Below are 72,089 nucleotides of genomic sequence, written 5' to 3' on the forward strand. Positions count from 1 at the left end.
AATGGTGGAGGCTGCTCAGCAGCCCCGCCAAGCACAATGAGTCTCTTAGTGTGGAACTGTCGCGGGCTTGGGAACCTGCGTACAGGGAAGGAGCTTGAAGTTTTGATTCGGGCTAAAGATCCCTCCGTCGTGTTTTTAGCCGAAACATGGGCGGACAAAGCTAGGCTAAAAGAAGTTCAAAGAAATATTAAGTTCGATAATCTTTTTTACGTGGAAAGAAATGATAGAGGTGGTGGGGGTTTGGCTCTATACTGGAATAATTCCACGGTTGTAAACATAGACTCTTTCTCCAAGTATCATATAGATTCAATTATCAACAAAGGCAAGGATGAAGCTTGGAGATTCACAGGTTTTTATGGAGAACCGGCAACTCACTTGAGAATTGAAGCCTGGAATAAACTTCGATTACTCAACACAAAACATAAACTCCCTTGGCTCTGTGCTGGAGACTTTAATGAAATCACCAGACATTCAGAAAAATTGGGGGGCAATAGTAGAAGCCAAGCTCAGATGCAGCTCTTCAGGGATGTCATAGATGAGTGTGGATTCCTGGACCTTGGGTATGTGGGAGATCAATTCACTTGGAGCAAGCATTTTGCAGATGGTCACTCACTGTGGGAAAGACTGGACCGAGGTCTGGCCAATCATGAGTGGTTTATGAAATTTTCAGGCTCAAAAGTACATCACTTGCATTCAGACTCCTCCGATCACTTGCCACTATGGATCACCTTGGATGGTTTAGATATTCCTACCTTCTCTAAACCTTTCAGGTTTGAAGAAATGTGGCTCTCGGACCGTGGATGCTCGGAGATTGTAGAAGCGGTGTGGCTATCAAGGGAAGATGGAGATGTTCAGGATCATGTCACTCACAAAATTGACAAATGTGGAAAAGAATTAAGAGTATGGAACCGAAATTGCTTTGGCAATGTCAGAATAGTCTTAAATCGAAAGAGAAAGGAGTTAAAAGAAGCTGAAAAAGTAGCCATGAGATCCGGAAATAATCATCGGGTCAGAGATTTGAAGAAGGAAATTGCGGAGTTGGTTGACAAGGAAAATAGACTCTGGTTTCAGAGGTCCAAAGTCTTGTGGGCAAAATTTGGAGACAGAAACTCAAAGTTCTTTCACAGCCAAGCTTCACAAAGGAAGAGGAAAAATCTAATCCGGAAGCTTAAGGACTCCAATGGCCGTGTGTTTGAGGAAAATGAGGGGATAGCGGAATGTCTAGTGCAGTATTATCAGAATCTCCTCAGTTCAGAAAACCAACAATTTTGTGACTCAGCTACAGACTCAATTCAGACTATGATTACTGAGGAAATGAACTCCAAGCTCTCTTCCGAGTTCACTCATATGGAGGTAAAGCAAGCCATTAACCAAATGGCCCCACTCAAGGCCCCAGGGCCGGACGGTATGCCTCCTCTCTTTTATCAACATTACTGGAATTTAATTGGTGATGATATATCTACAACTGTGTTGCATTACCTTAATTCTGCCACTCTACCTGAACACCTCAATCACACATTTATCACACTCATTCCAAAAAAGAAAAATCCTGAATTTGCATCTGAATTTAGACCCATCAGTTTGTGCAATGTCTTGTATAAAATTTTCTCAAAAGTTCTAGCAAATAGACTTAAGAAAATTTTGCCTAATATTATAACTGAGAATCAAAGTGCTTTTACTAAGAGTCGCCTTATTTCTGACAATATTCTGGTAGCTTTTGAGTCTTTACACAGTATGCAGAGACACACAGGAAAGGAAAGTTACATGGCCATTAAGCTAGACATGAGCAAAGCTTATGATAGAGTTGAGTGGGTGTACTTAGAATCGGTCATGGTAAGAATGGGATTCACAGATCACTGGATCAAACTCATGATGCTATGTGTCAAGACGGTGACCTATTCAATTTTGGTGAATGGTGAACCTAAAGGCATGATCACACCAACAAGAGGCATCAGACAAGGCGACCCCCTATCTCCTTTTCTTTTCTTGCTTTGTACTGAAGGTCTCAATGGGCTTCTTAATCAAGCAGCTTATCAAGGACATATAAAGGGTTACTCTCTTTGTAGAAATAGTCCACGTCTAACCCACCTTTTGTTTGCAGATGATAGCTTGCTGTTTTGCAGGTCCACCATCGAGGAGTGCCAAAAAGTATTGGATATTCTGGATGTATATAGGAAATGCTCCGGTCAACAGATTAACCGTAGCAAGACGACAATCTTTTTTAGTAAATCTACAAAGGTTGAGTCTAGAGATCAAATTAAATCGACATTGGGTGTTCCTGAAATCATTCAGTATGAGAAATACTTGGGGTTACCTTCACTGGTGGGTAGAAACAAAAAAGCAAGTTTCAATTATATAAAGGAAAGGGTATGGAAAAAATTGCAGGGGTGGAAGGAAAAACTTCTTTCACAAGCTGGAAGAGAGATTCTAATTAAGGCTGTTGTTCAGGCTATTCCAACCTATACTATGAGCTGTTTCAAACTTCCTGTTGGATTGTGCTCTGAAATTGAGAGCTTAATAAGAAGGTTTTGGTGGGGGCAGAAAGGAGAACGGAGAAAAATTCACTGGGTGAGATGGGACACCCTTTGTCTTCCAAAAAAAGAAGGCGGAATGGGGTTCAAGGATCTAGTCAACTTCAATGATGCTCTTTTGGCCAAACAGGCTTGGAGACTTCTTCAAAATAAGGATTCCCTATTCTATAGAGTCTTTAAAATGAAGTTCTTTCCACACTGCAGTATTTGGGAAGTTCAAGACTCTAGCTCTGGCTCACATGCTTGGCATAGTATCTTAAAAGGAAGAGATGTTCTACTGAAGGGAGCAAGATGGAGGGTTGGGAGTGGAGAAAATATTAGTATTTGGAATGATGCTTGGCTACCATCACTAGAGCATCCACGAGTCTTTTCAGACATTCTTCCAGGTTTTGAAGATGGTAGAGTCTCTGATCTTATTAATCCGAGTACAAGAACTTGGGATGCGAATTTAGTGCACGGTTTATTGTCACCTGAAGAAGCTGCACTAGTTCTCAGCATCCCACTGAGCCGTACCGTAGTGGAGGACAAAATCATCTGGCCTTTCACCCCTTCAGGTAACTATACAGTAAACTCGGGGTCCAAGTTCCTAGCTAAACTAAACTCTATGTTGGTTCCTGCAGGTAATCCGCAGCAGCAAGATGAGGTTTGGAAGCTGATTTGGGGGCTCAATGTTCCAAATAAAGTGCGGAATTTCATGTGGCGGGTTTGCAAGGAAGCCATCCCAGCAAAGCATAACTTGTTGAAAAGAAAGATCCTAAATGAAGATAGATGCGAACAATGTGGGCTGGAGTCCGAAACAACTACCCATGCAATATGGAAATGCTCCTCTCTGGACGAAGTTTGGGATAACATTCCAGGCTTTGAAGACCGTAACCAACTTGGCATCTCAAGCATCCCGGAGCTGATCAAAGTAACGCAAGAGAGAAGATTGAACACGGAACTTATGGCCTCAGTGATGTGGACGGTATGGCACAGACGGAATCAACTTCGTGCAAACTCTAACGCCCTCACCAAAGCCCAGGTTCCCCAACAAGCAAAGCTGGTCCTTGAAATGTTCCAAAATAGTCAACATTCCCTCATTAACCATGCAACGGACAAGAGAACTCAGCAACGAGTGCAGTGGCGCCCTCCTCCAGCCAACTGTTTCAAATTGAACTTCGATGGAGCCATTTTTCCGGAGCTGGGCAAGGCTGGTCTGGGTGTGGTTGTACATGACTCTCATGGGAATGCCATTGCCTCACTGTCAGAACAAGCTCCACTGCCGTTTTCACCAGTCATTGTGGAAGCCATGGCTGCTGCAAGAGCGATCAACTTCGCACAAGAACTTGGTATTAATGAGTTTATGCTTGAAGGAGATTCAGAAGCAGTAATAAACACTCTACGTTGTTCTGAAGCTTCTTTGACAACTTATGGCCATCTTCTTGAATCTGCAAAATCCGCTCTAATTACCAGCAAGTGCACTGCTTTTTCCCATATTCGTAGGAGTGGTAATAGAGTAGCACACAACCTAGCTAAACATGCTAGACATGTTAGAGGTTTATCGGTGTGGGTGGAGGACATGCCACCTCACCTCTATGATGTACTTTTTGATGATCCCGGTTGATTTTTCAATAAAATAGCAGTCTTCTTTCTCAAAAAAAAAAATTCCTTCATAATTTCTTGTTATGTGTTGGTTTAAATGGATTTTTTCTTAAGCTTACAGAGTATAGACTTTAGATAAAATGTTTAACTCTTAAATGCCAAGCATTGACGGTAAGTTTTGTACATGGAAAAAATCAAAATAAGAAATTAAGAATATAGTCTATTTGGTTGGCCTTAGCTTGATTTATCTGGACATCAATTTTCTTTCCCACGAAAATTTTGACTTATCTTAAAATATTTTCTAAACCAATGCTCTTAGAATATCTATCAACTTTTTCCTTACAAAAATTAGACAGGATTTAAGTAATTCTAGAGCTCCCAAAGGCAAAAAAAAAAATTGGGTGGAGTTACAAAAAAAAATTGTTACATTGGATGGATTCTGTCCTAGATGTTGATGCCTTTTTAAAGGTATCAATATTTATTGTGAATGAGTCAAGCATATTGCATTGAGATTTGGTGTCCATACTTGTTCCTACAGTGTTTATTAAAAGAAATATAGTTTTTAGTAATTTTAACGTTACATGTGTGAAAAAAAAAATTAAAACTAGTTTTTAAAGAGGAATAGTTATTCCTCATTTTGAAGAATAGCTATTCATAAGGAATGACTATTCCTTGTAATAAAAACATAACCAAACTAAAGAATAACTAAACCATAGGAATAACTATTACATTACAACGCCTATTACAGTCTACCAAACATGCCCTTAGGTGAAACAAAGTTAAAAGACTAAAACATCATTCTTCAAAATCAATTAAAACAAAATCCAAATTTTGCACATCTCCCTCTGTCTCGCGTGCGTGTCATCCTCTTCCCTAGATTCAGTTTCTTATAAAGCCTAAATCCCCAAAAATAGATATCTAAAATCTTCTGATATTCTAAAATCTAATAAAAAGGTTCAATTGCATCAAATTAGAAAACGCAACAAACTACATATTCATCACACCATATATTCTCAACATCAAAGGTTAAGGTTGAAGTGCTACTAGTTTAAGATCTCAAGTGCTTATCATCAGGTATGGTCAACTGCCAAGCAATCGGACCCAAAAAATAAAAGCCAAGACTTAAATAAGTCTAGGCATGGCAATTTTTAATAAAAAGAAGTTGAAAAAAAAAAAAAACTAATTTTCTCATAAGGTTCTAAAGAAAATCCTACATTAACCGAACTACAAAAAGGTTGTTCGGATTGGTGAATTCATCAATAACAACCAAATTAAAGATATGTTTCGGGAAAAAACATTTTCACCACCCACCTAGAAAAGCTAGTAACAAACACCATATGAACATCTAATGGTTGAATATGTTATGAACGAACCCCAACATCAGCTAGGGCATGGCCACCTTGATCAGCCGAACCATGGCTGTTGTAAGACCGCCCACCTCCCCTGCAACCCCTTCCTCTATTGTTATATAATAGTTCCAGGGATAATAATTTCTAGGCTATTCATAATAGCAGAGGGAGATCTGGAAAATTTTGGGTTTTGTTTTAATTGATTATGAAGAATGGTGTTTAAGTAACTTTGTTCCACCTAAGCAAGAGGCATGTGCTTGTCACATGCAGCAAAATTCTGTTAAATATAACAGTAAAAATAACACCGAGGTCCAAAGTGTAATAAGTGTGATAGTTTAGAGTGCAAAGTGTGCAGTTGGATAGTTTAGGGTGCAAAGTAAAATCTAGTGCATAGTTTAGGGTAGTAAAATATAATTTCCCCCCCNAAACCTCGTTTTCAAGCTTCGAGAGCTTGAGAAGAAGAGCCTCGCGGTCCTTTCTCTGCATGACCGCCTCGTCCAACAGCCCCGCCTCTCTGAACCTCTTCCAATCCTCCATATCTCCGCCGCCAATCTCCGCCGCCGCCGCCTCACCGCTCAGCGAATCCAACGGCGGCGGAATATCAGCAAACGCCACCGCTTTACCCTTCCCCGTCGCCGCCGCCGAAGCACTCCTCGGCGCAATTGCCGTCACGCCGGCCACGCCTCTCTCCTGCGGCGTGAACATCGCCGAATCCTCCGGCAACCAAAAGAAAAATCCGAAACCCTAGATTGATACTATAGCTTTTGCAAGAATGAATGAAAGAAAGAAAGAATTACAGATCGCCTCTGAACCGGCCGAGATTTCGGAATGTATCGGAAAATAAACTGAAATTAAAAGGTTTTGAAATTTTGATTTTGAATTCAAACTCTTTTTTTTTTTTTTTTTTTAATTTCTAGGTTTTAATTTTTGATTTATTGTATTTGGGTTTTTGTTTGTGGATTGAGTGCAATGTGAAGAGTGAGGAGGTGCGAAGAAGGGTCGGGTTCTTTGTTTTTTGTTTTTGTTGTGAATAATGTGATTGCGCCCAGCTTGTACTCTCATTTTACTAAAACGGCGTCGGTTGTGCCACGTGTGCGTTATGTCCGAATGGGCTGGGTTTGCAAGTTAATAAAACAAAGCCCATATCTCATGAAGAAAACACAAAAGCCCCTCAAGCCCAATTTGAAACCATCCATAGTAGGTCTAATTTTATTTGCCCTATGATCTTCATCTTCAATCTTTTTAGGTTTCTAAAATAAAAATTACTCAAAAAGTAGAAGAAAATAAGAGATAGAAGGAAGAAAATGCAATACCAATGTTTTAAAAACTGGACCGACTGGAAAAAGGCTAAAACAATTAAAAAATAGGGAAAATTGTCAAAATCGGAAAAATCGATCAAAAACGGGGAACCAGAAGCAAGTTCAATTTTGCCCTAGTCTAGTTTTTAAAACTGTGGGCAAACTACAAGTGGAAGGATTAAAAAATGAAAACAAAACCCACAAACTTTTGTCATTCAAGAGCTATCTTTAAAATGCAAAACCTAAAATTCAGTTGTTTAAGAAGTGAAAAAATTTTCTGTCGTAAACATTCACTAAGTCAGGTAGTGTATATGGTCTTAATTGTGCTCAAAAGTGAAGAACTTCTAGTGTAAAGAGAACAATGATATGTATGTGATTATATTTGATTCTAAGACATAATAGTTTTGGTTTATGCACCAAATCACCATCTCCTTTTTTGGAATCTTGAGATGACTTTGCTAAAAGAATGTTTAAATATAAAAACACATTCTTTTATGCATAATATTACATGTTAAAGATGAACATGAGTTGTCAATTTACTTCTCATATTCTCTTCTTATTTTTTGAAACATCCAAAACAAGGGGAAATTATTTTTTTTTCCCCCTTTACCTTTTTTTCTTTTCCCTCCAAACTTCCAAACTTATTGGCTAAGTTCCTTATTTAAATTCAATCATGTGATTGCATTAGCTCCTTCTCAAACAAAACAAAAAACAAAAAAAAAAAAAAAGGAAAAAAAAAAGTGTATTGCATTAGCTAATAAGTTATATAGTTAAATTTAAAAGAAATGCTACATCCATAATATTTTTCACAAATATTTTTATTACAAATCATAGATAGTTAGTTGTTTGCCCTACCAATAATAACCTTAACACATATCGTTTTGAATTTATTGTGAAAATGTATGGATATAGAATTTCTCTAAATTTAATTATTAAATATCACCCCAAAAAAATGTATAACATTTTTTTATATATGATATTGGTAAATTGGAATTAACTCTTAAGTTAAATTGGAAGCCAAATTTAATTAGAAGAGTTAAATTGGATTTTTTGGGGGGGGGGGGGGGGGGGTGTGTGGCGGGGGCAAAAGGCTTCAAATTTACTAACTTCTATTTTCAGCAACTTGAATAATGATGATAGGTAGCCTTTGCAAAACTCACACCATTCATTTCTAACATAAAAAGTAGCAAGAGCCTTTTACCAAGCCACACAAGATGTCAAAATTTTCAAGTACTAGAATATGAAGTCAATAGTAAGAGTATAAATTCAAAGAGAGACACATATCAGTTATGACATCAAAGATTGCAAAAATTCCAAAGAAATAAATGTGAGCTCAGGATCTACAACGAGAAGTAGAAATTTTTTTTTTTTAATAAAAAAAAAAAAAAAGTAAGGTTAGACTTTTCTTTTCAGGTTGAAGTCAACTTTGTCTACAACATGTTGACAAAAGACAGGTTAAAAAGTATGAATACATGGCACAAGCTCATTCAGCAAAATTGCAAAAAATATAGCATACCAGTTATGTGAAGTTCTGTTCACGGAAATGCCTACACTTCTCTGGACTAACGCTTAAAATATAGCGTTTAGCAAGATTTTGCAACTTCTAACCTTGAAGCACGGGAATTTCGTTTAGTGGTCATTTAGGATACGTAATTTTCATTGCTTTATTCTGCTTAAAAAATAAGCTGGGAAAAGAGCAGTTGTTGGAAGAAAAGTAAAGTTCTAAAAAGTTGTCGACATAGGACAGAACAACAAATAACAAACCTGTACAGATCTGGAGAGCTGATTTTAAGGATTTAGTGTTAGGTTTTAGAGACAAAAAGGCTGAAAAAATAATAAGGATTATAGGGTGTCTGTCTAATGGCAAAAAGGAATGGTAGTATTTGACTATTTGGGAATTAAAAAAATGGGGAAAAAAGAAAACCAAGATCTGGGTTTTTTATTTATTTATTTTTTTTTTCATTCCCAAATCCTAAAATTATTTTTCCTATCATACTTTTCATTTTCCAGCATTTTTTGCACCAAAAACCAACCCGAAGTCCTCAAAATTGAAGCTTTCCAGTGCTGATTTGATTTTGTTCTCCTTTGTCCTATGTCAGCTTTTAATACAAGAGAGAAAAGCAGAGACCAAGAGAGGAAAAAGAAGAAAGACCTATAAAACTAAAGACTTACAGAGATGTAACAGAGGCGGGTGTGTGATTGAATGATTCAAATACAAAGAGATAAAATACAGCTTTGTCTTCTTCAACTCAAATAGTTCTCAACAATCCAAGAAAGTGTTCAGAGAAGAAATAAAGAGTTCAAAGTGGGAATACAGAAATCTTGCTGAATAGGTGAGAACCCATAATGCCCTACAACAAGAGGAGAGAAAAAAGAAACCAAACCAAAAAAATGGAAGAGAACTAATAAAATCCGAGGATTGTAAGAACAAAAAAGATAAAAAGAAAAGAAATGAAAACCTAGTGAGATTAAAGAGAAAGGTGGCTTTTGTGATTGATTGGCATTAGTAGACCTTTCTTCCTACCCATCCTTTGCTTGTTTTGTTAAAACCTGAACATAAACCCAAAGAAGAATTTTTTTATAGGATGAGGAGAGAGAGGGGTTGATTTCTCAATTAGTTGTTTATTTTAATTTTTTTTGTTTTATGATGGTGGGCACAGAGGTGAGTTACAGTTGTGTAGCAGAGTTAGCCTCAGGTAGGCAGACTGATACTTTTTAAACCACAAGTGATCAAAGCGCAACGAGCCCAAACCAAGGGTCGGAAATGTGTAACTACCCTTCTTTTCTTTTCCCTGCAAACTTCTTTGAAAAATTTTGTGCTGCATCAATCTGGTTTACTGGTAAGACTTTCTATGTTGCAGTACATCATGGAAATACTTAATTGAATTTGATTACAAAAATCATGAGACAAAAACCTAAAATGCAATTTAAAAGAAGCATAATTAATAATCTTCAATAAAAGATAACTAAAAGAAAACACAGAAATTCCTAAATCTCAACCCAGATAACTCCATATATGTTCTGGAACTTAGAAAAATAGAAAATATAGGGTGCCAATGGAGGGAAGGAGGAAAGATTGTGAGGGGGGTTAAGTGTATCTATTCCTGAAGGTGCGCCCCAAACTCAATAAAAGAGAAAATCTCAACCTACACGGCTCATCTTAATTCTTATGGAGCAAAGTTTAATAGCAAGTTACTTTTAAAAAGAAAAAGTACAACAGAAACCGACAAGTACTTCACATAGGTGATTCAAGGGACTTGAGGCATTTGGATATATAATTTTATCAATTTTATTAATTCTTATGAAAATAAGCATTAAAAAAAATAAAAAAAAAATAAACCAAATTATCCTTTTTTGGGTCATCAGTGTTTTTTTTTTTTTTTTTTGGGCAGGATTAAATTAAATTAACAGACAAGTTTCTAATAAAAATGACTAGGAAGCTTTAAAGTGCATTTGGAGTTGCATAAGAACAAAGCTTAAGGAACTACAAGTAAAAATTAACAAAGAATTGTCCATGCTGGCTTTATATTCAAGAGAGCATCCCCCCCCCCCCCACCAAAAAAAAAGAATATCATTTTAGGAGGGAAAGGCCAATATAGAAAAGTGAATGCCATTCACCTCCCCTCTGCTCCCCCTCCTAATTTTTTAAACATTCAAACAAGGGGAGAGGTAAACCATTCTCCTCCCCTCTCCTCCCTTTAAACTTCCAAACACTCTGTTAGTGCTCCATGGAGCCCCTGTTGCGTATAATTAATGAACTATTTAGTATTTACTTTTATTATAGTGATCCCAATTATGGTATTTTTGTTCTAGATTGGTAAATTTGAATTTACAAGTTAGAACTTATAGAAAACACTGACTTACTAAAGTGATGAGCGTACTTTATTTATGAAAATACAAAAATATGAATTTTAAAGAAAATCAAATTCTATTGAAGGAGGAATAATTTTCCATCATAAAAGGCATCCATCCATCTAATCATGATTTAACTGGATAATGTTTTAAAAAAGCTATAATACTCTTTTGGCATGATAGAAATGTCTTGCTTTTTTTATTAAAAAAAATTAATTAATTATTTTTATTTTTTGTTTTGGTGTATCTCTTGTAAGCTTTGCCGTTTTCAATGTAAGTCTATTGCCTGTTAAAAAAAAAACCTTGCCTGCATGTCTTACANTTTTTTTTTTTTTTTTTTTTTTTTGGTGTTGTTGTAGATTCGGCATTGAGAGAGAGGCTGAATAAGATTATGGCTTCGGACTATTTCACCACCTCGCCGGAAATGAAGGCTCCGGTGGAAGTTGCAGCTGGAAATTACGCCTCTTTCCAGGTACCGATCACGGGGCCAACACAAGTGGAAGGTTCAGTTGCTCAGTTCCAGCATCAGGTTTAACTTTTTTATGATTTCAGTTTTGTTTTCCGCTATTTGGATTTTGATATCGATAAATTTGCTTTTTTGTTATGGCTGCATTGTGTTCGGTCTTATATTATTCGTTATGATATAGATTTGCGCATTGCTTTATTCGATGACTTGCATTGTAGTCTTAATATGAGAAACTTTGTCAAGGAATTGGTGTAATAATGTATTTATAGTGGTTGGCGTTTTACTCTGTAAATGTGAACAATATTTGATTTTTCTAGAAGCTTAAGATGATTTGTTCGGGTTACACTAAAGTGATAATAGTAATGTGACTGCGTGTATCTTTTTATGTGCTTAAGATGTGTTGGGAGTTGATAATTAGCACTCACATTGCTAGAATCTACTGACAGTGAAAAAAGAAATTTTGGTAGCTAGTTCCCATTTGTGCAGTAACCTATGGATTATAGAAACAGTGAATGGGTTTTTTTGTTGTTGGACTCATTATATATGAATGTGTAATGGAGTGTATTAATTTTTGGTAATATATGAAACACAAAGGCCTTGAAATAACTATAAACTGGCCAATATAAACCTTTCTCATTTCTGTATTATATAAATAGGTTTCTAGTTCCTACATTGAATACTGGGAGATGGGCATTAAAGCCCATAGATTTTCAATCTTAAAGTGCATGCCTATTCAAAAAAGAGCATCACAAAAGCAAAACAATGATGAAAAAATATTTTTAATAAGAGTAGTTGACCAAAATGTATAAATCATTAACAGTCAGATGCAATTGTCACATTGGTCGAGATAGGTGCTGTGTTGACTGGTATCTGGCATGCTGTTTTTTGTAGTGAATTTCTAATTATGGTGACACTGCCTTAAGAACCTACCTTTGCTGTTCTTTTATAAGGATGGGTTTTTGGTATGCTGTCAACAGAACTTTGCAATCTTAGAAAACATATGCCTTTTTTTTAATCATAAACAGAATAAACGCCTGTCAGTATCCATGATTGACTGGTTTTTTATTCTTGTGTCTGTGTCCCACACTCCCACTGTCTATATGGTTGCTCCAGCTCTAGAGTGTGTTTGGATGGGGAGTAGTAGAGGAAGGGGATGGTAAGGGAAAAAAAAAAAAAAAAAAAAAAAAATCACACACACAATTCTTCAAAATTGATTCAAAACAAAGAGAATTATGTTCAAATCAAAGATTATACAAGTAAGGTTGGCGTTGGAATCAATAGGCCGATCGGACTTAGCGAGCCAGAGCTTCGCGTGCTCGATGCATCGCAATAACGCGTTCTTATGCGACAAGCTCGAATCGACGGGACGAGACATCAACAAGCCGCCGAGCAGCGAAATCGAATCGAGGTCCCGCTCGCCGAGCAGATCGGTGGCGTCGTCGGTGACGTAATCGTAGGTCAAGCAGCATCCGCGCTCGTGAGTCCTCGTCAGCATCGTGGCGGTGAAATCTCCCTGAGACTTCACGTCGAAGAGCGAGCCGAAGTAGAGCAGATTCAGAAGATCCTCCACGTGGCCGAGGTCAGATTCGTCGTTCCGGTTCTGCTCGTCGGAGGAGGAGGCGGTGGATTTGTAATTGTTGTTGTTGTTGTCGTTGTCGTTATTGGTTTCGGTGTCGTCGGCGGCGGAATCGGAGGGGGAGAGGTGGAGGCGCTGAGTGGAGAGAGAGAGCTCTTCGGCGACGGCTTGGGCGAGAGGCTGGCGGAGCTTGTCGAGCTCGTCGATGAGAGCTAAGACGGCGGGTTTGGAGCGGAGGACTTCTTCTTGCTCCTTGTTGATCGGTTTGCCTTGGGCGATGGCTTCCTCCATCTGAGTTATGCGGTTGAGCTTTTTGCGCAGCGCGCGGAGGCGCTTGTTGATTAGGTTCAGGACTGGACCCTCTGACACGTCGGATGATGACGCCGCCGTCGCCGCCATTGGCTTTTGTGTGCGTGTGATTTGGTTTTGTGTGTTTGGTTTAAAAAGGGAACCACCGAGAGAGGTGGTTTTGTAGAGAGAGAGAGAGAGAGAAAGCGGCGAGGGAGAAAAAGAGTGAGAGTGGGAAAGAAAGAAAGAGAGAGAGAGAGAGAGACGTGTGAGCTGAAGTGGGGGGGTTTGGGTGGGTGGATATTGAGTTGGATCGGTGGATAGGGTTTTAATAAGGCTTTTTAAAGGGGGACTTTTTAGGGGGGTGAAGTGAAATAGTGTAGGTTTAGTAGGGGGTTATTATTATGGGATTATTATGGGTAATGACTTTGAGCTGGGGTGCACTTCTTTTTGGTTCCATTGGATATATATTATTGAGATTTTGAAGGGTTTTTAGGATTTGGGATTAGATGTAATTATGTAAATTAACCCTAAGTGCCCTTTGTAAATAAATAAATAAACTGATTCTCAAAAGAAATAAATAAATAAATCAATTTTTGATTTTTTTAAAAGATAAAATTTTAACTTATAAATGTCTTTATCATCAAATTAAGACACTTGTTAGTATTTAGTATAGGTAGAGATTGAACAATTTACTGGTTAAACTAACTGAAACTAGTAAAATGTTGAGCTAACTTATTTAGTTTAAGCGAAGATTGAACAATTTACCTTATTTGACTACAAGATATTTTACTGATTGAGCTAACTGAAACTCATTTAAATGCTTGTTAAAATCGTTTGTTTGTGCTGTTATTGGTTAAATTTCAATTAGTAATCTAGTACTAGTAATATATCATTTGAGTAGAGTATGCCGTTTATCCCTTCATTATCATTGTCAACCAATTATTGGCTAATATAATTGGATTGGGGAATGAAAAGAAAAGAAAAAAAAAATTTTGAAAAATTAGTTTTTTTCTTAATTGGCTTGGTGAAAAAGATAAAAGGATAAGGAATCGGAAAGGCTCGGCATTTTTATTTCGTTTTATTATTTTTTTGACATCAAAGATAGAATTTCGTTTTATTATTAATAGGAGAGATAAAGACCACATTTATTGTGGGACTCATATAATTCTGTTTCCATCCAGTTTCTTCAAAGCAATCATACACCTAAAGGAAAATATAACCTCCCCTTTATTTCCTTCATCTCACCCTCTTTTCTCGCTGGTTTAAACTTTAAATTGAAAAAGTTAATAAGATTTTGTGAATTCGAGTTTAATTGGTGAAATCTCTTTAGATTTTTTGAATTTGAATTTAATTGGTAAAATCTCTTAATTAATGATAATAAGCAATCAGTCATAAAAACTACACAAAAAATTAAAGTCTTCTTCCATTTACTTATTTATTTATGAATTAGAAGTTTCATTAGCAAACAAACCAATGCTGATAACATTTGCAGCAGTAAAGCTGTGACTTTTAAGGCAAAAATGTGAGGCATATACTTCCGTACTCAACTACCTCAAAACGCAAGAGACATGCTTCCTGGCATTCTTGTTTTTCACTTTTCTATGATTCCTTTTCAATTGGACGAAGCATCCAAGAATTGAACACTGCCTATTTCAGATTGCGACCAGCAATTTAGATTGAAACATTTGCATAATACACAAAACCACATAGTTAAATGAGAAATTAGCACTATTTAGAGTATTGAATTGCCTGTTCAATATCACTTCCACGAATATTTTTGGACACAACCATATATTTCCCATCGACATGTGAAAAAGTAAAACTCAACAGGAGGCTTTTTGTCTAAACAGAAGAGAAAAGAATTGTCTAAATCAAACGAGAAAAGAAATATTAAAAGGCACCTTTAGGAGCATTTCAAGGAAATAAGGCACTTTTATGAGGCAGTTTAGTAATTTTCCTGAGACAAGCTTTCAGAACCGTAGCACTTTTTCATGTGTCCCTCACCATTGGGTAGTGAATAAAGATGATAGTAGACAAGGCAAGAATCCAAGCCAGATCATTTGGTATCTTAATCAGATGCAACAGACTAAAAGCTATAAATTCCAAAAATATGTCATTTTCTAAATATCATATTTAAATTCAATTCAAGGAGCCTTGCAATGCAAATCCAAAATTGCCATATACCAATAAAAGCTCAAAGCCCCACTCGACCTGAACAAAATTGGCTAAGCTGGTATTTGTGATGGGACATTTTTATATGGGCCTAACAAAAATTGTATAAAGCTCTAATAATTTTCCCTCTAGAAACTACTACTCTATTACTTTTCTATTGAATGAAGCAGTGGGTTAGAACTTAGAACTCAGAAGAAGGGTCTTAAATAAATTTACAACAGAATTTGGCAGTTATAAGCCATTATAAATATTGACATCAACCCTAATTTAACTCCACATTTCATTAGCATCATTGGTTACCAGGAAATAGTGAAATCTATATTGTTTTCTTCATGGGACTACTTCTACAGGAAGGATGGCTTCTCCTGAGTAGACATACTGCATCTCCACCTCCCATGCCTGCAAAACATCTATCTCATTAGCTGGAAACAACAGACATCGAACTGATTGCATTTTATGGTTTATATCAATAATCATAAAACTTGCCTCATATCGAAATTTAATCCTTATTTGGGGAACATTTGTTTTGTGAATATCATTTCCTTCAGGGCCAGTCAAGAAATATTTATCACCATGCCAATGCAACTGCAAGAGGAATATTATCATAATCATTATTAGAATTACTATTTAAATACCAACTTTTGGTAATTATTCTGCTTCTCCATGCCAAAAACACAGCTGCAAATTGCAGACCCAAATAGAGAACAAAAGGGAGTAGGTGTTTGGAAAGGATAAAAGGATACACCAATTCATAGCAAGAACTTTAATCTCCTTCCCCAAACGTGGGAGCAGTGGAATTCATGGAACCATCTCCTTAAGCAACTTTCTATCAGTTGTATGTTAAAGAAACGTAGCTCAATATCAGGTTGGATACACAACACATTTTATTATGAAGTTACACACGCATCTGGTGAATCATGAACGCATGACTTTAACTTCTATCCCATAATTGAGGATGTAAAGTTTGAGTTAGAGCTCATTACCTCAGGTTATAACTTAATACTATTCCTAGTGCAAGTCCCACTTAGGTGGAGTCATGGGGGGGTGGTGTGGGCATGATGATCCTATTCTTGCATGAATTGAACACTCACAAATCTTGAACCCATGCACAAGTGCTTGACACCCAAAGACCTTGCCAGTGTACCAGGCAATGGCCCTAAGTCATCTTCTTCTTCTTCTTCTTCTTCTTCTTTTAAATGTATCATTCTAGAGTCCGTGTGTGTTTGAACAAGCTTAAAAAATCACCACTAGCTTATGCACAACTTTTTAAAGACTAACTTTCGCTAGATTCAACTGTACTTTTACCCAACTTATTTTTTAAGCCAAAATATAAGCAAATGAAAATAAGTTATCCCAAATGGACCCTAACTAATATAGCATATTTCCTTTTGCTTGCGTTGTAGCATAAAGCACAATCATTATGAGTATGATTTTCCATGCTTTCAAAATATTCAACTTTCTAATAGGTAAAAAGTAGACATGTTGGAGTTATGGACACACTTTCCTGAAACATAAAGTTTCAGATTCACAAATTAATTTCAGTTTGTGCGTGATTTTTTTTTTCTTCAGATTAAAATAGGCCAACTCAAAAGATTGTTGTTTGTCAAGTCCCTCACCTTAGCTGAATGTGAAAATCCAGACTGATAGACAGAATTTCTAGCTATCTCACAGAGGTCACAAGCACTGAGCTTCCAGACCTGCAAAATTTCATTCTATATGAGATAAATGACAATGACCAATGATAGAAAATAGTAGTTAACCAACCTGTGCTGCAACACTATACTCTTCCACAAGAGCTTCTTTTGTTAAATGGATTTGCAAAGGGTCATCACTTGAGAGTGAGACATTTAGGCCACGCTGGAAGAACATTGGAAAAGGGTTGCGATGATAGTCCAAGAAAAGGGAGTTATTGCTCAAAGGCGACATGGCCAAACCAATCTGAAAAGATAAAAGAGAATTACTTTAGGACAGCAGATTATGACATACTGGCTGGCAAGGAAAACTAAAATAAAAATAAACAAATACAAGACAGAAAGCAAAAACAAGTGGGTGAACCTGTGCAAGGTAATACAAGTACTGCAAAACTGGAGATTTTCGCAGATTAATCCCATGAGATATATTATGGCATAGAAGAAAAGCAGCAGCCAAATGGTCAACATCACCCGCCTGCAAAGGTTCCAAAAATCATAAGCATCTTAGTAAACGTAAAAGAATAAAAACATAAACAACAGTAGAAGACAAAAACCTCTCCACAGTGGGGCCGAAGTTTTATTGTTGGCATTCCTTTTGATTCACGAAGCTGAAAAAAGAAGAAGACAAGAGTGTGGTATCAATTTCTACCAAACTTTTTTCCTTAGGTAGGGTAAAATAATGCAATATAGTAAAAGAAGGGTGAGAATTTGTAGAATGTGAGAGGACAAGGTGTAGTTTGCTGAGAAGATAAAATATAAGAATACCTTGTTGAGAGTATACAAGTTTGCATAGCAGTAATAAGCATAGTAGGAATATGCAGGATTGAACTCATTGGTCCATTCGGCCGGTGTAGGCATATGCTTAGTAGGACGCCGTTCTGGTTTACTTTCATCATCTACAAGATCGAAACCCACCACCTGAATTGAAAATCAACTAATCTTATTATGCCCCTAGAGTAAAAAGAAATGTCAATAAAAAGTTGGATGGTATGAAGGGTATGTAATCATAAAAAATAGAAAATGCTTATTTTCATCCATGGTCTCATAATTGGTAACAATCCAATACAACAGAAACAAAGAGGTTAAAGTAGATTAAGTGTGAGATTGGATAGCGTGTTTTGCGCTATCCAATGCGTTTGCATTTCATTTCTGTGGGTCCATGGGCACTATTCATAGGACTCGCAACTTGGGAAAAATGCAAATTTAACTTTAAAACTAGGTCTCACGGCACTGTTCACACATTTAAAAATTATTTTTTTACAGTATTTTCAATTTTCAGCAATAAGCGATATCCAAATAGACCCTAATAAATAAATGCATTCCCGAGGCTAAGGAGGCACACACATAGACAAAATGAGGAACAATTATCTAGGATGGTTTGGCCTTCAACACAAGGACCTATTAGTAGGACCTATAAGTAAACAATTTAAACAAGTGCTTTAATTCAACTTAAAGAGCAAGGGACAATAAAAAATGCAGAAAAATGAAGGGTGGGTAATGACAGAAGAAATGATTGCCAAGTGTATGATTCACGCTTAGGCATATGGAGAAAGGATTTGTGGCTGACCCCAAGTAATGGAACCAAGGCTCCATTGAGTAGTTGTGGTATCATTGACTTCAACACATGGGTCAGCTGATATGGCCAACAATATCAAAAAATAGTCGACAAATACCATTTTGGAATTGCTGAATATGTCAACAGTTCTTTAGAGTTTTGCAATATGAAGTTCACCACACACCTTGCAATGGTTTATCACTCTTGATAATTAAATAAAAAAGAGTTTGACATAAGTAACCGTGAAGAAGTTATGGTTTAAGACTTGTGAAGCTAATAACACCTTCCCAACTGACATGGGACAGGGCAACCGGCACATCTGATCTCAATCCCACAATTATGGCCATATCATTCTTCAAAGAGCATGGTGAGGAGCCACTTACAGTCAAATAGAAAGACAAACTGGCAGTTGTATCATGCAGCATTAGTAAAAAAATAATCACATTGGATGGCAGCAATAATGGTAACTGTAAGCCAATATATCTTTTCTTTATTTAACTGAAAAAAGAATGCTATGTTGATGTAAAATCTCAGATGTAAAATTATTTATAAAATGTAAAACACAATAAACAGATCTATAATAAAAAAAATTTATGAAGCTACAACACTAGTACTATCAAAAGACAAATGGAAAAAGAAACAAAAAGAAAGAATGAGGAATATAGTGAAACTCCGTCTTTTTATTTTTGGCTGAGTTAGTGTAACTCCATATGAATCAACAAGAAGTAGAATGATTATAAAATTGTCAAATAAAAAGGGGACATACAGAAATATGATATATTCAACTAACCTGCATCAGGAACAAATGTAAATGAGGATGAGAATTTGGATCCACTGTGACTTCAAATAGTGGAATAAAAACGTTATCTAAAATATTCTGAAAAGAGGTAACAATTCCCAATTTCTTGTACACATTATATAGCCGCGGTAGCTGCACATTAAAGTTGATATAAAAATTGGGGAAAAAATGTTAATGAAAAAGAGAAATACAACTCACTCAAAATTTAAGGAGAAAGTAGCAATTAATAATACATTGGTAAAGATAACATGCAGTTGATATAATAATTGGGGGGGGGGGGGGGGGGGGGGGTGAGAAGTTAATGAAAAGGACATAGAACTATAAAGCTCACTGAAAATTTAAGGAGAACGTAGCAATTAATAATACATCAGTAAAGATAACATGCAAAGGTTCTTAAGAGAAGTGATGCTCCAAATAGATTTGAACCATTGATGCAAAATTATGTCATTTTTATTACCAGTTAGAATAAGTATCCAACACAATCTCTTATGTATCACAAAATAAACAAATTATCATTAGGCTCAAGATCGTACAGGTGCAGGACAAATATATTTTGTACAGATTCTAATAAATTCTCATACTTAATCTCACAAGCAATAGGGTGGTCCAAATTGACTACTCAAAATTATTTTTTTCCACTCAGAATAGAGGCCATATTGCTGTGTCTAAATCTTTGATATATCTCGTTCCACCATAAGGCTCCAAATACAAACACTAACATTAAAATAATTATCCACAGTCTAAATGTGGAGTATGATTAATGTTACAATGTTAGAATAATGTCCCACGCAGAATGAGGTTTATTAATTACCACGAGTTTTAATTTGGAGTAACATCAAATGGCCTGACGTTACTTTTCCACATGATCTTTTTGCCACCGAGCGAACCACAACAACAATGGTACTTTTTTACACTTTCATATACTAGGGATTTCAAATGGAAAAGAAAATGCTCCATACTAATTAAATGTTACAATGTTAGAATAATGCCCCATGCATGGGGTTATTAATTACCACGGGTTTTAATTTGAAGTAACATCAAATGGCCTGATGCTACTTTTCCACATGATCTTTTTGCCACCGAGTGAACCACAACAACAATAGCACTTTTTTACTCTTTCATATACTAGGAATTTCACATGGAAAAGAAAATGTTCCATACTAATGGATTCCATTAAGACCATGTCTATATCTGAATGCAAAACTAAAGAAAGTTACACTAAATCTCTCTCTCTCTCACACACACACACCCCTCTGTTATCCCCATTCCGTTTGGTCCAATATACCTCCCGTTCAAAATCATATTTGAATAAGTGATAAATACTAAATAAACAATTAATTGAGCCATAATGCTGTAACAGACAGAAGCATGACACATATAAACATACAAAGTAAGTTGATTATAAACAATATTATAATGAGCATGAGGTACCAGCAATGTGGAACAAATCATTTTACAAGAACCAGCACAGTGAACAGACAATTAGCCATACATACTAAGCAGCTATCAGAAGAAAAGGCTGAAAACATAGATTACCTGGATTAACCATACAGCAGTCTCACTATAGATAGCATTATTAACAAACCAACTCGCCAGCTGGTCCCATTCACTTTGTTTCCTTCCATAAATGGAAATCCTGTACTCAGCCATCTGAAAATGACAGAATGACATACGTTCTTCAGAATTCAAAGTGACCAACAACAGTCTAATTGGTTTTACTATTGAGTTATACTTAGGAGACAACTGATAAGATTAAGATATGTGTGCCAAAGGGCCCAAAACGAAAACCAATATCAATGAAATTACACAACAGAAATTTTTCCATACAAGGAATCAATTTTATAAATGCAGCAGTCATATGTCCCACTGATAGATGATATAGTCCACATTTTGGATTATTCACGTTCCAAAATTTTCTCCATATCATTTATTTTATTGAAATTTTATGCTGTGCTCCATATCAACCCCTCAGTTACAAACAAAGCATACTGCCAAGTTTACTCTTTTTTTGGTGGGGGAGTGGGGGTACTCACTTCCAAACTAATTGCAAGTGTAACACTCGCCATTATGATAAGAAGGAATTAAGCAGATGAGAGCAAAAAGAATTCTTAAATTTAAAAAGTTTACAAAACAAATAGCAACTATCTGCAATCAAATCTTGGCTTTTGTACCTAGTTGCCCAGCAAGTACAGATATAGTAGCCAAAATTCAAGGAGTTCAGAAAGCTTGAAGAGACTCCAATGTAATTTTTTTTTTAAACAACAAAAAATCTCTTCTTAAAAGAACAAAAAATCTCTCTATATAAGTACATGAAACTATAAGAGTCTGACTATTTGGCTTAAATTTAAGTGCAGAAGAATATGATGGTGCAAAAATTATGCACATCCCTTCTTGCAAGTTGCTCTAATGTATTTTCAAAGACCTAATCAGTAAAAAGTTATTACTAGGTAAGCTGAGATATCTGCAGCTGCAGGATTATCCAGTAAAATCGACAAGACACCCAACAATAATGAACATGAGCATACTATGAAACAGGAGAGAGAACAAGGCAGAAATAAATTTGAAATTTCATATCTTCTAAAATCATAATTGATATAAACCTGGTATTTGCTTGCTTCAAGATCAACTAAAACTTGCTTGGTTACTTCTGCCAAAAACCGACCTGTAGTACTCACCCAAACAAAAAAGGTAACAATCAGTTCAATTTAAATACAGATAAAGTAAAACAGAAGAGAAAAAGAATTAAACCAATACATAATGAATCCAATTTTGCAAAATATGAGATGTCAAGTTTAAAGCATCACTCTGTATATAAAATTAGGCTCAAGGTACCTACCCACCCTATATTGGAGTGATTTGATTCAAAATTAATCAAAGGTAAGCATCAAAGTAAAATTAAAATGAAAAAATAGAAAGGGAAAGGACCCAGAGGAAGTTTGAGAAGGCATAATTAGGACCTAAAAGCATATGGTTTTAAGTACAATGGCAAGAAAATATTCATGTAGATAACCCAAGTAATTAAGATCAACACTCTGCTAAGCATGCTTATTCAAACTTATTTTGTTTCTTACACTAGTCAATAATGCTAAAATATGTTAATTCCATTTCCTTACAAACCATATTTTCAGTTTCAAAATGCCTCACCAATTTGAATTAACTAACCTAGCGATATTGTAAAACCAGATTAGGCACACATGACACATCCGATTGTCGTAAATGTATCTGTTAGATTCTGGCATAATAAAATCTAGAGTTCTAAATGATGTATTCATGTTTGTATTTTCCAAATAGGAACTTATAATAAAAAAGATAAATCAATTACAAAGGAACAGAAAAAATGAACAAAACAAAAGGCTGGTTCTAATTCCAAATGTTTCTCCAAATGCAATTGACTCTCATTCCAAATTGCAATCATCAAAGATTATGCAGGCAACAAGTAGTTTTAAAACTGTTATTGTGAACCAAACCTTGGATAAGATTGTCCTGCTTTAAGAATATCTCTCGGAGTCTGCTCTGTCCACAAGGATTATACTTAAGGTTGAATTTGTCAAATCGATGGAATGTGCTTTTATCAGCATGGACATCCAACAAATCAACATTAAGATCATTACTGCATTGCAATTGCCTTCAGTTTAGATAAACAAGGACACACATGCAAAAACACACACAGAGAGAGGGAGAGAGAGAATTCTTCTAGCAAAAATCAAGATAACTATAACAATGCATACCCTGACAAGTCCAAGCTCTCAAAAACTTCCCTAAGGGTCATATACTTTCCATCTCTGAATATGACAACCTGTCCAATGTAGTTATAGTGTAATTAAGAAGCATCAACAAAAATAAATTGAAAAGGGAGAGAAAGTTTGTAAGACATATTAAACCAGCACTGCCCATAGTTGACGCAACCAATGTTGGTTGAAACTAAAGATAGACCTAATTCACTAAAACAAACAGTTTGGAAGGGCGAAAAAAAAACAGTTTCAACCTCATCAGGTTCTTTTCTTAGCTTTGACTTGATGAAGCGTAGGAGATGTTTCTGGTTCATGCATGCAGAATGATGCACATGTGTATCAACCTTTCTGATATTGTAAAAATCCCGGTGTGGCGCACTCTTTTGAGATAGAAACTCACTATCTCCATTTACTAACAGATGAAGGCGGAATTTCTGTATGATGTTCAGGTATAAGTGATATACATTGGCTAAAATGAAGAACACAAAATAGAAGTTCAAAACAGAGATTGCAGGATGCTACCTCCTCAAGAAATCGTAGTCTATGATGGCATGAAGAGCGAACATTTCCAAGAGATGTTATTTTTAGGAGTTGATGCAGATCAGTGAAAAATCTTGTTGAACTTGCAACAGGGAAAAGATCCACAGTATCTGTGTTATAATAGAGAGAGGGAGCTTTAATATTCTTATAATCCAAAAACTAAATGCTAACACAAAAATACATTTAATTAAGTATTTGACAAAGAATGTTTATTTTACTGAACAATGAATTACTTTGCAGTGCTTACCATTTTCACTTGCATAAACATGTACAACTCCATCTACCATTTTGAAACGGTGCTGCTTGGAAAATCAGAAAGCATCAAACAAATGAATGACTGTACTTGAATGTAAACATTCACGTAGCTTTCATACGCATCAGGGAAAAAATCTTTAAAAATTTCACACCATGAATAAGCAAAAAATGACTCACAGCTGTTGCTTCAACAGGTTCAAAGTGAAAGGGATCACTGTTCATATTGGATGCACTAGATTTCCCCTCAGTTTCCTTCTTCCATGGAACCACTTCTCTATAGACATAATTTTTACGCAAATCTAAACATTCACGAATCATTTTTAGTACTTCTTCCTCTTCTCTGCTTTTTGACTCCGACCCCACATGTTCTTACAAGGGAAATAGAGAAATAGGCATCATGTAATTAGTCCCTTCTTCAAATAATAATATTAAAACAACCGTGCATTTACAGAGGTTGAATAAGCCTATTCTCTGTAACTATTAAAAAAACATTACTTCTTCCACATATAATTGCAATTAAGTAGGGTAAAAAATTAGATTTTTGAATGCCACCAATGGGTAAGTCAACAAATAATATAGCCAACAAATTCAATTTTCAACAAAATTTGAGGCAATAAGAGAGACAGATCTCCAACAAAATAGGTGGAAAAAGGAATTTAAAAATACCATGGAGTGTTGCGTGCACTGAAGGTGTATCTTCGTTTCCATCACCATGCAGATCTACACTAGCTTTAGCTTCAGCTGCAGTTGCCATACACATTTTATCTTGGATACACTTCCCACCTTCATCTATTTTTTGAATGCTGCAAGTTTTTTGGTTGTTTGAATTTACATCCTGCAAATCCATCAACCGGCAAAACAGATTTATTCTGGATACTCTCTTCTTTTTTTTCTTTTTTCTTTTTTGGTTATCACAGATTGTATATAAACAATGACTATAAAGACATAGAAAACTGAGAAACTTATATATTGCTACAATCCGTTGACGCTTTTTGTCCATAAGATTGGCCACTTATTTCTGTTGGTCCAATGAATTTTGTTCCTTAATTAATCTCTTTTTTTTCTTTTCTTTTTTAAGTGAACAGATCCTGTTCAAGTAAGGTCATAGTGTTCCTCAATTAATCATAAATACATCCTCACAGTTGATACCATAGTGGTATTAATAAAGATTGGAACCAAGTGCCTTGTGGATCAATAACACTACCCAGTTGAGAACCTAAGTTTGATTCCACACCCCCCCCCCCCCCCTTTCCATTGTTGTAAACAGAGAGGGGGAAAAAAACATACTTGAGCCTTAACATATTATCTTTTCTTTTCTTTTTTTTGATAAGAGCCTTACCATATTATCTCAAAACCCATAAAGCTTATTAACTTAGCAATATATGTCTAAAGGCCCTTTTTTTTATAAGTAATCTAAGGCTGCTGTTGTTGTTATATATATATATATATACACACACACATATACAGTTTGGTATTTTTCTCTTTTTTTTTCTTTTTTTTTTGATAGATAATCAGAAAACTATTATAAATGAGAGAAAAATGAAAAATACAAGAAGTTCATGATGATGAACAACAAGAAATAAAAGAAACAAACAGCACAACAAACAGAGGGAAGTCAAGAAACTAAGCTAAGGGAGGACAAAAACTCAGAGAGAGAAGAACAATCAGTAAAACCCCAACAATGAGACCACTCCAAAATACTACGATGGCATAAAACCTTTAACTCATCCAACATCTTCTCTTTGTCCTCAAAGGATCGATAATTTTGTTCCAACCACACAATCCACATAAAGCAACCTGGGAACCAAGTTCCAAATGTCCGAATTATGCTTCCCAAGCCACTGATGCCAACAAGATAACAAACTCACCACCGATCCTGGCATAACCCAATGAATACCAAAGGCCTGAAGCATAAAAGTCCATGGGGAATGGGTAACAAGACAATGAAGAAGAAGGTGGTCTACTGACTCCCCATCACAACAACACATATAACACCTAATAGCCAAATGGCGACCTTTAAGCATTAGATTATCCAAAGTGAGAGTCCGACCATGTGCAGATGTCCACAAAAAGAACGCCACGCGCTTAGGAATCGTTGGTTTCCAAACACCCTTTCAAGGAAACAAAGAATTCGAAGCACCCCGAATCACATGATAGTAAGACCAAGTGTCAAACTTACCATCACCTTTTAGCCGCCAATAAAGAGTGTCTCTCCTATCACTCCAAGGAATACGAGTTTGGATAAGCTGAAGTAGAAAAAAAGATGCAGCCAACTCCTAATCTTCAAAAGCTCTATAAAACCTTAAATTCCACACTCTAACAGTACCCCCTTTTGGAATCCACAAAACCTCAAAGATACAAGCATCCTTTCATTGATTGGGTTGTTTTGGAGGTTGTGCAGACTTCGGGAGGGATCTTGCTGATTTGGGATAAGAGGGTATTTGAGAAGTTGGATGTTATTGCTGGACATTTTTCTGTCAGTGTATTATTGAGAGGGGTGGTGGATGACTTTGTTTGGGCTTGTACATGTGTGTATGGCCCTAATGACAATGGTCAGCGGCCTACTTTGTGGGAGGAGTTATCATAGGTGCATGCTAGGTGGTCCATGGCATGGTGTCTAGTAGGTGATTTTCATATTATCAGGTACCCAAGTGAAAGGCTTGGCTGTAAGTCTTTTAGCCCTGCTATGTTCACACATTCTTTACGGATTTTCCCCCCCTTTCCATTGTTGTAAACAGAGAGGGGGAAAAAAACATACTTGAGCCTTAACATATTATCTTTTCTTTTCTTTTTTTTGATAAGAGCCTTACCATATTATCTCAAAACCCATAAAGCTTATTAACTTAGCAATATATGTCTAAAGGCCCTTTTTTTTTATAAGTAATCTAAGGCTGCTGTTGTTGTTATATATATATATATATACACACACACATATACAGTTTGGTATTTTTCTCTTTTTTTTTTCTTTTTTTTTTGATAGATAATCAGAAAACTATTATAAATGAGAGAAAAATGAAAAATACAAGAAGTTCATGATGATGAACAACAAGAAATAAAAGAAACAAACAGCACAACAAACAGAGGGAAGTCAAGAAACTAAGCTAAGGGAGGACAAAAACTCAGAGAGAGAAGAACAATCAGTAAAACCCCAACAATGAGACCACTCCAAAATACTACGATGGCATAAAACCTTTAACTCATCCAACATCTTCTCTTTGTCCTCAAAGGATCGATAATTTTGTTCCAACCACACAATCCACATAAAGCAACCTGGGAACCAAGTTCCAAATGTCCGAATTATGCTTCCCAAGCCACTGATGCCAACAAGATAACAAACTCACCACCGATCCTGGCATAACCCAATGAATACCAAAGGCCTGAAGCATAAAAGTCCATGGGGAATGGGTAACAAGACAATGAAGAAGAAGGTGGTCTACTGACTCCCCATCACAACAACACATATAACACCTAATAGCCAAATGGCGACCTTTAAGCATTAGATTATCCAAAGTGAGAGTCCGACCATGTGCAGATGTCCACAAAAAGAACGCCACGCGCTTAGGAATCGTTGGTTTCCAAACACCCTTTCAAGGAAACAAAGAATTCGAAGCACCCCGAATCACATGATAGTAAGACCAAGTGTCAAACTTACCATCACCTTTTAGCCGCCAATAAAGAGTGTCTCTCCTATCACTCCAAGGAATACGAGTTTGGATAAGCTGAAGTAGAAAAAAAGATGCAGCCAACTCCTAATCTTCAAAAGCTCTATAAAACCTTAAATTCCACACTCTAACAGTACCCCCTTTTGGAATCCACAAAACCTCAAAGATACAAGCATCCTTTCATTGATTGGGTTGTTTTGGAGGTTGTGCAGACTTCGGGAGGGATCTTGCTGATTTGGGATAAGAGGGTATTTGAGAAGTTGGATGTTATTGCTGGACATTTTTCTGTCAGTGTATTATTGAGAGGGGTGGTGGATGACTTTGTTTGGGCTTGTACATGTGTGTATGGCCCTAATGACAATGGTCAGCGGCCTACTTTGTGGGAGGAGTTATCATAGGTGCATGCTAGGTGGTCCATGGCATGGTGTCTAGTAGGTGATTTTCATATTATCAGGTACCCAAGTGAAAGGCTTGGCTGTAAGTCTTTTAGCCCTGCTATGTTCACATTCTCGGATTTTATAGAGAATAATTCTTTAGTTGATTTACCTTTAGAGGGGGCCTCCTTCACTTGGTTTAGAGATTCTGGTCTTCCCTCTATGTCAAGAATTGACAGGGCTTTAGTTTCTCATTGGGAGGAGCACTTTGAGAATGTATCCCAATGGGTGCTTCCTGGTGTTCTTTCAGACCACTGCCCTCTTTTGTTGGAAGCTGGTGTTGTTCGACATGGTCATAGCGCCTTTAAATTTGAAAATATGTAGTTCAAAGCTAAGGGTTTTGTTGATAGAGTTAAGCAATGGTGGGATGGATACAATTTTGCAGGCTCTCCAAGTTTCATCTTAGTTCAAAAATTGAAGGCTCTGAAAGCAGACTTAAAAAAGTGGAACAGGGAGGAGTTTGGTGATTTGGCCTTTAGAAAGAAGAACATGCTGACTGAGCTGATGGGTTTAGATGCGAGAGAGGAGTTAGTGGGTCCAAGGTAGTCAAAGGTGAAAGGCGACCTTAAAACGCCAAGGCCTTGTATCACCCGAGGCGTGAGGCGACAAAAAGGCGCTAGCCTGAGTAAAGCGATGCGCCAAATTCTTAATATATTTATTATACATATAGAACATAAATCATATGTACCTAGTGTATTATAGTATTATAATGAAGTGTTTTTCAATGTGTAGCAAGAAGAAATTAGGTCTATCAAATTATTTCAAAATGGGATTAACATGGTTTAGGCTCTATTAGTTAGTTCTAACAATACATTTTACAAAAAGCTTCTATATAACAATGTCTTACAAAACAAATTTGTAAATTAATTTTACTAACAGTAGGTTTTATAACTTGCCTTTTGAAATTAATAGTCTAAAAATAGGTTTCACAACAAACTTCTATAAAAAAATAATAATAATAATAATTAAAACAAAAAAAACTTGAGGCTCTCGCCTTAGCGCCTTTTTCATGGCTTAAGGCAGTCGCCTTGCTCGCCTAGGCTCTAAAGGCGAGCGCCTCACTAAAGGCACCTCACTAAAGGCGCCTCGCCTTAGAGCCTTTGAGGTGCCTTAGTGGCACCTCACCTCGCCCGGGCGCTTAGGCAAGCGCCCGGCTCGCCTTTGACTACATCGAGTGAGTCTTTCAAATGAGGAACAGATTCGTCGCCTTCAACTCAAAGGAGACATAGAACGGTTGGCTTCTCTTGAGGAGACTTCCTGGAGGCAAAAGTCTCAGGCCTTGCTTGTGAAGGAGGGCGATAATAATACTCGGTTTTTTCATAGATTAGCAAATTCTCATAGAAATGCTAATCAAATTAAAAGGATTGAGGTGGATGGTGTTCTTTATCTGAGAACTATCTCAACATTGACATTACTCGTATAGTAATGAATAACAAAACAGACACAAGATTAAAGTTTATTTTCAAGGCCATTGTGCTAATTTTAATAAATTCAGTAGCATACATAACCTAGCTTTGGTAAACTGACTGATTTACTTTCTAAAACTAAATACAACATTTTTAAAATTCAAGCTAAAGCATATTAAAATATGAATAAGTAGATATAACTACACATACTTGTGCATTTGTGAAATCAATTGGAGAATCTATGTTTCCATAGTTGAAAAGCATGTCTTCTCCATTTGTAAGCTCGGTTCCATCATCATCAGAATCCCCATCATCATCAAAAGCATTGCCACCGGGGGACCTTGGCGTCACTAGCCTACCAACAGATGCCACCCTCGTATACTTTGCAGAATGATTAACAAACCGATCCAGTCCTGCAAACAGCCAAAGCATAACAAAATGCGCTGCTCTTTAGGATTCAAATAGCATTTACACATCAAGATCAAGCAATCAGGGGCTTATGTTGGCAACATTAGAACTATATTAATCACGGCAATTAGAATTCAGCTTCTTTTTCTTTTTGTTTTCTCTTCTTTCATTCTTTTTTAGATTTTTTGGGTAGTAGTTAAAAACAACAACAACAAAGCCTTAGTACCATGTTTTTTGAGGTCAGGTACGGAAACTCAACAGATTAGCCAAGGTCGACCACATGTATTCCTTTCCTTCATTCTATTTTGTCCAAATTCATACTTTCTGTCACTTCCTTAATTGACGTGCCCTTTTTACTATTTCTACAAATGTTACTAAGCCAAAATTTCAAGCTAGTCAGGGTTGGCCACACGTAATCTTTTCTGCAATTGTATTCTATCCAATATCATATTCTCTGTTACGTCTTTAATCAATTTCATAATGAATATTAATTTACACCCTAAGCAACTATTGATTCAACTTAATTGCACAAACATTGCTTTCTTTTTCCGAGTTAGACAAGCTAATCTTGCTTACTAGTTACAAATTTGACAGTTAGCATTATCTTGATCTCTCTTCTATAAAAAATGAATTTTCTCAAACTATTTGCAAAGAATATATCACTGAAAAATCAAATTAATTTTAAAATTGACGGAGAAAATTCATAGTTTCATACCATCTCTCTGATCCAATCGAAGAGGCGGAAGCCCCGAGGGAATCAAATTGAGTTTATCGAGCGATGGAGCAACAAAACTTTTGGCTCGAGGTCTCATCGGCTGATCGAACTTGTGGTTCTCATCCAACAAATCGTTTCCGGGAGCCGCATTGGGCAGCGACGACGAGATTCTATAGCCGCGAAGCGAGTTGTCGTCGAGCGACTTCGAAAGGTCCCGGGACCACATTTTCCGATCGATCACCATTTCCTCGTCGGAACCGGAGCCTCCGTCGCCGCCTATCTCCTCCTCTGCTTCTTCGCCTTCTTCTTCGTCTTCGTGGTTGTTAACGGCATTGAGAGGGCGGTTATGGCGGATCTCGATGAGGCGGTTGAGGACCTGGTCGACGCTGCGCTTGTGGAAGTAGAAGGCGGAGATGGCCATGAGCGAGGCTCCCACCAAGGCCGCCATGGCTAGTTGCAGAGACGAAGCTGAAGACGAATCCATGAGAAAGTGGTTCTTCTTGAACCTTGTTGAAGAATTTTCGGAAAACGGGAACCCTATGTCATGAGCGAGTGTGAGAGTTGAAGAGTGGTGTGAGGGACTGTCACTGTAATTGTCTGGCTGGTAGTAGTACTTCTTCTGTCCATTGAAATGATTCAGGGGCCCTTTTATATCAGGGTTGGACTTCGAGGTTCGAGCCATGGCTTTTGTGCGTGGGAAAAGTCCAAATTTATTTGTTTTTAAATGAAAAATATTTTTTTCTAAATATCTAGTTAGTATTTTTAGTTTCTAAACTATATTATTTACTAGCATTCTAAGTCTAAAAGACTCAATTTTGACCTATAAATTGAGTATCAAAGACTCAATTTCTATATTCTAATGTGACATTTTTTTTCACATGGAGACTACCTAAAAATCGAGTATCTAAGACTCGATTTCTAAGCTAGAGTAAGAAGGAAAAAACAAAAACTCGAAGAAGAAGAAAGAAGCCGAAAGCCAGAAGAAAAAAAAAAAAAAAACCTAGAAACAAGCTCGAGGCCGGCAAGCCCCAAGCTGGCGTGACCGAGGCCGCAGCACGGCCAGGGTCGCGCGTGACCTCAGTTGCAGCGCGACCCAGGTTGCACAGGTAGCGCGCGACCTTCTGTTTCTGGATTTTTTTTTTTCTCTCTCTCTCTCTCTCTGATGAACACATATATGGGTATTTGAGCTTGATCTTTTTCTAGATGCTTTCTCTCTCGTGATCTGATTTTTTTTTTTTTTTTTTGGTATTTTGGTTTGTACATGAGAGACTTGGAGACTTTAAATTTTTTCAAATTTTTTTTGTTTCGAAATCAAGTCTCTAAGACTCGGTTTCCAGGTGGTCTCCATGTGGAAAAATATGCCACATCAGACAATGGAAATTGAGTCTATGAGACTCAATTTATACGCCAAAATCGAGTCTCTTAGGCTCGAGATGCTAGTAAATAATATAGTTTGGAAACTGGAACTACCAACTAGATAGTTAGAAAAAAAAAATTAGTTAGCTATTTTCGCAAAAAATAGAATAAGTGTGCCTCGACTTGGATTGAGCCAATTGGGACTTGAGCCCATTGTTCCACTTTTGTGGATTTCCGAGTAATGCTAGAAACATAATTTTTTTTTTTCACAATTTATTTATATTACAAGTTATAAATGATTAAATTGTGAGTTCATTGCTTTTATTTTACCACTCAAAATTTACCATATAAGTAAATTATAGCAAAAATTGTGATCTTAGCATTTCATATTGGTAAACAATTTGAGAGGAAAAATTGCATCGTTCCACTTTAGATTAATTCTGATTCATTTCAGGTTATTTTTGTCAATCCTCCATTCCAGTCAAATTTCAATTTGATTCAAAAAATAAATAAAAACAAAAATTATGTTGTTTTGATTTTATTCTTATTATTTCATTGATGATAATTAAATATAGATATTAAAAATGTATTTATGTTTATCTATACTAGCGATAATTTCAAAACGATAGGTCGGAATTAATCAATATCAAAAATTTATGTTCCAATAGACAAGTCAGAACATGCACTACAATGGAATTAACAATATTGCTTGAGACTTGAAATTGATTTTTCTTTCTTTTTTCTAAGTTTGTATAATTTTTTTTTAGATACAATTGTATTCTTATTCATTCTAAATAAATTCAAACACGCACAATTATACTTAATTTTCTCATAAAAACTACTATGGATAACTATTTATTATACTTGTAAGGTCACAATTTGGTTCCTAAGCCCAAAAGGTAAAATGATCTAAGCCCAAATAGCCCTATACAATAAATTTGTAGAGAGTGTGTTAGAAAATTAGGCTCTAATGAGTTGGATAACAATTATAATAAATCCAGATGACAAGAAAGTAAAGACAGACTGGTTTTATCCAAAAAGAATTGTCCTTGGCACAATCTGAGGATATCAATTCTTGTATATATCACTTGAATTGGATTATAGGCACATTTCTTGTTGCTACAATATTTTTCTCTTAATTCTCTGATCTCTTTCCATCAGGGTCTTCTTTCTATTTTATACGATCTTCATCTCTATTCTCCATGTGTATATTAGATTGCTGATGTTGATCCTTGTCTTATTAGCACCTTCTAGAAGTTTTTTGGCTGTTAGGCTAAAAATTAATATTCAAGTATCACTTCCTCATTAATGCGGTCAGAGAGTTAGCTACAAAGCATTTAATGCAGGGGTAGCAGTTTTCTCTTAAATATTTCATAATTTCCTATATCTTGTGCTTTTATGATGTATATCATTATCAATAAAATCTCCTAGAGCATTGCTTTTGGATGGCAGACCGCACATTCTGACATCTACTTTGTTCAGTCGAGGCAGTATCCCTCCTCGGCCCACCTTCTTGGACCATCATGACTAGGCCCATTTCTTTATTCATTAATGTCAACCTTTATAACAATGTTTACTCATTCTCAGACTATCAAGTGTCCTCGGACCAGGCTCTGAGCCCAATACATACTACTGGGCCTCTCATCCCTACAATACTCATTTAAATAATTGGTCAGGTTAAGTTGAATCGTGAGTCAATCGTCGTCTTCTTCTTCTTCCCAATTTTATCCTACCTATTTTTGATCTCTACTCACCCAATTTTATCCTACCTATTTTTGATCTCTACTCACTATCACTAGTTTATTTAGATCCAAACCCAAATATTCCAATTCAACCTCGTTTTGGCAAGACAAAGCTGTCATATTTGGGCATGTGCGAAAGGTCACATAGGCAGTAGCATTGAACAAAAAATGGCATTTTGAGATTGGGAATGCAACTTGTAAGATTAATTTCACTCAATGAATTTTTTGGTTTTTTTTTTGCTTACTTTTAGTACTTTTTTAATTGGAAGTCTCTTTTTATTTTAAATACATAATAGTAAGATGTAGTAGACTTTAATCTCCTCATCTTATTTAGTTAGTGGGTGGTATGACAGTTTTTCATTAAAACAAAAGGAGATTTCAGTTAAAAAAACACTGAAAGTAAGCCAAACTTTTTTTTTAACCCTCTAATATTTGTGTGTGCACCTTTTTTTTTTTTTTCTTTTTCAATTTCATGTGTTAGCATTTTGTAACAATTTTTTTTTTTTCTCTCTAGAAAGTTTTGAAATTCCATTTCACTTGCCACTTGGTGTGGTTTTCATGCATTATCACAATAAAATGTTTTTTTTTTTTTAAAAATAGAAAATCACAATAAAATGTTGAATTGCTTTTTTTTTTTTTGGCACGTTAACATTACAACATTCACAAACATAATAGTGGGATTTTTTTTTTTTGACTATCTTGAAATGGTGTATGCTTTTAAATATGTATGCTTACTTGGATAAAGTCGGAATTCTATTAAAGTTTTGGTGCAAAAATTTAGGATTTTTGAATATTCCCATGATTCCATCTACTATTTTAGTATATCACGTTATAGATTATTTACGGCACTTAAAGTGCAACCTTTTCAAAACCTTGTCGGCTCACTCAAAAACTAGTTTACTTAACTTTTCCCAACAACAAGCATTACACTTCTCCAACTCTCCCAAGTTCTTCAACGTACTTTGATTTTACCACATGAACATGTGTTTGTTGAGAATCAGTCATTGTATTTGTACACTTGTTTTGGCTCACATGATGCCTATATTGTCATTTTTCATCCAATAAAAGTGATGGAAGTGTAACAGAATGATAAATTAAGTAATTTTTTTAATATTATGCTAAGAGTAATTTTAGAATCACAAATTATTTAGCCATAATTATGATATAATAGGTTGTGAATGGTTAATCATCACTTAGACATACTATTTTTTCTTCACCGATAACACTCTGACACGTCACAGTTGTAAAAAGTAAAAAACCACTCTTATAATATATACCAATCCACTCTTATAATTCGATTTTTATTTATTTATAAAATTAAGAAGAAAAAAAAAACCCCTCTTATATTTTGGGCTAGATGTTTAAAATAAGATCAAAATGAAATTAGGATAGGATGGGCCTACAGTGGCCCAGATCATGAAGGCCACCTTAGTGGATTACATTTATATCTTGTTTTCATTTATTTTTTAAGGGTCAATGATGATAGGATGCGATGATTAAAACTGGACCAGTAGTACATAAATGATGTAAACCAATTGGGCCATATCACATATGGCTTCAATTTGTAAGAGAAATCAACTGAGTCAGCCATTCTTCTTTCTTTGCCCAACTCCCCATAGGTCCCTAACCCTTTAAAAAAAAAAGATTGAAAGAGAAAAGGTATGGCCCTAACAAAACAAACAATACATATTGGACTTAAAATTAAAGAGAAAAACAAAAAAATTCACAATGAATCAATTGCCCAGCAACATTCTCTAATTTTCTTAGTTGGGATCATATCTCAACATTCATCACTTAAATCTCCTCACTCAAACTCATTATCCAATTCTTATAACTCTAACTCAAAATTTCCCATAACTCTACTCTTTGTTGTGTTTGTCTGGAAATTCTCAGTGAGTATTCCAAACCAAAAACTCAATTTTATGTCAAGCTGTGGGACCAACAAAGAAAGACTACAACCACTAACAATGTTCTCTAACGATAGAAAGATTAAAAATTATAATCGAAACATTAGTGGTGAATAGTAATTCTGCTCGTTGGAGTTCATTATTGCTCTAACACTTGATGTGACTTGACTTACGGGTAGGTCCCACTTGGCTCTAAAGAATTACAATATTGCCACTGTAACTCAGAATCCATGATCTAGAAACTCTCAATTTGTGTTCTCATTTTCACTCCCTCTTAACTAATTTCTTTGAGTTATGAGTGACAAAAAGTGAGAGAAAATCAAGTCAAACAAGTAGAAATGATGTAGGCGCTTCTAAAAAAAAAAGAAATGATATAGGCCTCACAAAAAGTGAGTAATAAGTGATGAGAATTGGACCAACCAAATTGTTGTTTCCCCTCCCACAATTCTTTTCCATGAAGCCATGATGAAATGATGGCCCAAGAAGGTTCTCCAAATTTTCTTAGTTGAGCCCATATCTTTAAAAAGCCCGGAGGAGTTGTACTCCAATTTGCTTAGTTGGGCCATTATGGACAAATTTTTAATGGGATGGACGGAAGGACAACCTTTGATAAAAAGTGTGAATTAAAGTATTTTGAACAAATTTAAAGGGAGTAATTTGTATTTTTCACACACACAAATAAAATAAAAATCTTAGTTGAGCCATCTCTACTGAAAAAATTTGAGGTGTTGACTCTAGTTTTCCTAGTTGGACCTTAATCTTAAACAAACAAACTAAAGTGATATAAATTGTTGTATTTGCCCAATTGTTACTTAACCCAAAAAAATTACCACTTGTACACTTTTATTTAAAGTTATATAGTGCGAAATTTTACAATTTGAACTAAAATTCTAACTTCACACTAATGAGTAATGGGAAAATTTTAGGTATTGTAAATTAGATTTCTTAATTAAATTCAAACACATTGTTGCATTAACTAATAAATCAAAAACAATGTTACATTTTTTTTTAAGAACAATTAAATTCAATACAATTATATATTAAGTTTAATCGAAAAACTTAATATATTGTGATTGAAAGAATTGTGCTAAATGCTAATGTCATAGAGACATCCAATAATATTGGTAGGTAGAATTTGATGGAGACCAGCCATTCAGCTAATATGGAAGTCAAGAAAAATAAAAATAACACCTCCTCGTCCTGTCATATATCGACATTGATGTCCACAGCCATGCAATAGTAGTTATCATTTAGATAGAGAAGAACATTGAGAAGACATGCATCATCACAACATTTATGGGTTTTTTATTATTATTTATTTTTTATAAATATTATTATTGAAGAAGAATTAGTTGTTGTGACTGTCATTCAGATAGAGAGGAATATGAGAAGACATGCATCACCACTAGAGATTTTTTTTTTTTTTAAAAATGATGATGATAAAGAAGAATTAGCTTTAGATAGAGATGAATTATTGAGAAGACATTAATCACCATTACATTTTTTTTTTTTTTTTTTGGTGATAAAGAAGATTTAGCACTAGTGGTTGTCCTTCAGATAGAGATGAGTTATGTGAAGACATTCATATTCACCATTACATTCATGTTTTTTGTTTTTCTATGATAAAGAAGAATGAAATATAGTGGTTGTCCTTCAGATAGAGGTGAATAATGAGAAGACATTCATCATCACTGCATTCATGTTTTTTTTTTCTTTGGATAAAGAAGAATTAGCTTTTAAGAAACGTGCGCAAACCAGAAAACAACATACAAAAAGAAAACATGAGTTTGGTGTTATGACGAGGTTCAGAAATAGGGATGATGATAATTTGAATTCAACAATGAATGGGTTTATACAAATCATACAATTGATATTTGTCTTTTCGTTTTAGATATGCCCCATTTGGATCTGGCATTGGGTTTAGAGAAGAATAAAGAACTTTATGGTCTGTTTGGATTGAGGGGAGGGAGAGGGAGTAAAGTAGATTTAGCACGAAATTAGCTTATTTTTAACCAACTATACTCTATTTCCCTCTTATTTCCTTTCTTTCCCCTTTATCCAAACAGACCATAAGGTTCATTAAATTCTTTAGCAAGATTATTATTTGTTAGGATCAAGCGCTTATTCTCTATACTAAAAGTCTAAAAGCTATAGCTGAGGGTAAGAGCACAACTTTATTCCCTTAAAGGATAACAACTTAGCGCCAACAGGTTAATTGAAACTTGGTCAAACCGTCTCCGGTTCTAGCAGGATGTTAGACTTGGCCCATTAGGCCTCCGGCCAACAATCCAACCCCAACACCTGCACATGCGCAATAGTGAGTCAAACGTGTGACATGGCTCTTATACCAATGGTTATTTTTAAGTCCGACATCATTCACTTGGCAATTTTTATTTTTTAGTCCAACATCATATCCATTTGACAATTTTACTAACTTGTACTTTTTTTTTCTCCACTTTGAAAGTTCAAAACAATAGATATTTTTAAGTTTTAAAGTTGAAATTTTGAGCTTTGGTGTCTGTTGACATTGTTGCAGGAAGTAAAACTTTAAACCAGAGAGCTTTTGCGATAATTATTTTTAACAGCAAGGTTCTTTAGTGTTTCAAATGTTTGACAAATAACATTGAAAACTATAGATGCCATCTACATAATAAAGAGTTGGCTCCATGAATTTTAAGGTCTAAATAAGGAAACAACTTTAAATGAAGACTTTTCTTATATTTAAATATGAATTAAATGTGACTCTCAAAAAAAAAAAAGAATTAAATGATATTTATTTATATTTATTTATGTTTATGGGCTGGAAGTAAACTTTTTCTATTACCTAATCGATTAAAAACAAAAGAAAAATAAATAGTGGTCAATTCACCATTTTACCTACAGATGGTGACCACTAATTATATTGATTTGAAATGGAAGTAAAGTAAACAAAAGGAAAAAGTAAAAAAATAATGCTAGGTACAAAACAATTTTTACAATATTTTTTCATATATAATGGTTGACATAACAAATTATAATTGAAACAGTATTACTTTTACATAAATCAATTATTGACCTCATTTTATTTATGTATGCTATATTAGTACTACTAATATAGCATGTCACCTTAATGCTGTGCAAAAGATTATAAAAATTGTTATGTCTTTAGACTTTATTAAAAGTAAAAGGAGTTTAAGGAAGCCAAACTTGAAAAATTGAATCTAAAATGAGAGCATTCCAAAACTCAAATGTTGATCAACAGGATTGATGTATAAGCTAGTTCTAGAAAAAAAAAGGATCACTATCTTTCTTGATAGTTCATATTTTAGGTTCTGAATTTGTTTACGTGGAAATTATGATTTGAGTTTTTTTTTTTTCTTCCACATTTTGTGGATGTGTGGAAGAGTACTCTCTTCTTGAGGCTTTAAACTATTGCTTAAGTAGTCTGGTAGAATAATCAACACTAAAGATATAATTTTGTTGGTACTATTAAAAAATATAGTTTCAATTTCCACAACATGAAGACTAAATCAAATGATTGATTGGTTGAAGTAAATTACAGGATTACGATAATCAATATAAAAATAATTCAAATTCTAAACATACATGTTGTATATATTACTAAATTGATAGTTGAAATGTTTTTAAATTCTGTAAACTCGTCAAATCAAAGTGGGTGAGAAATTCCTTTTACGTTTTCTTACGTTGAGAATGTAGTTATTAGTACTCTATTAGATCCTAACCGCCATGTTTATTTTTATAATTTTTTTTAATCTTTTGGATAGCCAGCTTAACCACTACCCCTTTTTTCCCCTATAACCACTGTTACTATCTGTGATAAATCTTCTGATTGGATTAATATTATTTCCACCTTCGTTTTGTACTCTGTACTTAAACTATCGAAAAACTGTCATCAGGGAAAGACCTTAAAATTACTTGCAAAATTCATAAATATCTCTAGGTTAGATGATAGTGCTGTACTATATTGCCTTAAATTTCTATGCGAAAGTGTGAGTTACCTAATCAAACCCAGGCCTAGCTGATTTGCACCTCTATGACGCTGATGCTTCTATCTATGGCTGCGTAACAACTAGCACAATCTGCCCAACCTGCTTGACTCCACATTACTCTTCAGTATGAATTGATTTCTAAGTGGGTTAGGTGTGTTAAACCACACACACACACACACACACATATATATATATATATTCTAAACAATATTACATCATCCAATAACCTGTTCTTGAATTCATATTTTGAAAATTTCATCGTTAGATTACATGTTTTATATGTTCTGAACATGCATGTCAATTAGATATTATTTGCTATCCAATCCATAAACTGATCATCTATGCATTATTTTAAACTAAAACTTGAATTTAAATAATTGATTGATAACATAATTATTGATCTTTGATTATTTTGAAATCTTACAAGCATAAAGACTGGTATGCAGTAAATTATATATATTAAATTTTAGTGTTGTTATCTAGTTTTTTACTCATCAACAATAACACTCTTCTAAACACTACGTCTAATTGCATCCTGTGATGATATACAATAAAAATGACATGGAATAATGTGAATGAACTTACACATCATCAACTACTAGTAAAATAAACCATGAAAAAGATTGGGTTCCTTGTATGATTGCTTCGAATGGCACGTTGTGACTAGTGGTTATAGTCAGGTGCAAAGTTTTTCTATAGGCTTTCTGGTGGGCTCTTCTAGGTGCAACAAGGTAGCTACAAGCCAGATATTTGAAAGAGATAGAACAGAAGCACTTATAGAAGGGGCCAGAATATGTATTGATTGATTAAAGATTTGTCCTATACTTTCTGCCTCTTTTTGACAGGCGCAAACATGAATAAACCACATAATATCTCAAGCTTTCACACTTATATGATCTAACCTACTGTGACAGTTTGTTCATATATGTGATTTATTTTATTTTATTTTAGGGTGAAAGTTCATGTGTGACTTTACAACTACATGATATTCGGTCAACTTAGAAAGTGGGCATTATCTAAGTGACTATGAAAATATGATTAGTTCAACTTGGAAAAGATGGCACAAATGTTGGTGGTGGCCGGTGGAGATTCTAACACGGGTAAGAATAACACACTGAATGGGCAAAAACTAAAAGTCAGAAATTCCGGAAAGGTATTCTTTTTATTCACTAAAAACCAAATGACAATGCTTCTTAAGTATGTCAGCAAAGGAGAAAGTGGCAGGCAGCAAAATTTTTTAAGTTCTAGGATTTGGGAATTGAGATTTTGAAAGCTCCAACAATGCTATTCCAAGCTTGATTGATATTCTATATAATCAGCCTAATATGGCAGTACCCAATAAGCAATCGATATGGACTCTTGGGAATATTGACTGACTACTCAAGTGGAGGATGGTCATGAAGATGATGATTATGTAGAGGACGACAATGTGGAAGTGGTCAAGATTACAATTATATAGAAGATGATACAAAGAGGTAGGACTATTGCATTGATCAGTTGTTTTATATCACTTGATATTTTCTAATAAGTTAACCATATATTAACACTATGATACTTTTTTGGAGGCGTGGAATGGGAATAATGAATTCCCAAGTTTGTTTTTGTCCTTTGCCTATGTGGGGAAAAAAAAATGCTAAATAAGAAATCAAAGAGATGTGTGTGGATAAGGCTTAGTTGCAAATCTAAATCTCTAAGATAACACAAGCATTTATTATAAGCACACATCCTTACTTCATCGTTAGAAATTTGAAACTAAACTCTTTTTTTTTTGGTGGGGTGTTGTGGGGGAGATGAGGATTAGTTGTAAAGGATGCTCCATAAAAGAAATTCTATGAATACAATAAAATTTTACAACATTTTCATAAGATCATTGTTTTTAGTTGTGGTAGGTTTGGTTGTAATATTTATTTGAGTAAAATACTATTTTAGTTTCTAAACGTTACCAAAAGTTGGTTTTTCATTCTTAAATTTTAAAAAGTTCTTTTTACATTCTTAAATTTTATAAAGAGTTTTTTCAATAGTTTAGAGACAAAAATATAAATGATTTTTTTTTTCAATAGTTTAAGAATAAAAACAAACTTTTGATAAAATTTTAGAACATAAAGTAAAACATATTTAATAGTTTAGGAATAAAAATTGAACTTTTCATTAGTTTAGGAATAAAAAACAAACTTTTTAAAGTTTAGGATGATTTGGACATAACTTATATGATATAGATGATTTGGACATGAGTTTATGTAATACTGATTTCATTTTGAATATGTTGATGATAATAATTAAATGATTGATAATTATATAAAAAAAAATTTCAAATGGAGTATAAGAGGGTTTATAATTTCACATGAAATGAATTTTTGCATTCAAATAGATTTAGTCACAATTTATGTGAATTTTTGTCACTTTTAGTTAATAGTGACTCATTGAAGGCATGAATTCACATGATTTCAGAATTTAAGGTTTTAATTAAAACTTTAAAAATTTTAGAGTTTAATTTGAAACCTCCCAAGTTACAACAAGGGGCTGGATTATTTAATTTACCACAATTTTTAATAAAGTATAATCACTTGATGCAACCACAACTTCTAAGATTTAACTTTTATTATATAATATTTTCCTCTCCTTTCCTTTGGTGGCCATAACTGTAAGGGTTTCAGGCTTTTGTGATTGTTTGGAAAAATAAAGCATCAATCATTATATATAAAAATCATTAAAATGTTCATATGAATAAGCTCCAACTCTCTTTCTTTTTGGTTTCTAATAAGAGTAATGTCAAGGATATAATTTTTTTTCACAACTGCCACATATCTTAGTTTTTTTTTTTTAATAGTTTATTTATCTTAATTTTTTATATTTAAAAACTTTATTTTTCTAGGTATAATTGTATTTTTATTCGCTTTCAACAAATAACAAAGAGACATCGACCTGTAAGTCGATCTAAATGCACAATAGGAAAGATGAACAGCGGCAAATTAAAGAGCATTTTCTTGAGTCTATCATGATATCATCCATTACTAAACAGAGAAGGAGCTAGAGTTCTGGGGTAGAGATTGGGGGACATGGCTTTATAAGGTCAAAAAATTAGAATAGTAAGTTTACACAACTTTTTTCATATAACTGTTATTTTTTGTTTTGTTTTGTTTTGTATTTTTGTCTTTTTAATGGGATTCATAACTGTTAAATTGATAAATAATGTGGTAGATAATAAACTGATATTAATAATGGACCCATGTCAAAGTTGACAGTAAATTATCATCTTAGGTAATTGAAAAAACCAAAATTTTGAATAATATTGTGCATGTATGGATTACAAGAATTTTATTGGGAAAGATTATGAGCATAATTAAGGAGAATGTGACTTAATATATGTATATATATATATACACACACACACAATCGCTTCATAATCACTTGAACTTGTGTCACTTTGATAGGCTCAAATCTTAAATAAAAAAAAGAAAAAGAAAAGAAAAAAAAAAGACTGTATTGCATAAACTCCTTAAAGATGCACGTACGAGTCATTGATCTATAATGGCTCTACATGAAGACACTTGCTAAATAACATGGGAGTTCAACTTTTTTTTTCTTTCTATACATCTTTTTGAGTTTTGACAAGGAAAAAGATAAACCGACCATGCACATTCTCTCCATTGCAGATTCATGATCGATCATTGCACTGGCAGATAAATACAATTCCTTCATAATCAATGTTCATATTATGAAGGATATTTTTTATGTTTCATTGCTTTTCTGTGCCATGTCTGCACGCATGCACATTCAAAAAGATATGTAGCACCAAAAACATCCTCTCCGTAGCTAGTACAATCATTATAGTCTTTCTAACCCTTACTCATTGCCACGTTATTCCACTGCTAAATTTCGTGATTTTCGATCCAGAAGTTGGTCACTCTCATTTTGTGCCACACATTCTCACACACTCAAAGCCACAATTATTGAAACATTTTTGGCATTTTTGGCAATGTCAAATATATACTACAAACAGCCAAGCCAACCAAAATAAATGTGCATGTCCTATGTAGTAGGGCATGCAGGTACTATACTTTTACACGTTACAACAATGGCCTAATGTCAACGAAGTTACTTTGTTAGACCACCGTCCATGTGAGTTGATACTTTTTCAAGCCTTAAAGGCTTGAGGAGTTCATGGACCCAAGTTTGAGTGGTCCCGGCGTGGGGTTATATATTGTTGATTGTCATAAAAGAAAAAAAAAAGGAAAAAGAAGAAGAAGAAGAAAACAAACAGATGTTACTTTGTTAGGTTTTTAGTGTTGGTATGTTTCATGACACTCTTATAATCAAATTAAATATCTTGATTATGTTATTTTATGTAAAAAAGAAGAAGATTAATTTATGTATTTTTGGGTTAAAGGCTCACATGAGAGTGAAGACAAACTCACTCAAGCAAGATAAGTGGTTTGTTACTTCAAATCCATTCAAGAAGATCATCTAAGGCTTGCTTGAGCGAGGTTGCAAGAAATAGAACATTTATTCTATGTTTGCTAAACCCCACACAACATTTTTTTCATAATTGTTGACTTGATATATATAGTGATTAAAAGCAACATCACTTTTATGTAAGTCCAACATTAATATCACCTTTATTAATTATGTACTAATTACAAGCTTAATTTTTTTTTTTTTTTTTTTTGTTGAGAAACTACAAGCTTAGATTACAACTGAAAGAGTTTAAGAAAACTCATAATAAAGCTATGTACGTAAAACTTAGGAGACCACATTCAGGCTTTGATCGAACTAAGTTCCACATCCACATAATGCTCATCTTCCTTCTGCAAACTGCCCCTATAACTATAATTTTTAGCACAGTATACAAAATATATCAAATTCAGGACTCCCATCCCTGCAATAACGAAGTAGTAATAATCCAATCTTCCAACGTTAATATCATTGGTCAACCAATCAGGCCTGATTTTCGTTCTGGTGGCATGATGAACAATGGTGATCAAAATGCTACTCAGGTAGCTAGCTACAGCAAAGGAACAGGAAAAAAGTGAATTCCCAATGCTTCTCATGTGCTCAGGAAACTGCCTGTTAAAGAATTCAATCTGTCCAATGATATTGAAAGCCTCGCAAAACCCCATCAAAATAAGCTGTGGTGCTAGCCACATGACTGACATTGGTGCAACCCCTAAAGGTTGTGGGTGCAACATAGCTGAAACCCTTCTTACCCTTTCAATCAATCCAGCTACAACCATTGATAGAATTGAAAACACAATCCCAATTCCAATTCTTTGGAGAACTGTGATTCCACCTTCATGTTTTGTGATTTTTCTAAGGGCTGGTACTAGGAATCGATCATAGAATGGGAGCCATAGCCCTATTGTAATGAATGATATGACTCCCATTGAGCCTGCTGGGATTTGGAAGTGTGGTCCAAGGTGACGATCCATTTTAAGGGCTTGTGACACAGTGAATGTTCCTTGTTGTGTCATTGAAATGAGGCTAATGATTCCAGCAGACCAAATTGGGATGATTCTAATCAAACATTTAACCTCTTCGACCTGCTGGATGGTGCAGAGCCTCCATGGATTCACACAAGTCCCATCGGGCTTTAGTTCATCCTCTTCTAATACCATTGCAGCTTTGTTTAAGAATCTGAGGAAATGAATCAGTCAGTGAATTTAATTACATAAACAAGCAAATTACATATGGCACATCTTCAATATTGGACTTACTAACATATATGATAGATGTCCTATTCTTATTTACCAAGTTTTCTCCACTAATGCTTAATTTTTTTTCCTAATTCATTAAGTCTTAAAATACGACCCATACACAAGCTAACATCTTATGTAACAATTGTATATAATATCTCATTTACATATGATCAAATCTCATACATGTATGTAATTATTACCCAAGATAGTAAATCTTTCATACACATATGTCAAAACATAACAAAAATTTTGCTGGGAACAATTAATACCATTTATGAAATTCATAATTTTTTAATAATTTAAAATTTTAAGATAAGTGGTAGTTTATCCTAGTATTAATACAATGATATGAGTTTTTTTTTTTTTTTTTTTTTGAGAATCGAGATAAAACAATAGTCAAAATGATTAATTTTGTAATTTTCTAATAGTATAAGGTTTTGGAGCAATGAATAGTTTTTTTTTTTTTTTTTTTTATAAGGAAATTAATAGTTTACTATATTACAAAAGTGTAAAATCTATTTTTAAAACCCAGCCATACGTTACGTTAGTTCTAGAAGCAAGTAACAGTAACTCCACTCAGTTCACTGAATCTTAGACCAAAAATAATAATAATAATGAACTAGTAACCGATTCATTTTAAAATTTTTTTTTATTAAAAATGGTCTATCATAATCCACAATAGATGTGGGGGCATGACGCAAGAACAAACAAAACTCATGGGTCCTCAATTATTATGTGACATCAAACATGTAAAAACAAGCCACCCCACAGCTTTTGAAATATAATCAGTGAGTTTTTTAAGCATTCACAAAGATCATTATACCATCAATCAAAAATATACAAGTTAGAAAAATCTTTTGTGATAGAGATGCATTACCTATAATTGTTGGTGAGAGGAAGCTTTGTCAATACAATCCCCTTCAATGGAGGATCATAAAAGATTGGACCTGCTTCACTGTCCAATGGAAGTTTAATCCCACGCTTCTTATAAGCTGCAGAAAGAACATGAAAAATGCCAGAAAGTGGGCTACCTTCTGCTTTGACATGCACATAAATCTTTGTTCCAATGAAGAATAATATGATTGAGAATAACATGCACAAGGTTGGCATGCCAAAGCCAATGACCCAGCTAACAGAGTCTTGGATATAAACCACAACAGTTTGAGTGAACAACAAGATCACTGTGAATGTGGTGTAGTACCAATTGAAGAAGCTGTTGATTCCTTTTCTTCCTTCATCAGAAGTTGGATCAAACTGGTCCACACCAAAAGGAATGCTACATGGCCTAACCCCACCTGAGCCTATGGACAAAAAGCCAAGACCCATTATTAGAATACCCAGTTGAGCTTTGGTTGGACCTATGCATTGACCCAATTTTTGCACTTGTTTGGTGCATTGTGGAGGATGAAGCTCCGGCAGCCAGGCCGTCAAAGTCACAGTCAGCATTCCCTGTTGAATTGTGAATTATTGTTTATCAAAATTATTAAAAGTTAGTATAATACTGTATTGTATATTAAACTAAGGAAAATGTTAATAAGTGCCGTTGGGGCATTAGTTAAAAATATATTTTAAGAAAATTTTAATATCACTGTTATGGGAAATGAAAAAAGTTGTCAAAACATTAATTGTTTTTTTTTTTTTTTTTCTTTTCCCATAAAAACTTTCTTTAATTAGATTGTTAACCAATACCCTACGACACTCGTTAACGTCACCCACTTAAACTAATTCACAGAAAGTTTTGTATGATGATTTGAAGTAAAACTACTTTAATGATGAAAGTGACATATGATAAACTTAATTAATTGGCACTATAGGATATGTGCATCAATAAATAAATGCATATGAAATTACTCGGTTTTTATTCAACAACTACTATTCTCTGGAATTTCGTACATATTCAATGATGTACAGGCTATTTTTAAGAGATTGTTAGGACTAATCAATTCCTTTTTTTTGGGGGGGGTGGTAAAATAATCAAGGTCTCATTTAATAATAATAATAAAATGAATAAATAGGAAAAATGATATAAAACTGACTCTAAAGTGTATAAAATCGATCCTAAAGTATATAAATTAAGCTGACAAAATACTAACATAAAGACAATTTCTCACACAAAATTTGGTGTTAACAGATATTTTACTGTACCTGTTAACACAACCCAATAATCAATACCTTATAGTATCATGCACTTAAATTTACCTCAGAAAAAGTGCCATTTAATTAATTACATTTATTTATTTATTTATTTGTAGTTAATGTGTCTCATAGTGGAAGAAGTGAAGAACTAAATTAAATTGGTACAATCATTATTCTTTATAGATTTTTAAGTGCTGCAGGGGTATTCAAATCATATGTAGAGGACTTTAATGAATTTTATTTTTTTATTTTTGACAAGAGGACTATATTGAATTAAAACACCAGAAAGTTCTATTTAACCAAACGACAATAACAAATTAACAATACTCACTATTAAACTAGTCCAATTGGGACACCTAGTAGGGATTCTATAGTCTATTCTGGATTACGAGTCACATATGCATATTAAATATATATAATTGACCAAACAATTCATTATGTTTTTGTGAAGCTACCATAATAATATCAACCATCCAACTGGGTCCACGAGAAAGCAAAAGGTTAGCTTGTGCAGGAATTTTTCTTTCTACAGTTCCATATCATGCACCACAAAATTGAATTGTGGCGGTAGAGGGGTGACAGAGCCAACTCTTGAGGTTTCACTATCAACCAAAACAAAAATGAAAAAGATGTATTTCGAGTTACATCCACTGCGTTAAATACCACGCATGCATGTGCAGATAACTGTCGCACATCCTTGAAGTATTTGCCACCTAAACAAATTAAATGTCTCTTCTACATAAATCATGATGATTTGGAGGGTCTTCCAATAACATTTGGAATTTACTAAATTAACACTAGTAAATGAGAGAGTGAGAGGAATCACCACCGATGTTAGGCTCAAAGTGGTACCTCCTCTTGCCACGAGGACTTAGGGGTATTTTTCATGGGCTCTCTAGTTCGAACATCAAGGGTGAGATTGGCGTGGGGTTTAGGTATTAAGATTTCTGAACTTACTCTAAAAAAAAAGTGAGAAAAAGAAAATTGTAACTTATAATAGAGATACTAAGCCAACCTTATTATGACTTATATTAACGATTGAATATTATTATGTAAGTGACTATATTATTATAATTTTTTGATATACAACCTTTTTATTGAATTATGTTTATACATGTCTTTAACCGGTAAAACTTAGATTCGCCTTTAACCAATAAAACTTGTTATAACTTTAATATAAAACCTTTTTAATGAATCATGTTTTTACTGGTCTTTAACTGGTAAAACTTGGACTGAACTTATTGTAACTTTAGTAAAAAACCTTTCTAAACCATGTCTGTACTCACCCTTACCAGTAAAACCTACTTGTAAAACCTAGAACTTAATCGCTAAAATCAATTGTCGGATAATTCAAAGACATTACCCCTAGCCGGCTGAATAGTTTGGCTCATGCACACGAGCTTTGGTATACCTATTACAGGATATAATTTATAAAAGATGGGGGACATACTAAAAATAATGCGAAGGATCCAAAAGCAATAGTCCAGAAGCGGCCCACATAGGAATCAGAGATGAAGGCACCAAGCAAGGGTGCAAAATTTGAGACACCACCCCATAGGTTAAGAATATTGGCTGCAGAAACTTGGTTCATGTGAAGCTCTCTGGTCAAATACACCATAAAGTTCGCCAACAATCCAAAAGATGCCATCCTTTCAAACGTTTCATTTCCTGCACATCAAAATATATATAACGCCAACTCCTTTAATTTCTGTCAGATCTCATGCATTCCTTACTGTGTCTATATGTTTATATTTGTGTGTGCGTATGTGTGTGTGTAGAGAGAGAGAGAGAGAGAGAGAGAGAGACCTAAGATGAAGGGCATAGCCTTCCAACCACCAGGCTTTCTTTGCTTTGTATCTGAATCTGATAAGACTTTGCCATCCCTTTGTTGTTGTTGTTGCTGTTCCTTTGATGATGATGATAATCTTGAAGGTATGATTTGTAAGCATTTCATGTTGCAGAATGACCAAGATGATGAGCTTGCTGACTGTTGCTTCTTAACCTCAAGAGCCATTACTACTATATTTCTGATTTAGACTACTTTTTTAGTATCTTTAGCACTCCTTTCAAGTCAAATAGAGGTGCTCACTTTGATGAGGTTTGAGTTAAGGCAAATATGTATAGCCTATATATAGCACAAATATGTATGAAGGGAAGAGGTGGTGAGGTTGGGGATGATATTGAATGGGTGACGAAATTTTGTCAGTCACAATAAAAATATTTTAGAGCACTATCAATAGTGGTACTAAATAATCATATAACTATTTTTAACATTACTAAATATCAAAATATATTATGCAATAATGGAGCCAAAGTTATATTTTTTTGGCTCTATAACTACAGTGCACAGCTACTTTTGATTGTGCATTGTAGCTGAAAAGTATTAAAAAAAAATTTATTTTGCGTTCACATTACTTTTATCTCTCTCCCCTCACTATCTCTCCATGTTTCTCCTAATGTCCACCATGCATTCACACTATTTTTTGTTGTGGTTTTGTTTTGGTAGTTAAATGAAATATTATTTTATTATAGTGTTTATATTATTTTATTGTGTTAAAAGCTAAAATAAAACCACTGTCATTGGATGTGAGAAAATAAAGCAGATAAAATGACTTTTTGTGGTGCTAAAAAGTTAAAAGAGGAAATTACACTTTACCACCCTAAACTATCCACTAGATTACACTTTGCACCATAAACTATCTGATTGCACACTTTGCACCCTAAACTATCACATTTATCACGCTTTGCACCCCGGTATTATTTTTACTGTTATATTTAACAGAATCTTGCTGCATGTGACTAGCACATGCTTTTTACTTAGGTGGAACAAAGTTAAAAGACTAAAACACCATTCTTCAATATTAATTAAAACAAAACCCAAATTTTTTCTTATTTGTTTGGTTTCCCGCTGTTTCATCTGCACTCTCCCTCTCTCTAAAAGAACACAAAATCTCAGAGTTTCTCTCTTATCTTCCTTGGCCATTGACAAAGTTTAAATCTTCTATTGCAGGTTAGCAAAATCAAAATGCATTCAGTTTATGAGATTATTGTTCTAAACACTTAATGCCCTGACAGCACGAAATTCTCATGTCTTCTATCATAGGACACCCAACAATCAGATTCTGAATAATTTGATCATCTGCATAAACGCCTAATAAAGACAATCTTTTCAAAGATGGTAAGTTTATGTCACTACGAATTGAATCCAACTTACAAGAATGTAGTGTCAACACAGTCAAAGATTTTGCAACCAAAACACTATTGAGGCAAGGGATAACGTATACGAGACCCCCCAAAGAAAAGGATCAGCTCTTCACAATGGAAAATATAATTGAATGGTTTTTTACACTTGTTAAGGCCATGGTATTGTATCATACAATTTAGCAATTTGTGACAAGTGGTAAATTCTCAGATATTTGATTTGCAATTTGTGGAATTCAAAGCATTTCTGTGTTGTGATCAGATATTACATTTTATTTTTTATTATTATGTTTTTTTATATTATTTATTTGGTGGTGGTGGCCCTGGTGGGGGAGAATTATGGTAAAGCAATCATGGGTATTGAAATTGTGTTTCTCATTTCATTTCCACTTTAAGAAGAAGAATCTGATGAATTCATCAGAAATAATCATCAAAATCGTTCTAAGGAGAGAACGATAAAAAGAAAAAAAAAATCAGTCAAGAATTACATCCGTGAATTTGGGACTTTGTGTTTCTCAAAATCACATCCGTGCATTTTGATTTTGCTAACCTATAATAAAAGATTTGAACTTTGTCAATGGCCAAGGAAGATACAAGAGAAACTCTGAAGCTGCGTGAAGCTGTGTGTGTGTGTGTGTTTTTTTTTCAGAAACAGTGCAAATGAAGAGGATGGCCCCACGTGAGATAGAGGGAGATGTGAAAAAATTAGGTTTTGTTTTAATTAATTTTGAAGAAGAGTGTTTCAGTATTTTAACTTTGTTCTACTTAAGTAAAAAGTATGTGCTTGTCACATGCAGCAAGATTCTGTTAAATATAATAGTAAAAATAACATTAGAGTGCAAAGTGTGATAAATGTGATAGTTTAGGGTGCAAAGTGTGCAGTCAGATAGTTTATGGTGTAAAGTGTGATCTAGTGAATAGTTTAGGGTAGTAAAGTGTAATTTTCCCAAGTTAAAAATTTGACTTGTGCATGCTCTAAGGTAGGACTTGGACGTGTGTCATTTGCCGATGCTTCCATTCAGGTCATCACATGCAAAGATAAAAGGTGTTGAAACTGAAAGTGTGTTTTTTATCTGGGTGGTCTACTACACTGTGGTCCGTGGACTGTGGTTGGCATATTGGCTTGGACCACCAATTTTACCCAAACATTTTCACTCCGATGGTGAACTTTTTAACCATTATTAATCATGGTAGTATTCCCCTTAAAGAAGTGATAAGGTTATAATATTTTCACAACAATTTTTAAATAGTAAGTTGTTTTTTTTTTCTAATTTAAATTCTCACAATTAAAAGTGAGTTCTAATTAGCTTAACCGATAAATCTTCTAATAGTTGAATAAACGATCTAAGATTCAATTTCTGCCTATACCATAAATCGATTAGTGTCTTGATCTGATGATGAAAAACTATCATTAGAAGCGAAGCTCTCTCTAAAAAAAACTCATTATTAAAATTATTTTCATGTAATAATAAAAAAAATATATTATTTAAGATTTATTGTAAAAATATAATAAATACAGTAATTCTCAGTCTTCTCCTGAAAGCTAAAGGTAGGACGTGGAATTGAAACTTGCAGACATGATATATCATGATGGATTCCAATATCATAGATAGGACTTTGATTGATTGATTATGTACCATATAAGTTAATTCTCCAAAAAAAGCAAAAAAAAAAAAAAAATGATTTTTTGTGGTGCTAAAAAGCTAAAAATTTGGCTTGTGCATGCTCTAAGGTAGGACTTCGACGTGTGTCATTTGACGATGCTTCCATTCAGGTCATCACATGCAAAGACAAAAGGTGTTGAAACTGAAAGTGTGTTTTTTATCTGGGTGGTCTACTACACTGTGGTCCGTGGACTGTGGATGGCATATTGGCTTGGACCACCAATTTTACCCAAACATTTTCACTCCGATGGTGAACTTTTTAACCATTATTAATCATGGTAGTATTCCCCTTAAAGAAGTGATAAGGTTATAATATTTTCACAACAATTTTTAAATAATAAGTTGTTTTTTTTTTTTCTAATTTAAATTCTCACAATTAAAAGTGAGTTCTAATTAGCTCAATCGATAAATCTTCTAATAGTTGAATAAACGATCTAAGATTCAATCTCTGCTTATATCATAAACCAATTAGTGTTTTAATCTGATGATAAAAAACTAACATTAGAAGCAAAGCTCTCTCTAAAAAAAACTCATTATTAAAATTATTTTCATGTAATAATAAAAAATATATATTATTTAAGATTTATTGTAAAAATATAATAAATACGGTAATTCTCAGTCTTCTCCTGAAAGCCAAAGGTAGAACATGGAATTGAAACTTGCAGACAGGATATATCATGATGGATTTCAATATCATAGATAGGACTTTGATTGATTGATTATGTACCATATAAGTTAATTCTCCAAAAAAACAAAAATAAAATAAAATGTAGCATATAAGTCGGTACCACATGTTCAACTGATGGAACATTTTTTTTTTCTTTTGGTTAAAAGGAAGCATGACATTATCAAATCAAAATAGGAGAAGTATTGGCAGAACGCCTTAGTATTCATTCGAAAACACGTTTGTGCATTTGCGGTTTTTTTTTTTCAAGCCGCAACTTTTGACCAATTCTTCTATGAATAGTGCATCTGTGCACTATTTATAGGTGCTACAAACTTCACTTTTCATCAATTTTTTCATTAAAAATAGGTCTCACGACACTATTGACTTTTCTAAAAACATGGCTGACCTTGAAGTGTTGGAACCGATTATGGAGAAACCTGCAGTCATTTAGAAGGGGAGAGTAAGCATTGTTAGAGTTGTTATTGGAAAGGACAAGCTACACAATAACTAATGCTAGTTGCAACCCCAACTCTTCTTTTATAACCTTTAACCCAGTTGCCATTACAGTTGCGGATAACACCTCCACCTCCAGCTTTGCCTGGATTCCCTAAGGACGCTCCATCAACTGATGGAACATTAATAATTTTGCTTTTTTCTTTTTTTTGAGAAGAAGAGAAGATTTTTTTTTTTTTTTTTTTGGCTTCTTTTTGGTAAATTGAACTTAACACATTATTTAATCGTATTTTTCCATTTTTGTGATAATTACAACCTGTTTTGGTTACAAAAGTTGCAAACTTAAAAACGGAACCAGAAAATGCCATCTAATATTAAAATTGCAAATTATTGTGATATTGATTGTTCTTGAAATTTCACATCTTATCCAATATTCATATTCAAAGATTATTAATATAGGTTGGCTATTATTTTTTGAGTAATAATGATTTTACGTTTGTTTTATAAAAAAAAAAATTTAGATACAATTTTTTTTTTGGGTAAAAGTTTTTTAGATACTATATGATTTGAATTTATGACATATGTGTCATGATAATTACTTTTAACTAAGTCAAGATATCAATGAGTTTCTTTTAGTGTAGATGAGATTCAATATCATGTCACTTTTTTTTTTTGCACTCCATATCGTGTCACTTATTATAGTATATTTAGATTATTCTTTGTAGTGAGTTCTAGTTAACTCAATTAGTAAAGTATTTTGTCGTTGAATAATAGATCTAAGGTTTTTTGGGAAAATCAAAAAAGAAAATATCCTCAAATTTTTATTTCAATTATAAATTAAATCCTAAACTTTTTGATTTCACCATTTTAAACCCTGTACTTTATAAGTTATGACAATATAATCCCCACTATCCATATTTATTAAAAATCACATACTAATGGAGCAATTTATTTGGTAGGAGGAATATTTTCCTTAGCACCTACTATACCTAAACAACACCATTTTGTTGTGGCTGGTTTGAGTTTTTCTCCTCATTAAAGAGGGTAGACCATGAGAGAGAGAGAGTTGACACAAAACCCTTTCATCCCTTGGATAGATAGAGAGGGGTTAGTTTTTCATGTTATCTAAGAGTTGAAAAATGGATTTTTCAACAGATTTTTGTGTTGTCGAAGAGTTAATAATGAAACTGATTATGCTTGTCATAATCTTTTATTTTCGACTTGTCCAACGCCAACTACTCTTTGATATATATTTCTAATTGGAATGCTCTATTTGTTTTGATGGAAAATCATATGTAAAGATAGTTTTCTATGTTTTACACTGTTTGGTAGTATTAGAAAAAATGAGTTAAAAGAAAACTATCTTTAGTCAATATAAAAAGTATGACTTATTTTTAGAGNTTTAAAAATTGTTTTCCACTAATTCTTTTTGAAAAACAACTTTATCTCATAACAAGCTAAATAAGGGAAGTTATGAGAATTTTTTTCAACACATTTAAAGTTGCCATCAAACATAGGAAAATGGGATAGTTTTATAGAAAATGCCTTTTGAAAAGTGACTTATTTTCTAGCGAACATTATTACTGAATCAAACAAAGTGGAAGTATCCATTAATTCCATTATAACGAGTTGGAATAAATGATTTTAGTTAGGATAGTTACAGGTCCATCTTCACAATATTTTTACTTTCTATTATTGTTATGCTAGAGCTTTCCTCATTCCTTTTATTAAACATAATGATGCGATTTGATTGTAATGGGTGCCAGTGAAAATTTTCACCCATTATATAGGTTGCTCTGTTTGTGGTTTTTGATACGGGCAAAGGTTTAGATTATTATGACTTATAAAGTCGAAGGTTTAAAATCTCAAATAAAGAATTCTATTTTAAGCCTAAAATAACTAAGTAGATTATGATTTATTCTAAAAACATCAGTACAAACAATTATCTCAACCATAATAGCAAATCTAAAAGCAATAATAATGAAAGAAATAAAATTAACATGTAGATTTGATAACCAGTGCCGGCTCAATGGTATAAGCCATTGATGCGGCTGCCTAAGGCTCTAAGTGAAAAAAAATGCCCCTAAATTTTAACCAATAGTATTAATAAAACTGAAATATTAACCAATAAATAAAATAATATTTTCTTATCAAATGAAAAAAAAATAAAAAAGAGAAAGAAATGTTATGTCCACAACGTTTTTCACAATAATTTTACAAAAAATCCTAAATAGCAGATTGTTAAAGGTTGTTTATTGATAGCAAAAAAAATAATTTTAGTGGCATTTTTCAAATAGAAAACAAGAAGCAATTTAACACCTAATAAGATTTGTTATGAAAAATATTATGAATGTAGCACTTCTAAAAGAAAAAAGAAAAGAAAGAGAGCAATTCACAAAAAAATTCACGACATTTTTCACAATAGTCGAGTTAGCAAACTTTTACTAGTTTTCAAATATATTCACCACTAACATCACTCTTTTACTCATTACTATCAATCTGCCACATCAACAAATGTAGAAAGTTTTGTCAAATTTTTTTGTGTTTATAATTTTTTTTTTTAAAAAAAACTATTCGTGGTTCATGTTAATTAATAGTAATTTTACATATGAAACAAGATAATTAATTTTCGCCTTAGGCCCCCAAATGCATCAAGCCGCCCCTGTTGATAACAAAGCGAAAAACCAATGACAAACATCTTCAATGGAAGGGGATCCAAACTTGTAAAAATCCGCTAGATGAAAAAGTTACAACAAACTACTTATAAAACTTTTAAAATTAGACTCACCACTGTAACATCTACCAATGCCCTACTTTCCTTCCCACCTCATTGGCTTCAAAACCTCTGAAATTGTTCTATGTGAAACTAACTCTATGGTTTTAAAGAATCAGAGGTTTATGCTCAAGGAGAAACTCTAAAAAATATCTCATACCGAAAAACATTCAAATGGAAGGGAATTTAGAGCTCTCTAAGGCTCAAGGGATTTGACTCTCAAATTTACTCCTTATGGAAGTTTCTCTCATTTTCTCTAGGTTAAAAGATTGGTTTATAAATGAAAAAATAGATAGAGTTGTACTCACAACAAGTCAGATTACTCTTCTCGTAATTTTCGCTCAAGCAAGTGTTGAATGAAGGTTGATATATATTCTATAACTACAATTACATAGGAATAAAAATCAATATTATAATAAATAGCATAATGTTTGAAATGTTGTAAAGGTGATTACAAGAAAAAAAAAATCAAAATTAGGACATGTAATATATATCCAAATCACCCAAATCTTGTTGTGATGCCACACTTATTGCTTGGGTGAGTGCATAGAGGATCAAGCACCCCACCACGCTATTAGTCCATTAATTCTAGTGCACGTAAAGCTATAGTCGACTTCTTTTGTTCGAGTTTTTTTCTTCTTCTTATTTCTTGGTTTACGCAATTAAGCTGCGACAGTCCTAAGAATTTGAGCTTTAAAATATGAGTTATCCTCACATTATTATAGGAACAAGATGAGCAAAAGCACCTCAACTTTCGGTTTCGCCAATGTTGTTATTAGGAAATAGAAAGAACAATCCAGCCTACCACCATTAATATCACTGGTCAACTATTTGGACTAGCCAACATTGCCGGTAACACTATCACTATTCACAAGATATAGCTAGCTGGCCCTGCAGGCATCATCAACTATTTAATATGAAAGTGCAAAATGCGTGTAAAACACCTTTGAATGTTTAGACTCCAAATTACTAAAAAAAAAAAAAAAAAATCAATTCAAACTTATTATCAAACAATTAATGTGCGGAATATGAACATAAGCCAAATACAGAATTGATAAACAATCTAAGCCAATTATAATCATATCCACAACAGAAAATAAAAGGTAAAGATAAAGAAAGAGAGATGCAAACACAAGGACAACACGCGATGTGTTATCGAAGAGGAAACCGAAGCCCTCGGCGTAAAACCTCTCCGCCGCTCTCTAAGCTGTAATAATCCATTAGAAAATGTAGTTGGGATACATGAACAGCAATAGACCCTCTAAGCCTAATCTACCCAGGTACTTAAGCTCTCAAAGCTTCCTGCTCCAACGAGGTTGCGCCGAACCTTTTTCTTTTCTAGTTTACCGGATTCCACTACTAGACCATAGCATCAACCAGTAGACATTGGTTCCTTCCAAACTGCTTTCCTTAGTACCAAATGTACCTTCTCATTGACGTGGGTGTGGTGAGGTAAGGATTTGGTCAATGTCCTCTCAAAGATGTGTCAATGGAGAGGAAGAGAGTAGAGGAATTTGTAAAATCTCTTAGATAAAGATTGGGGATGAGGCAATCTTGTTTTTCTCTAGGGTTTCTCTCACAAAAATTCTCTCTAGAAGCTCTCTTGATTTCGTGGGTATAAGGGTCTATATATAGTGGTGTGTGTTTGGAATACGAAGAGACAGTTTTTGCCAAATAGGATAACTTGGCGGCTTGACCTTGCAGCTTGTCCAAGTCGCGAGTTCAAGTTGCGAGGTAATGGCCTGGCCAGCCTGGGACTTTTATCCTACAGTGCAACAGCTGGCGCGATCCTTCAGCTCCCCTGTGTGCTTCTCGCGTGTTTGTAGTTGGCGGCTTGCTAGTCGCGAGTTAGCCGTGAGTCCTAGCCGCGAAACTCTGCTTCTTTGCACAAACTTGAGCTTTTCTTCATACTCTCTTCACACACTACCCTTACATGAATCCCACCTAAATACAGAGTTACTAAGTGCTAAATTACAGGCAAATTGGCACAGAATAAAGCCAACAAGATGGTTGATAAATTTCAACCTTACAATCTCCCCATTTGGCTATTCTATGACAAAACCCTAAAACAAACTCTGCACTTAAAGTGTGAGATGGGAACAGTTGAAAAACTCATTCACACCTAACTCTAGAATCTGTGAAGCTTTTGAACCATAACTGAAACATAACACAATAAGTTCATTGTATGCAGAAAACTTGTAATACATATGGAGCAAGCATAATGTGATCAAGCATAATGAAATAAAGCAATAAACCATGACAAGACCAAAACAAGCAATTACTATATCCAAGTGATCACAATGCTCATTCACACTTGGAATGAATATCCGGACATTCAAGTTGACAAACACAAGGCAAATCACTTAAATGTCCAACACTCAATCAATGCACAGTACAAGAAGTATGTGCATTTAGGAAAAATCCTACAAGGGCACAAGAGTGACAGTACTTAGAAGAAAATGCATAACATTTAGTCAAGTACTGATTTAGCAAAGCACACAGACTGCATACAGCATGGTACAAACCACAAAGACTTACAAGTGTGCTTAAACAACCCAAAAAGCTTACAAAAGCAACATGAGTACAAACCATAAACATAAACCTTAAAACCTACAAAGGTAGCAGGTACAAACCAACAACTTATACAGTGAGATATGTTGAATAAACAACATACTATATACTGAGAAACTACCACCAAAGATTCAAACTAACCAATAGTTAAGAGTTTTAACCAATTAAACAACTAACATCACAGTGTTTTAAAATAGTAATACCCACAGAAAATCAAGAAAATATCAAAACTATACACAAAATATCAAGTGATAAAGAAATCTCCCCCTCAAGAGCTGCCACAAAAAAATTCTCCCCCTTTTTGGCACGAATGGCCAAAGAGTCACTGTTGTAACTTGGTGAAAATACTATCAACTTGTGCTGCTAAAACATCGATCTGGTCCTGCATGACTGCCATTCTCTCTGATTGCTCTCTCTGGCCTTCTCTGAGAGTCTTTTTCAATTCCTCAAGGCGCTTGTAGAGGTTCTCAAATAGCATCTCTAACCTATCAGGTTGAGGGATAGACTGTGCTTGTGTAGTGCTAGGTTACTGTGATACATGGGTGGCATGTACATGTGTATCTGACTCAGGAGTAGATGGAGTAGCAGGAGAGAAATGTGCACTCTTTAGAGTTTTGGATGAATGACTTTTACTAGCTTGTAGAGTGGACATAGAGATTGGTCGAGGACGAGCAAATATTTTTCCAATTGAGGGAGGAGTAACACCTTCACTTAGAATGAATTTCATAATGAGACTGCAAAATGGAAGGCACCCTCGTGCTACTGTTCGAGTCGCTGTCTTTCTTATGATATAAAAGATATGGGCATAGATGTCAATGGTGGTGCCTGTGATGAGATCACATAGAAATTGAGCCCTTCCAAGGTTGATATACACCGTGTTGGTCAATGGATAAAGGTTGGTAAACATGATCAACTTCAATGTTGTCAACTCAGGTGTAAACTTGGTAGTACTAATAGATGTGCCAGCATTGGAGATGTCATGGCTAGGACCAAGAACTTGGAGAATGTCGTGAATCACTGGAGTTCTATCATCATAAGGAGTTAGGTCGGCATTCCCAGGTTTAGTGATTTTGAGAAGTTCAGCTATGGTGTCTGGATTGATGATGAACTATATTCCTCTTACCATACAGTGTAGTTCACTTTCAAGATCAATTGTGTTGGCGAAACACTCCGTCACTAGTTTAACCATTGGATCAACAAAATTTTCAAATAGTTCTGCCCAATCTTTTGCCTTGAAGATCCGAGGGACAAAAGTGGTTTCCAAAGTGTCAAATCTGACCTCCTGTTCCACTATAGGAGTTGTCCGGTCAAAAATGCTTGAGTAAGCATGTAGGTGCTAAGGAGTTCTGAACAAATCACTATTGAGTTTAGTAGATGGCTGTGATGAAGAACGTGTTCGTTTTGCAACAGGTAATGTTTCCTCTTCTGTCATAACCTCTTTTCCTTTGAAGGATCGTCGAGACATCTGTAAAAGAGCAAACACACAGCAAAGTACCAAATCCACAACACACTCATTTTGTTAGATTTAGTCAAGAGATGAGAGTACAAAGACCAAATAGACTGAGAAGACATAAAATCACAAAATGAGTACTAAGTCAAAAATGTGACAAATTAAGCATTGCTGAAGACCTGAAAGACACGAAACAGGAAACAGGTGCTAAACACACAGAGAGTAATAGGCATTATAGCTCATTCTGTCAAAAATGAGTAGGAAAGTGTCATAGACAACAGACATTTCAACACAATATCATGAAAGTGATATGCGCAAAAAAAAAAAAAAAAACAATCAAGATAAGAAAACTTAGATAAGTCAAAACACCATGTGAAGCAATTCTGAACAAACCATTGGCAACAAAAACCCATTTAACAAACCCATCCAAAAGACCAAAATATTCACAACAAAAATAACAGTCAAATAGAAGAAATTCACTATAATGACAACCCAAAACTAAACACCCCAAAGCAGGAGCAAACAAACCCCAAATAGTAGTACCCAAAGATTAGAGCATATCCATGTTCGAACAAATGTAGTACAAAAGCCCAACAGGTTCTCACTAGACAGACAACACATCAGTATATAAAAAATTAGAAGATTAGAACACATACCTTTATCTTGAAGATAGAGGATTGAGATTTGAGCAATAATAGTGGTTTGAATGTTGAGAATACTGAGTGTGGGTGAGTTACAGTTGAGGGAGAAAGTGAATAGTCACACAAAGGTTCATGGGAAACTTTTTAAAAAACATTTGAAAATTGACCCAATTTCTGCAAAACACGCGATTTTCGCGACTGGGGTGAGTCGCCATCAAATCGCCAAGGTGAACGGCCAGAACACTCAAAATTGAATTTTTAGAAAAATTTTCTAAATATTTTTCGCGATTGGAGGGTTTACCCGCGAGGGAGTCGCGATCTGATCCGCGCAAATCTCTGTGTATCCCTCATGACTGGACTTTTCATCCGCGAACAAGTCGCCAAAACTTACCCGCGATCATGCGACTGGGGTACGCGACTGGGCTTACCCGCGATTGAGCCGCCAAAACAGGGCAAACCTATTTTTGAAATTTTTGACAATTTTGTGAAAAACAAAATACTTCCCAAAAACAACCTAAAACACTCAAAAATATTTTTGTGTTTGATCAACAAAGATTGAGCTTATGAAATCACATTTAAACATGTACAATTACACAAATGAATATGACATTCATTGAACATAGACTTGTGAGTTGTGTGCGAATATCAAAAGTGAGACAGTCCTTAGTCTAATGTGAAGCTTCAATGATCAATTCAATCAGGCATACACAATTAGCACTAGATAATGTGACCCATCTCAATTACAGAAATGTGCATATATGATCTCCCACATAAACTAGAGTACATTTTTGTGAAGCTTTTCATTTGGCTCCATTTTCAACATATCATTTGATCTTTTTGAAGAAACATATCTCATTGAGAGATCGATGCCTGAAATTTTCAATATTTCAATTTGATGATTTAGCCTTTGGCTTTTTGGGCATCATAAATTTCATTTTGGTCGCTTTCCCTTTTTCCTAGTCAAATACTAGTATGTGCGACAGGCTTTTGCAGCTCAATATCTCTTTTCATTTGGAGATTTACATTTGGTGAGCTCTTTAATTAAAAGTAATAAAAATAAAAGTAGGAAGATATATAGGCACAAGTCTATGCATGTCTCAAGATCAACAAAATCATTCACTAATTATTCATGACAAGGTTGAAGATTTATTTACAACAACCAGATAGATTTTAGAATTTCTTCCACAATGATATGAGTGCATGAGAGACAAGCTAAGCTCGTTAAATGCACAAAACCATTAGTACAAAGGTACGAGGCAAAACATGCTTTGAGACAACCCTCAACAAAGTTGATCAAACTTTTGGATTTTCTACTTTTTATGTGTTTTTGGATTTTTGACATAAAAGTAATGAAAGATTGATCAAATGCAATGTAAAAACATTTTAAACATGAAACAAATGCACAAGCAACAAAACAAAACAAACAAAATCATAATGCATGCAACAACACACCAAAAAAAAAAAAAACAAACAGAAGCATAAAGCAAACAACCAAACATATTCACAAGGAATAGGAAGAATTTATGCATGGACATGTTATGATGCTTATGTATGAGTACCCTTCGTCACCCACATGTCACGTGCGTTTGGGGTGATATCCTTTATGGATTGGGTACGAGAGTTTGAACTATCAAACCTTCATGTGAAGCATTCCAAGCAATTTGTGAAGGCACCAATCATCTTCATCATGTCCATCATTCCGGGATCACGGTTTTGACTTCTTGGTCGCTTACCACCCTAAGACCTATTGTCGTTTCTTCTTCCTCGTGACCGAGGAGCACTTGCATTGTTCAATGCTCTCAGCTTATGACAATTGGATCTAGTATGTCCTTGCACTCCACAAAAGTGGCAAACATGGTTCGATCTAGGACCCCATTGTGATCTCAGAAGAGATCTTCCTCTAGCTTCAATTCTGGCTTTTGATTAATTACGGGACTTACTAAACACCCGTTGATCAGCCACATTCTTCATCTTCTCAGCCTTAATTTTCTCAGGAATAGACTTATTCACAGTCATCTCTTTAGCCTTTACAAACTTCACTTCTTTGACGACCTTGGCTGATGAGCTACTCCCTCCGGTGTAACCTAACCCGGACTTGTCTGAGGAAGGTTTTTGAGATGAAATAACATCTTCTAACTTCTCGAAGGAGACTCTCTCTATCTTGGCATGAGCTTGCACTTCCTCTTGCTCAAGAAATCTCACTTTTGTGTAAGCTTCTGATAGCTCACCATTTAGTGTTTCAATTTCACACTTCGCCTCCTTGTATCGTGCCGGAAGACTTTTGTAATCTTCCTCAGCCCTCTTCATCTTCTTAATGGCTACATTAGCTACCTTAGCATATTCACCGGTCTTCTCAAAGAGTGAGTTGTAAGTCTCTTGCAGTCCCACTGCTTCTCCAACTTCCTCATTTTCAGACTCCTCAACTATGCCAAAAGACTCTAAATCAGAATGCTCCCCAAGCTCCTTTACAAGTGTACCCAAATCATTTGAGGACTCCACATATGCAATGGTCATGAATGCGGAGTAGTTTCCTTTTCAGTCACAACTCTCTTCAGAATCAAAACTCGAAGAGTCTGTATCACTTAGCGTTGTGGCATACGCCTTGCCTTTTCCCTTTCAAGAAATTAGGACACTCTTTCTTGAGATGTCTATGGCCATTGCATTCATAACACACAATGTCCGAAGGAGTTTGAAAATCCTTCCTTCTTTCCTCGTAAATTCTTTCCTATCACTTCTCGAAGATGAAAATTTTCCTCTGTTGAATGGTTTCCTACTGTTCTTCATCTTCAGAAATTTGCGGAAGTTTTTTGCAAGATATGCTACTTCCTTCTCCACTCCATCTTCTTCGGAAGGATCATCCATTCTTTCGATGATGGTTTTAAGAGCGAGTAATTTACTTGTCTTGTAGGAAGGCAGTCCAAGCTCATACGTTTGAAGAGACCCAATGAGCTTTTGGATCTTAATTTCATCCAAATCTTTACTCTCTTCTATGGCTGTGACTTTTGCTCTAAAGTTTTCAGGCAAGGACCTCAAAACTTTTCTCACCACCTTAGTATCTTCAATCTACTCACCAAGATTGAGATTCGCAATAACAATTTCGTTGAACTTCCCGTAGAATGAATCAAACGATTCATCTTCACCCATCTTGAGCTTTTCAAATTTGGTGGTAAGCATTTGGAGTTTTGTGTCCTTTACCTTCTTAGTCTCCTAATAGGTTGTCTCCAAAATCTCCCAAGCTTCCTTGGTAACTGTCATGTGAAATATCCTATGGAATTCATCTGGAGACACACCACAGAAAGTAGCATTTAAAGCTTTACTGTTAGCATTGGCTGCCACAAGAGCTGCCTTATCCCAAGTAGATTTAGCAGCCTCCGGCCTAGTCTAACCTATTTCAACCTCATCCCACACGGTGTCATCAATAGAGCATAAGAATGCCCTCATTCTGACTTTCCAGAAGGCATAATTGTTACCATAAAAAAATGGTGGAACATTTAAGAATTGAGACCTATCCATCTCAAAAGGGCCAAATATCACACTCAGGTATTTAAACCACAGTAAGTGTACCCGCTCTGATACCAATTGAAAGTTCAAAATGCGTGTAAAACACCTTTGAACGTTTAGACCCCAAATTACAAAAAAAAAAAAAAAAAATCAATTCAAACTTATTATCAAACAATTAATGTGCGGAACATGAACATAAGCCAAATACAAAGTTGATAAACAATCTAAGCCAATTATAATCACATCCATAGCAAAAAATAAAAGGTAAAGATAAAGGAAGAGAAATGCAAACACAAGGATAACACGCGATGTGTTATCGAAGAGGAAACTGAAGCCCTCGGCGTAAAACCTTTCCGCCGCCCTCCAAGCGGTAATAATCCACTAGAAAATGTAGTTGGGATACATGAACAAGAATAGACCCTCCAAGCCTAATCTACCCAGGTACCTAAGCCCTCCAAGCTTCCTGCTCCAACGAGGTTGTGCCGAACCTCTTTCTTTTCTAACTTACCGGATTCTGCTACTAGACCATAGCATCAACCAATAGACATTGGTTCCTTCCAAACTGCTTCCCTTAGCACCAAATTTATCTTCTCACTGACGTGGGTGTGGTGAGGTAAGGATTTGGTCAATGTCCTCTCAAGGATGTGTCAATGGAGAGGAAGAGAGTAGAGGAATTTGTAGAGTCTCTTAGGTAAAGATTGGGGATGAGGCAATCTTGTTTTTCTCTAAAGTTTCTCTCACAAAAATTCTCTCTGGAAGCTCTCTTGGTTTCGTGGGTATAAGGGTATATACATAGTGGTGTGTGTTTGGAATACGAAGAGATAGTTTTTGCCAAACAGGGTAACTTGGCGACTTGGCCTCGCGGCTTGTCCAAGTTGCGAGTTCAAGTCGCGAGGTAATGGCCTGGCCAGCCTGAAATTTTTGTCTTGTAGTGCGATAGCTGGCGCGATCCCTCAGCTCCCCTGTGTGCTTATCACGTGTCTGCAGTTGGCGGCTTGCCAGTCGTGAGTTAGCCGTGAGTCCTAGCCGCGAAACTCTGCTTCTTTGCACAAACTTGAACTTTTCTTTACACTCTCTTTACACACTACCCTTACATGAATCCCACCTAAATACAGGATTACTAAGTGCTAAATTACAAGTAAATTGGCACGGAATAAAGCCAACAAGATGGTTGATAAATTTCAACCTTACATAATAGAGAATAGAAGATATATATTCATATGCCTGTACTTCTCATGAACAATATTGAAATATTAAATATCTCTTCCCTCCCCTCCCCATTGTCCCCAAGAAAACCCCAAAAAAACAAAAACAAAAATGAATACCTCACAGACATGTTAGAATTTGTTGTTGAGAAAACTTCTGCTTCCTATTTTTCGGAAGGTTGTCATGTATATATATTGGAAAGTTATCATTACAAAAACTAACAACATGAAATATGATCTTTTAAAAGAGATCTAAACATCCATAAAATAAAAAATAAAAATAAAAAAGAGATCAAAACAAGGTAGGGATATCATAGTAATTAACTGAACTCTTTGGTGTGGGGAAGCTTTGAAGCGACAATTTCCTGCAATGGAGGATCTTAAAAAAAATGGCATCGGTACCTTTCACTAGCTAGAGGTTAAGCTAGAACTTCTCGTACCAACATGATGCCATAATATATGAAGTAGCTATTTAATAATTTCAGAGTGACATTCTCTCCTCTTACATAAATAGTAAGTTCCACTAAAAGTCCATTTGGATAGAACTTATTTTGTTGAAACTGAAAACTGAAAATACTGTAACAAAATAATTTTAAATGTGTAAATAGTGCTGTAAGGCCCATTTTTAATGAAAAAGTTGCTAAAAAGTAAATTTTGTGGGTCCCGTGAACAGTGCACAGACCCACAAACTGATGAAAATTGGCTGAAAAGTCAGAAATATACGGCTATTGTTCATGAACAGTAGCCGTTGTCCCCTTAAAACGCATGCTGCAACAAAAAAAAGAAAAAGAAAAAGAAAAGAAAAGAAGAAAACACAGAAAATGCCAGACGCAAAACGCAAAGTGTATCCAAACCCCACCATTAGTTACATAGTATTACTTATATTTATGTGAGAAAGAGTATTAGATAGTCACTATTACTCATAGAATTTTTTTTTCCCCTAAAATAAGCTTGGTTTCACATACGCTTAAATCTTGTTCTAGCAAATAGTAAGATGATTGTCCATAAAATGGAGATTTCAGAAATTTATCTTCCGCTTCTTTTTGTTGAAATTACTGTCCATACGATAGTTTACTTGAGGAACCTAGATCTTCTGTATTATTAGTTGGCTTCCATGGAATCACAGAAGTGAGACAAGCTTATGACTTCAAGTTTTGTGTTCATCCCTACAGGCCTTGGCTTGGAAAGTTAATAGACTTTGTGATTCAATTTTGGCGAAATGGGCAACTAATTTTTTTTCTTCTAACTATCTAGTTAGTTGTTAAGGTTTTAAAACTATATTTTTTACTAGCATCTCGAGTCTAAGAGACTCGATTTAGGGGCTACAAATCGAGTCTTTGAGGGTCGATTTTCATATTTTGATCGGGTTTGAGTTGGCATTTTTTCCACGTGGCGTCTACATGGAAATCAAGTAACTGAGACACGATTTATAAGCACATATATATATTGGAACAACTCTAGTGAAAAAGAAATCAGAGCAGAAGAAAAAAAAAAAAAAAACCCCGAAGAAGAAGGAAAGCGAGCTCAGGCCGCACGGCCGGCCTCGCGAGGCCCCGATGCGACCCAAGCCGCGCGCGGCCTAAGCTTGCGCGACCCAGCTGCCGCGCGGCCAGGCCTCGTGAGCCCAGGCCGCACAGCCTAAGCTTGCAAGGCTTGGCCGCGCAGCACCTGGGTCTTTCAACTGATCTGATCTGACTCTTTCTCTCTCTATCTCCCTGATCTCTGATCTGGTCTTTCTCTCTCTCTCTCTCTCTCTCTGATCTGATCTAATCCGGTGAGGTGACTCTTTCTCTCTCTCTGATCTCTGATATGGTCTTTCCCTCTCTCTCTCTGATCTAACCTGATCCGGTGAGGTGAGGCCGCGCATGAGACTTCAAATTTTTTCAAATTTTTTTGCTTTGTAAATCGAGTCTTAGAGACTCAATTTTCATGTAATCGCCACGTGGAAAAAATGCCACATCAGACGTGAACAACTCAAGAAAATCGAGTCCCAAAAACTTGATTCATAGACCCTAAATCGAGTCTGTTAGACTCGAAATGTTAATAAAAAATATAGTTTCAAAACCTTAACAACTAACTAGATAGTTAGGAAAAAAAAATTAGTTACCCATTTTCGCCTTCAATTTTGGAGCTTCTTGGTAGTAATAGGAGTGAGAGGTGTACTTTTACTTCTTAACTCTGAATAGGGCTTTACTTTGGTTGGCAGTCTTGTCAATGGGTTGGAGGAAATCACATCATAAAAAGCTTTTCTTGTCCAGTTTGTGCTAATAGAGTAATTGTATAGTTTTCTCTTTGATATATATATATATATATGTGTGTGTATTTATTTATTTATTTATTTTGTCGATTTTACTCTAAGAAAAATGAATTATCCTCGTCATGCCAGCTGAACTATGACGGTAAATGGCACATATACATTATACCTTATCATGGAAAGTTTGAATTCCACATAGGACGGAAGAGGTGGGAATATAATATTGCGAAATTCCATATTATATATATATCAAAATTAAGTTACACTAGGTTTAACTTTGAGTAAGTTACATTATTTAATAACTTTTTATTGGATTAAAAATTTAAAAATTGATGATTGGATTATATCTTTATATGTTCTTAATACATATACCGAATTCTATGTCAATATGATTCTATTTAATATTCGATCTAAAACTCATCTTTCATGCATAATTTAAAAATACAAAAAGTTGAAATTTAAATATTTTGTATATAACATAGTTATTGATTTTTTTTATTATTCTGAAAATGTGTAATCTAAAGTATAAGAAGAATATATAATCCAAATACGGTCGAGAGAAGTGGGGGTGAGAGGGCACATAAAAAACTTTTAATTTTCTCTTTTTCCCAATTCCTACGGCAACTTTTCTTACACCACCTACCCTATTACATAAACTCTTATATTAAAATAATGGATCCACCTAGTCATGATAAAAATAAAACAACTTGTTTCAACCATTGAATAAAAAGAAAATGAAAAAAAAAAGTTAAAAAAATTAAAGTTAACAAGTAAAAATGGTAAAAAAATGTTGTAAAAGGGAGAGAGGTTAATTGCACCCTCCACCAGATCCTAATCCTTTCTACCACTACTTTTAAGCACACCTCCCATCAATTTTTTTTTTTCCTTCTTTTAGTCTGAATTACCTAGAGTAGTTTTTGTTGAATTTTTAAAACCATTCAAGCTATTGAGTCAACTGTAAATATTCACAAGTATATTGACATACTCTTAATGCTTTTATATTGATTTATTTATTTTGAAGAATCAAATTATATGTTTAATCTTGCCCCCCAACTTAAATTCCTGGCTCCGTCACTAAATCTAATAGTGAACTTGTTCTAATAAAAAATACTAATGGTGCAATTGCTTAAAGCTATATTAGGTGTGTTTAAAGTTATAGTAATGTGTTTGTGTTTGGAGGGGAGCTAAAGTCTGGCTATTTTCATAACATAGATTTAGCCAGTGATATATATAAGAATGTAGAGGTTGATTATCTACCCCAAAAAAAGCATTTTAAAATATAATTATAAAATTGCATTACTAATATATTATTGTACTTTTCTTGCCGTATAAAAAATAAAAATTCCTTCTAAAGACACTAAATTAGATAAATAATAATAATAAATAAGTTATGAAGTTCACTATATTAATTCTTAACGTGCCTTAGGAAGGAACTTTCGAGCTAGATGGAAAAAAAAAATCTCACTTTGACCTTTCTTTTATGCCCATTCGATTCCTTAAAGATATTTTTCCTATACTTCTTTTTTAAGATTTTGGCTTTTGAAGTAGCGATTGGATGGGTATGCTTTTGAGAGAGAGATTTGATGTATAATCATATATTTGTTTTTTATATATCTAAAGTGTTTACATCACTTTACATCGATCTATAAAATATGATGGTAGACAATTTCTCATTCTTACTTGAATTGGGTAGTGAAATTCTATGTCTTTACCTATAATCGTCCTGCTCATTTATTGGCACAATATGCTAGGCTTGTTGGTTATGTAACTTAGATAGAGGAAACTCCTTACATGGTTGAGTCTACTGTGACTCATGATATAATGTTTTATATATATCATGAGTCACAGCAGACTCAACCATGCAAGGAGTTTCCTTTATCCTAGTTACATAACCAACAACAAGCCTAGTATATTGTGCCAATAAATGAGCAAGACGATTACATTGTCGAAGAACATTTGATACCCTTGCCCCTCGGAAGTCTTGCAATTTTAGTCTAATCCCCTCAATTAGAGTGCTTATTGTTGATGGTGGTTCACTACATTTAGTTACTACATCACAAACAATTTTGGAGTCACTCTCCAAAATAACATCTCAAACACCCACGTCCCAGGCAAATAAAATGCTCTCCTCTAGTGCCTTTGCCTTGGCTTCTAGCGGCCCTAGAGGTACTAGACGTACCTTGCTAAGAGCTACTTTGACTTGTCCATCATGGTCTCAAATGATAGCTCCTACTCTGATAGAACTGGTGCTTTCAAAGATTACAACATCACTATTAATTCTGTACCACGGGTCACTTAAGGGCTTCCATCTTATCTCGTCCTTAGGATTGGTCTAGGATAGCTTCAAATTTGCAGTCCGGAACTCATCCAGCATGTATCATGCCTTTTGCAGAATAGCTAGATCCAGTAGTCTTGTCTAACCAAGTATGACTTCATTATGGTTGAACCATAAACACCAAGCCACCATGACGACAAGCTCTAGCAAGTCATCCTCCATCCTTTGCCCGAACTTCAAGTGCCATAAAAAATCCACAAATTCTAAAAAATTGGCCCCACGTACTTCAAAGGGAATACCAAAAAGCTTCCAAATCTCTTGTGCTTTCTCACAATCCCATAGTACATGCCCGCTACTCTTAGCCCCCAAACCACATGCCTCACAAGTAGGATTTATCAATCACTTTCCGGTGACATAAGTTGTGTTTTGTTGGTATGATATTTTTACTTGCACGCCATGCAAAGGACTTGACTTTGTTTGGAACGTTAAGCCTCCATATGGTTTTCCAGAACAGTTTATTTGATTGGTTGTTTGATGCTTCACCAGAATTCCCATCGTGCACCATCTCCAAGGCTAATTTGTAATCACTACACATTGTGAAGTCCCCTTTTGGGGTAAATGCCTGAACCATTCGATCACGAGGAAGTCAAAAGCTAAGGGGAATGCTTAGAATTGCAAAGGCATCTGTTGAGGAGAAAAATTGTTGAACTATATTAGCCTTCCAAGCCCGTGTGTATGCGTCAATGAGTAGGGAAACCTTTGCATCATGTGGGACATTGGCCGAGTTGGATGTGAGTTTGAAAGTAGATGGTTTAGTAAGCCATTTATCCCTCCAAATATGTAGTGATCATCCCTTCCCCACTTGCCATCAATGCCCTTTTTGAACAAACTTCTGGGTACCAAGATACTACGCCAAGCGAAAGAAGGATGGTTGCCTAATTCAGCCGAAAGGAAATCCCCATCAGGAAATTACCAAGCCTTGAAGACTCTATGGACTAGTGAGGTAGTGTTAGTTTGCAATCTCTAGCCTTGTTTTGCTAAAAGAGCAAGGTTGAAGGTTTTTTGATCGCAAAAACCCAAACCACCCTCTTCCTTTGGTAGACACATCTTGTCCCAGCTCAACCTGGCCATTTTGTTTTTTTCATTTGTTTGCCCCCACCAAAATTTACATACCATATTAGTCATCTCATCACAAAAAGAATTAGGGAGTTTAAAGATACTCATAGTATATATTGGCACCGCTAGTGCCACAGTCTTGATCAAGATCTATTTTCCTGCATTGGATAACAACTTCTCTTTCCACCCCGAAAGTTTACTATCCAGCCTCTCAATTAATTGATGGAACGTGTTACACTTATTTTTTCCTACCAGTGATGGAAACCCAAGGTACTTCTCATGTTTCTTAAAGATCTCCACCCTAAATCTGTGCTTGATCTCATCTTGCAAATTTTGTGGTGTGTTATGACTGAAGAAGAGGGAAGACTTTTCTCGGTTTAGCTATTGGCTTGAAGCTTTCTCTTATTTTTACAAGATACCAATCAAGTTAGAACATTCTTCATTTGTGGCTTTACAAAAAATCAAACTATCATCAGCAAAGAATAGGTGTGAGATTGATGGTCCTCTGGCACATGCAACAATTCCCTTTATAATTCCAAGTTCCATTGATTTTCTTTACTTATATTTGTAGGTTGAATGGTAGCTCACACATAGACAAAAAATATATATATATATATATATAAATATATATCTTCTAATAAAAAAATATACATTGATTTGTAATGTTCACTTATTTATTCATTTATTTATTTTGGGGATAATTACAGTAAACCCACCTGTGGTTTGACTCGTTTTCACTTTGTCTACCCGTGGTTCAATCATTTACACTTTGCCTACTCGTGGTTTAATCATTTACACTTTGTCCACTTGAGGTTACTTCCATTTAGTCTTTGTTATCCACCTTTGTTATCACTGTTAAAAAACACATTTTTTAGACGAAAACAAACATAAAACGAATCAAAAAAATTAGGGTTTGATATTAAAAATAAATGTATATGAATGTAACAAATAAAATTCCAAACAACTACAAATCAAATTGTTTGAAATTAAAACAATTACAAATGAATGAAATGCCCATAGATTATGGAGAGTCCACATATTACAACAAACACATAACACAGCACAAGATCTCAAAGAGAGAGAGAAAGACACAGATCACAACACAAAAAATAAGTTCCCCCTTGGGTATGGGTTTGGTTTAGATCAGAAAAACAGAGAAGAAAAGCTTGAGTAATGGCATCTG

General features: G+C 34.9%; 3 protein-coding genes across 3 annotated transcripts; all 3 read right to left on the reverse strand.

Annotated features, from left to right (window-relative positions):
* Positions 1-12,246: 12,246 nt before the first annotated feature.
* On the reverse strand, positions 12,247-13,269 carry LOC111995835 (uncharacterized). The gene has a single exon (XM_024027782.2). It carries the CDS (start codon positions 13,050-13,052, stop codon positions 12,282-12,284), a length of 771 nt encoding a protein of 256 aa, XP_023883550.2. The 5' UTR covers positions 13,053-13,269; the 3' UTR covers positions 12,247-12,281.
* Positions 13,270-15,031: 1,762 nt separating this feature from the next.
* On the reverse strand, positions 15,032-31,000 carry LOC111995820 (AMP deaminase). The gene is made up of 19 exons (XM_065772796.1): positions 30,313-31,000; positions 29,400-29,602; positions 24,354-24,522; positions 23,865-24,055; positions 23,680-23,731; positions 23,415-23,542; positions 23,147-23,326; positions 22,890-22,957; positions 22,629-22,771; positions 21,762-21,823; positions 20,698-20,811; positions 19,153-19,293; positions 17,573-17,725; positions 17,362-17,415; positions 17,172-17,282; positions 16,881-17,054; positions 16,733-16,813; positions 15,603-15,701; positions 15,032-15,515 (listed from the first exon to the last, which is right to left on the reverse strand). The coding sequence occupies exons 1-19, from the start codon at positions 30,992-30,994 to the stop codon at positions 15,447-15,449; spliced, it is 2,874 nt and encodes a 957-aa protein (XP_065628868.1). The 5' UTR covers positions 30,995-31,000; the 3' UTR covers positions 15,032-15,446.
* A 12,909-nt stretch (positions 31,001-43,909) lies between these two features.
* LOC111995821 (protein NRT1/ PTR FAMILY 2.13) lies at positions 43,910-49,240 on the reverse strand. Its single transcript, XM_065772797.1, has 4 exons — positions 48,942-49,240; positions 48,586-48,803; positions 45,877-46,448; positions 43,910-44,937 (listed from the first exon to the last, which is right to left on the reverse strand). Exons 1-4 carry the CDS (start codon positions 49,147-49,149, stop codon positions 44,061-44,063), a joined length of 1,875 nt encoding a protein of 624 aa, XP_065628869.1. The 5' UTR covers positions 49,150-49,240; the 3' UTR covers positions 43,910-44,060.
* Positions 49,241-72,089: the final 22,849 nt, after the last annotated feature.

The sequence above is a fragment of the Quercus suber genome, unplaced genomic scaffold, assembly GCF_002906115.3.
Source record: "Quercus suber isolate HL8 unplaced genomic scaffold, Cork oak 2.0 scaffold_64, whole genome shotgun sequence".
Lineage (NCBI taxonomy): Eukaryota > Viridiplantae > Streptophyta > Magnoliopsida > Fagales > Fagaceae > Quercus > Quercus suber.

Bases quoted from the DNA above. Each gene is read 5' to 3' on its own strand.
- LOC111995835 (XM_024027782.2), bottom strand. From the start codon at position 13,052: ATGGCGGCGACGGCGGCGTCATCATCCGACGTGTCAGAGGGTCCAGTC.
- LOC111995820 (XM_065772796.1), bottom strand. From the start codon at position 30,994: ATGGCTCGAACCTCGAAGTCCAACCCTGATATAAAAGGGCCCCTGAAT. The intron at 17,726-19,152 runs GTTAGTTGAATA...TTTTCAATTCAG, and splicing joins TACATTTGTTCCTGATGCAG to GTGGTGGGTTTCGATCTTGT. The intron at 15,702-16,732 runs GTGAGGGACTTG...TTCCTCTTGCAG, and splicing joins GATTTTCACATTCAGCTAAG to TTGCATTGGCATGGTGATAA.
- LOC111995821 (XM_065772797.1), bottom strand. From the start codon at position 49,149: ATGGCTCTTGAGGTTAAGAAGCAACAGTCAGCAAGCTCATCATCTTGG. The intron at 48,804-48,941 runs GTCTCTCTCTCT...TTTGATGTGCAG, and splicing joins GGCTATGCCCTTCATCTTAG to GAAATGAAACGTTTGAAAGG. The intron at 46,449-48,585 runs GTATGTCCCCCA...ACAATTCAACAG, and splicing joins GATCCTTCGCATTATTTTTA to GGAATGCTGACTGTGACTTT.